The sequence below is a fragment of the Papio anubis genome, chromosome 1 (assembly GCF_008728515.1).
Source record: "Papio anubis isolate 15944 chromosome 1, Panubis1.0, whole genome shotgun sequence".
NCBI lineage: Eukaryota > Metazoa > Chordata > Mammalia > Primates > Cercopithecidae > Papio > Papio anubis.
In genome coordinates, this window is record NC_044976.1 from 18688732 (window position 1) to 18759398 (window position 70667).

General features: G+C 49.1%; 2 protein-coding genes and 1 long non-coding RNA gene across 5 annotated transcripts; 1 reads left to right on the forward strand and 2 right to left on the reverse strand.

Moving 5' to 3' along the window:
- The first annotated feature begins 21689 nt into the window (after nt 1-21689).
- Nucleotides 21690-24223, forward strand: LOC108585431. Its single transcript, XR_001901734.3, has 2 exons — nt 21690-21797; nt 23420-24223. It is a non-coding gene; the product is annotated as an uncharacterized LOC108585431 (long non-coding RNA).
- Nucleotides 24224-28154: 3931 nt separating this feature from the next.
- Nucleotides 28155-31943, reverse strand: CAMK2N1 (calcium/calmodulin dependent protein kinase II inhibitor 1). Its single transcript, XM_031665007.1, has 2 exons — nt 30952-31943; nt 28155-29490 (listed from the first exon to the last, which is right to left on the reverse strand). Exons 1-2 carry the CDS (start codon nt 31115-31117, stop codon nt 29420-29422), a joined length of 237 nt encoding a protein of 78 aa, XP_031520867.1. The 5' UTR covers nt 31118-31943; the 3' UTR covers nt 28155-29419.
- Nucleotides 31944-44807: 12864 nt separating this feature from the next.
- On the reverse strand, nt 44808-54078 carry MUL1 (mitochondrial E3 ubiquitin protein ligase 1). 3 transcript variants are annotated; one of them, XM_003891256.5, is made up of 4 exons: nt 53499-54078; nt 48511-48598; nt 47367-47487; nt 44808-46763 (listed from the first exon to the last, which is right to left on the reverse strand). In XM_003891256.5, the coding sequence occupies exons 1-4, from the start codon at nt 53616-53618 to the stop codon at nt 46034-46036; spliced, it is 1059 nt and encodes a 352-aa protein (XP_003891305.1). In that variant the 5' UTR covers nt 53619-54078; the 3' UTR covers nt 44808-46033. The 3 variants fall into 3 exon arrangements, with proteins under 3 accessions (XP_003891305.1, XP_003891306.1, XP_017813334.1); XM_003891257.5 differs by having other exon boundaries at nt 53211-54078; XM_017957845.3 differs by having other exon boundaries at nt 53118-53615.
- Between the last annotated feature and the right edge of the window lie 16589 nt (nt 54079-70667).

Consider the following 70667-nt stretch of genomic DNA (forward strand, 5'->3'; position numbering starts at 1 on the left):
GCCAACACGGTGAAACTCCGTCTCTACTAAAAATACAAAAATTAGGCAGGTGTGGTGGCGCATGCCTGTAATCCCAGTGCTACTCAGGAGGCTGAGACAACAGAATCACTTGAACCCAGGAGGTGGAGGTTGAAGTGAGCCGAGATCGTGCCACTGCGCTCCAGCCTGGCCGACAGAGCAAGACTCTGTCTCAAAATAAATAAAATAAATAAATGGGAAAGGCGGTGGAAGTTTCCAGGTGCCCAGGTGAGCCACAGCACCCATCTTGCCAGAACTTAGTATGAGGTCCTCACTTTAGCAGGTGCCTCCTGTCTCCATGCCCACCCTGGCCCGGGGAGCTCCACTTTCTCTGCAACTCTGTGCTCTTCTTTCCTTGAGACACTCTCTTCTTGGATTGTTCCCAGTTCTTGAAACTTTCTAATTGGTCAGCCTCGGGCTACATTACACCCCAGAGCGCACCAGTGGCCTCTACCACGAGGATGCAATCACTCCTCTTCCCCAGCTCCACATTTCCAAATAGTTGTCCCCCCAACCCGTTACCCTCAGGGGTAACCAACAACACATCCCTCTCAACAGGAACTCTTCGAGAACCAAGGTCACGCATTTCACTTTTTTGGGTTTGCCAGTTGTCCCAGCCTGGAATACTCCCTCCTCCTCCTCCCTTCACCTACAAAATGGGGAAATGATAGTCCCTATCTTGTTGAATTTTTGTGAGCATTCAATTAGAATGTGTAAAGTCCTTAGAAGACTGCTTGATGCATAGTTCATGCTCAACAAATGTTCGTTAATGATTCCATCCTGCAAGACCATCTCCCCGGCCAGCTGATTTCTCCCTCTGAGCTATTGCAGCGCTTGAGTGGGTCTTGACTTTTGCCTGACTTCATCCATTTTGTAAGCATTCATTGGATTCCCATAGAGATCGATAAAGCAGGGTGCTGGCTCCAAGGAGCTCCAGCCCAGTGGGGAAGACAAAGAAGCGGATCACAGAATCCAAGGTAAATAGGGCAGGGATGGAACGAACACAGAGGACCGGAGAAGCCCAGGGCCTGGCAGGACTTACTCTGGAAGGCTTCCTAGAAGGACCATTGCCCTAACAGAGTTTTTGTTGTTGTTGTTGTTTTGTTTTGGGTTTTTGTTGTTGGTTTTTGAGACGGAGTCTCAGCCTTGTCGCCCAGGCTGTGAGTGCAGGGCTGCTGATCTCAGCTCACTGTAAGCTCCGCTTCCCAGGCTTATGCCGCTCTCCTGCCTCAGCCCCTGAGTAGCTGGGACTACAGGCCTCAGCTGGAATACCACCTCGCCCAGCTAGTTTTTTGTGTTTTTTAGTAGAGACGGGGTTTCACCGCGTTAGCCAGGATGGTCTCGATCTCCTGACCTCAAGTGATTCGACCGCCTCAGCCTCCCAAAGTGCTGAGATTACAGGCGTGAGCCACCGTGCCCGGCCTGTTGTTATTTTTTGAGACAGAGTTTCGCTCTTGTCGCGCAGGCTGGAGTACAATGGTGTGATCTCGGCTCACTGCAACATCTGCCTCCTGGGTTCAAGCCAGTCTCCTGCCTCAGCTTCTCAAGTAGCTGGGATTACAGGCGCACACCACCACGCCCAGTTAATTTTGTATTTTTAGTAGAGACGGGGTTTCACCATGTTGGTCAGGCTGTTCTCGAACTCCTGACCTCAGGTGATCCACCCGCCTCAGCCTCCCAAACTGCTGGGATTACAGACGTGAGCCACCATGCCCAGCCCTGAACAGAGTTTTAAAGGATGAATAAGTGTTAGTCAGGCCAAGAAAGGGAGTAAGGACTCCTTAGACAGAAAGAACAGCATGTTCAAAGGCCCATGGGTGAGAGGAGGCCTGAGCCCTTTGAGGAATTTCAGGTCATTTAGGGTGGCCAGAGCAGAAAAAGGTGAAGCTAGAGGCAGGCTGGGAAGTCATCAGAGAGCAGATTCTGAAAGCCTTTCAGTGCCCTGTTCAAAAGATAAGACTTCTTTTTTTCTTTTTTTTTTTTTTTTTTTTTTTTTTTGTTTTTTTTTTTTAGACAGAGTCTTGCTCTGTCGCCCAGGCTGGAGTGCAGTGGCATGACCTCGGCTCACTGCAACCTCCGCCTCCCAGGTTCAAGCGATTCTCCTGCCTCAGCCTCCTGAGTAGCTGGGACTACAGGTGCGTGCCACCATGCCTGGCTAATTTTTTGTATATTTAGTAGAGACAGGGTTTCACCGTGTTAGCCAGGAAGGTCTCGATCTCCTGACCTCGTGGTCTGTTCACCTTGGCCTTCCAGAGTGCTGGGATTACAGGCGTGAGCCACCACGCCCGGCCAAAAGGTAAGAATTCTAAATGTAACCTGGTATCCTGGATCAGAGCCTACAACAGAAAAAAGGACAATACTAGGAAACCTGGTAAAATCTGAATAACATCTGTAATTTAGTTAATAATGTTGTACCAGTGTTCATTTCTCAGTTTTCCCAGCCATACCATGGTTATGTAAGAAGTTCACATCAGGGGCCAGGCGCGATGGCTCACGCCTGTAATCCCAGCACTTTGGGAGGCCGAGGCGGGCAGATCACGAGGTCAGGAGATCGAGACCCTCCTGGCTAACACGGTGAAACCCCATCTCTACTAAAATGCAAAAAAATTAGCCGGCTGCCGGGTGGCTTCGTAGTCCCAGACTACTTGGCAGGCTGGGAGGCAGAATGTCATGAACCCGAGTATGGAGCTTGTAGTGAGCCAAGATCATGCTACTCTACCCAGCCTGGGCGACTGAGTGAGACTCTGTCTCAAAAAAAAAAAAAAAACAAAAAGAAAGAAGTTAACATCGGGGAAGTGGGTAAAGGGAATACAGAAATTCTGTAATATCTTCATAACTCTTCTATAAATCTAAAATGATTTCAAAGTTCAAGGCTTATTTTAAAAGCTAGGTTTATCTTGAGGTAATGGGGAGCCATTGAAGGTTTTATAGCCATGGTATAACCAGATCAGATTTGTGTGCTCTAAAGATTACTCTGGCTAAAGTGAGAGATTGGAGGGGGCAAGCCACGACCCAGAAAGGGAGCTGCCCTGATCCAGAAGGCTGCAGGGATGGGGACAAGTGAGCAGAGCTGAGAGCTCACCACAAGGTAGAGTTTAAGAAAGTTGGCTTTGATTGGATAAGGAGGTGAAGGAGAGGGCTAAGCCAAAGAAGACACTTGAGTTACTGGTTTGAGCAACATAATCAACAGCATTCTTTGATTGCAAGTGACAGAAACCCAATCAAACCATAAAGGAAAGGGAAAATTGATTACCCATCCATCAATCCCTGTCCCGAAACAAACTGAGAGAAGTCAGAGGTGGAGTTGACTCGGGGGTGCTTAGGACCTGGAGCTCAGGCTCCTTCTTCAGGGTGCCCTCTCTCCCTCTCTTCTTTTTTTTTGATGGAGTCTCACTCTGTCACCCAGGCTGGAGTACAGTGGCAAAATCTTGACTCACTGCAACCTCGACCTCCCAGGTTCAAGTGATTCTCCTGCCTCAGCCTCCCAAATACAAAGCTGGGATCACAGGCACACTGCCACATACTTTTATTAATTTTTGTATATTTTTATGAGATGGGTTTGCCATATTTTTGAACTGGTGCCCAACTCCTGCAACAAAACAAATCCTACCTACCTCGGCCTCCTAAAATTGCCCAGGGGTTACAGGCATGAGCCATGGTACCTGGCCCCTCTCTCCTCTTAATCGGTGGCAGATTGTCATTCTTTTTCTATTCTGGCTTTGCAAAAGCTCAGTAAGTCTTCTTGTCTTTAAAGCCTTTTAATCACCCAGGAAAAGCTTTAGCATTTTCCCTCAGCAGCTGCAGCTAGAAAAATCCTAAGGAAGACCTCTCACTGGTCAGGGTTAGTCATGTGTCCATCTCATACCTGGCCCTGTGTCTCAGCCTGGAGAACTATGATTGGCCCAGTTGGGTGTTTCCCACCCCCAGCCATGGCCACAGGGTGGGCTGCCCAGTGAGCAGGTCCCTTTGAACTAAGAATGGGAAGGAGCAATGGAGTGCCAAGAAAGGGTACTGTCCCAAAGAAGAAAGAGGGAAAAAGGGAGTGCATGAACCAAATAAAAGATAACTGATGTCCATTTCAGGGAGAGAAGAGAGAGCAGGAGGGAGAACTGCCAGTGGAGGAGATGGGTGTGTGAAAGAAACTGGGTTTAGCTCACTGGGGAGCTGAGGGGAACTCAGGTGCCTGGAGGGACATCGGGAGGTGGAGAAGCCCCTAGGCTCAGGTGCAGGATCCTGTGTGGAGACAGGCTCGTTTGACTGCCTGTGACCTTTGAACAATGCAAACATCCAACTAACTGAAGTCTCTGGGGCTTCTGGAGCCCAATGCTTTTTGTCATTGGCTTGGGCCTCCCGACCCTCCCAGCACACTAACTTCGTCGTCACGGCCCCTCGCCAGACCTACATGGCATGGCTCTGACCCTCCCAGGGAGAGGAGAAGGAAGACAGGGTATTGGGCTGCCTGTGGAGAGATTTGTCTCCTTCTCACCCCAGACCTGCATGGAAAGCTCATGGGCACTTTCTAAGGCTCTCTTCTTCTCTTGTTGTTCTCCCCAGAGGTTAAGATCGAGACACCCTCTTAGTAGGGGAGGGGAGCTGAGCTCCCAGTGCCGAGGGGCAGGTCAGAGCTGGAGAGATGAAAGGTTGGATTATTGGGAAAGTTTATGTTGTTAGGGAGAGAGCCTTGCGGGTCAGTGTAAATCCCTTTCCCCCAAAAATATTTCCACTAAAATTGAAGCAAAAGATGTCTGGGTCAAGCCTGGCACAAGCTCAAGCTGTCATTTTATCCCCTCTCCCTCTTAATGTTGTGGTGTCATTCTTTCTGTCTAACTGCAAAAAGCTCAGTAGTCTTGTCTTTAAAGCCTTTTAATCACCCAGGAAAACACATTTTCCTATCACCTGCAGCTAGAAAAATCCTAAGGGAAGACCTCTCACTGGTCAGGGTTAGTCATGTGTCCATCTCTATACCTGGCCCTGTGTCATGGCCTGGAGAACTATGATTGGCCCGATTTGGATGTTTCCCACCCCCATGGCCACAGGGTAGAATGCTGATGGGCAGGTCCCTTTAGAACTAGAATGGGAGAGGAGCAATCGTGCCAAGAAAGAGGGTACTGGTCCCAAAGAAAGAGGGAAAGAAAAGTGCAACAGACAGGCAAAAGATATGATGTCATTTCCAGGGAGAGAAGAGCAGGGGAGAGGCAAGTGGAGGAGATGGAGCCAAAGAAACTGGGTTTAGCTCTGGAGCTGAGGAATTTCAGGTGCCTGGAGGACATCGAGTGGAGAAGCCCCACAGGCTCAGGTGCAGTCCTGTGTGTGAACTCCGTTTGACTGCCTGTGACCTTGGAACAGTAAAACATCCTTCTCTTGAAGTCTCTAGGGCTTCTGGAGCCAATGCTTTTGTCATTGGCTGGGCCTCCCCGGCCCTCCCCAGCACACTAACTCGTCACGGCCCACTCACAGCAGACCTACATGCTTTGTGAGGCTCTGACCCTCCCCAGGGGAGGAGAAGGAAGACAGGGTATTGGGCTGCCTGTGGAGAGTTTTGTCTCCTTCCTCACCCAAGACCTGCATGGAAAGCTCACTCAGGCCTTTCTCAAGGCCTCTCTTCTTCTTGTTGTTCTCTCCCCAGAGGTTAAGATCAGGAACCACCCTCCTTATTAGGAGGGAGCTGGAGATGGGAGTATGAGGGCAGGGTCAGAGCTGGAGGAGATGAAGGTTGGGTGTGGGAAAGTTTATGTTGTTAGGGGGAAGATGTGCAGGTCAGTGTAAATCACTGCCCCAAAAATATTTCCCACTACGGTGAAGCAAAAGATGTGCTCTGGAGTCAGAAGCCTGGCTTTAAAGCTCAGCCTGTCATTTGCCGACCATGTGACCTTGGGCAAGGCATTGAAACTCTCTTCATCTCACTTTTGTCATCTGCAATATGAGGATAATATCCCACTTCATGGAGTGTTTGGAAGATTTTAACTTCACTTACTTGATTAGTTCATGTATGTACTACGTTTAGCATAGTGCTTGGAACAAAGTGAGCACTGGATTAAGGATAACTAACCATCCTTTGTGGCTTCAGTTGTGCAACTTTCTGGGGTTTTGAAAGAATGGATGGATGGTTGCACAGAGACATGGATGGATGAATGAATGGATGATGGAGAGATGGGTGGTTGCGTAAATGGATAGTTGTTCACATGGATAGTTGAATGGATGTCTGGTGGGACACAAATGAATGAACCGCAGACTTGGCCCTGGCTCCAGCTCTGCCACTGGTCATTGTGCAGTCTTGGGAAAAGAGGACTCTTAAGGTCTCAGCTCCCTATCAATCAATCAAATGGATAGGTTGGGATGATTTCTGAGCTGTCTCTGAATTCTGATACTCAGCATCATATATATTTTTATTTGTAAGTTAAAAATGAAAGGATTACAAGGGTGTCCCAAAGATTGCATGACTTGAAGCAAGCTCCTTCCACTCTCTGAGTCTCTAATTACCATCTGACACAGGATAGTGGTCATGCAAACCTCACAGCCTTGTGGTGGAGTTCAAATGAGGCTATGCCTGTGAAGATGCTTAACAATCTGTAACACTCCAAACCAGTGAATAAGGGGATGGCTTTCTGGACATTCTGAGGGTATAAGGAAGGAAGAAGCAAAAGTCCTATGAGGCATCCACGTGCATGTGAGCTCCACACTGGCTCTGGAAGGCCACTGCCCAGTTTTGGGTGGGGAACTAAAGCCCAGAGAAGTACAGGGACCCCTCCCAAATCAATGGGAGCATGAGGACTGGAACCTAGATCCCATCACAACCAGTGCAGCGCTTGTCACAGTCCAGATCCCACTGACCAGAACCTTGGTCCTGCTGGGATCTCAGTTCTTCAAGGTCTTAGATGTCAGAATAAAGTGAGATCAGATTCCAAATCTCTTCTCCCAGCAGTTTTTTTGCCAGCTACCTGTCCTGAGGAGAGGCAGCCCCTGAAGGCGGGAGACACCCACCCTGGCAGCAGTGACAATGGTGTTATGTCGGCAGCTGGGAAGTGGGTGGCCAAGGGAGGTGTTGTTTTCCACTGTGAGATGCTGGCACACTGGGAGGCTCATCAAGACTGCTGCTGCTGCTGCTGCTGCTGCTGCTGCTGCTGCTGCTGCAGCTGCTACTGCTACTATCATGGCTGCTGCACAATGGGGAGAGAGAGAGAGAGGGATGGGCCTCTCCAGGCAAATGGCAATGGGACTAGGAGAATACTCCAGACAGAGAAGGGTTTACTGCCCTTTGATACCTGCCTGCCACAGGCCAGGCTCCAGATCGTGGCTCAAATTCCTGGAGTCAGGTGCCCTCCATTCAAATCCAAGTTCTTCCACTTACTACCTGTGTGGCTGCAAGCAGGGATTTAATCTCTTTACTCTAGTTTCTGTGTATGTAAAAATGGTTTAATCATAGAGCCCCTTTCAAGGGATGTTGGGAGGATGACGTGAGATCGTGTGGGCAAAGGGCTCTCAGATTCTTAGGTCAGATTCCTAAGAAACAGCTTCTAAGATGAATATTTGCATGCAAGAGGTTTGTCTGGGAGGGCTCTTGAGAAAGCACCTGATGAGGTGAAGGAAGCAGGACTGCACAGAAGGAGACACTGAATGATCTGTAGCAACCACAAACTGGAGCTCTAAGGCAGGATTTCCCTTCAAATTCTCCTGCACTGAGGCCATGGGGCTACACCCAGAGAAAGAGGGTGGCCTTGATTTAGGCCGAAGGCAATTCCAGGGAGGCACTCAGCAGTGTGCTTTCGCAGGCAACACCCTTGGAAACTGGGGTATGAATGCCTCAGTCCTGAATGGGGACTTCAGCAGTGTATGGCATCATCCACCAATAGGGCTTAGAATTCAATAAATATTCACTGCTAATCATCATCGTCATTGTCACCATCACCACTACCACCACCATCATCATCATCACCACCACCAACATCATCACCACCATCATCATCATTACCACCACCACCACCATCACCATCACACCATCACCATCACCATCATCACCACCACCATCACCACCACCACCACCACCACCATCACCATCACCACCACCACTACCATCACCATCACCACCACCACCATCACCATCACCATCATCACCAACGGTGTATCACCACCATCCGCCGTCGTCATCCATTGCCACCGTCATAAATCATAATCGCCACCGCCATCCGCCATCCGCCACCACCGCCGCCATCATCGCCTGCCATCCGCCAGTACATCCGCCGTCATCGCCGACGTTATTGTCACCGCCATCACCGTCATCGGCCGTGCTGCTGCTATCGCCTTGTATTCATGTACCGCCAGCGCCGTCGTCGTCATCCGCAAACCACTCACCATCATCGTCATTTATATGATTCATCGCCATCATGCGTAAATCACTATACCGGCCTCATGTGCGTTGCCGCCAGTATCGTCGTCACCACCACCGCCGCCGTCGACGTCGCCACCGTCGCTATACCGTCCGCCGTCACCACTGCCGCCAGCATCGTCCGCCGTCAGCATCGTCTGCCATCTGCCACCAATCGCCGCCGCGCCTGCCGCCAACCCGGCGTCGTCACCGGCATCGTCGTCATCAACCATCCAGCAGAATCCACCATTATCCACCATCCACCACCACCATCCATCCATTCCATCCACTACCATCATCATCCATTTACCGTGATTCATCCGCCATCACTACCATCACCACCACGACCACCATCATCATCATCACCACCATCACCATCACCGTCATCATCACCATCATCAGCATCACTGCTACTATCACCATCATAGCCACCACCATCACCACCACTATCATCATCATCATTACCATAATTATCACCATCATCACCATCACCCATCCGCCGCCATCATCGCCGCTGCCGTATTCCAGTAAATCATCACCACCATCACCATCATCATCACCAGCACCATCACCATCACCACCACCATCAACAGCATCATCACCAACATCATCATCACAACCATCACCATTATCAGCATCACCATTACTATCACCATGATAACCACCACCACCATCATCACCACCACCACCACTACCATAATCATTATTATCATCATAATCACCATCACCACCACCACTACCATTATCACCACCACCATCACCACCACCACCACCACCATCATCATCATCATCATCTTGTTTAGCCCCAAAACCACCTTGGAAAGTGAATGCTATTAATGCCATTTTACAAATACAGAAACTAGGACAGAGAGAGGTTAATTGACTTGCCCAAGGATGCACACTTGTGCATGGCAGAGCCAACACCAGGACACCAGATCTGTCTTCATTCCAGTGCTCATGCTTCTTCATTACAATGTGAAATTCTGTCCATCCCAATCACTTTTGCTTCCAGAACTGGAGAGATGGGCACCCACCCACTCCATGGACAGGAGCTCACTCCCACTCCGGCATCCAGCTCCAACACTGAAAGTCTTTGTTATGGAGTCACGAAAAGTCTGTTTCTCCAAAGCTTTTTACCCACTGAAGCCCTAGATCTATGCTAAAGAAATCTAGCTCCCCCTCACACCTTTCATCCATGACTATGTCCACCTCCAGGGCAAGAGAATAATGGGGCTCCAAGGCCTTAAAATATCTGAGTGTCACATAAACACCCAAAGCCCTGAAATTCTCTTGGCCAGACACCTTCCTGGAGAGCTGCTGCTCTAAGCCCTTGATGAACCCACGGCGACAAGATGAAATCTGAACCCACCCACTTAGCTAAACCCACCACTGCCCTATCTCACCTTCCATCCTGGGCCTCCTTTCCATCACACTGCCAAGTTTCAATCCCTTCACACACCCTGACCGCTCTCACTCTGCACCTTTGAAGAGATCCTTCTCTCTTCTGGGTGCTCCCTTCTATCTCCTCTCCTGATTTCCCCCTACTCACTCCTTGTGTCTCAGCTTAGACATCAGCTTCCCCAGGAAGCCTTCTCTACCCTCCAAAGCCCAGTCCAGGGGCCTCTTCTCAGTGTCCTCTGTACCCAGAGCTTGTTCCTCCCCCACCACACTGAGAGCTTCGTAAAGGCGGAGACTGTGTCCTCACTGCACTTGGCACAGTATCGGGCATGCAACCTGTGATTAATAAAGTGAACAAATGAATGAATCACTAAATGAGTGGATGATGGAGCGATGAAAGAAGGAGAGGCATTTGGTTTTATTTACCTAAGTCCCCTAGAGATTATCCAAAAGGAGAGAGTCCTTGACCCCAAGTCTGGATACTCCAGCTTGTCGTGGTCCCCTTCTGCCTTACCTCACTCCCCAGTCTGACATCTAGGGGCCCTCGCCCAACCCAACCCAGTGAGAACTGAATCTGCTCTTAGGGATGTTGCAGTTGTTCTAAAAGCATAGCCTTGAAGGGTCCTTAAAAGCTTGTTGAGGCCAGAGGAGAAAACTGGCCTCAGAAGACCCAGAGAGGGTGCAGGAGCTACACAAGATCACACAGCAAGCTATTAGCCAAGCTTGACTGGCTGCTCAGTCAACCATCCCTCCCTGACCCCAGTGAATCCAGCTGGCTCTTTTTCACAGTCGTACTGCAATGGCAGCCCCATTGGCCTCTGTGGGAGCAGCAAGTGGACAATACATCTCTTCTCCCTGTCCTGCCCATCAAGAGGACACTTCAAAGTTCTTGGGGAGCTCCAGATCCCTCTGTCTCCCCACTTCCCTCCTCCCTCCTCTTGTCACCTCCTTTTCCCTCTTGCCTTGCCTCTCTGGCCGCCAAGCTCTGCAGGGGTGGCAAGCGTAGGAGGCTGGCACCAGGGAGGCTGCAGGTTGGAAATAAATTCTAATCAAACAGAATCATTCCATCTTCTCCCTGTGCTCTGAGGACAGCATTTTTGCCAGGTATTACTCATATGTGTGGAGAGAAATCTTCTGAGACTTCTCAGAGCCAGAGGGGAACTTGCAGGGTTGGGAGGATAAAAATCTCTTTTCCCCCCAGGCTGGTTCTTGCTTTTATTATCTTCTCTCTCTGCCTCTCATTACGGCAGGACTTTGAGGAAATAGATTTCATTTGGACCTTCTCTGTTCATCTTAAAGGCACAGGAGCTTGGGGTGCTGACTGCTGGCAGGAGCCCAAAAGCAGGGGACAGCCAAGGGTCTAGAGAGTGGAGGAGGAGATGTCATGGGGGCCAGCCTTGAATGTCAGAGGGGAAGGGATGGATTCTCATAACCATTGAGCACAGGGGCCACTAGCAAGAAAGCCACTAGGGAAGGGACGGGCTTTCCCATAAGCAAGGATCAAAGGAGCTCAGGGTAACTCTGTCATTCTTAAGGACCTTAATACCTCTCTATCCTTCATCACACAAACCCGCCTCAATCCAATCTCTATCCCCAAAATGAATCCAAAATCCAATCACCTCTCTCTCTTCATAGCTAACACACACATTCTAGCGGCTACCATCTCTTTAGACCACTGTAATAGTGCCCCCCAAAATGTGGGCCCCCTCGATTCCAGCCTCTTCCACTCCCACAGTCCCTCATCCATCCCGCACCACAAGTGAGCTTTCAAAAGCTTAGATCATGCCACGTCCCTGCCCTGCTTAGAACTCTTCCCACTGCAAGCAGAATCAGATCCAATGCCGCCCCCCATGGCCAGTGAGGTGCAACCCCCCGTAGCTCCTGCTGCCTGGCCGGCTTCATCTCCTCTTCTCCCCCGCGTCTCCCACCTCTGTGCCCCAGCCACCTGCCCTTCTTCCTGTCCCTGGAACTTGCCCAACTATAGCTTCCAGGCTCTTGTTGCAAATGCCACATCCTCCAAGGGGCTTTCCCCACCCACCTGAGCTAAAGCAACACTCCAGCCCTGTCACTCAGGACCACGTTGCCTACTGCGTCAGCACAGCTAACACAGTGCAACTAACTAAACTGGTATGACGGCTCCCGAAATACCCTTCCCTGGATGGTGCTGGGGTGGTGTGGGGAGCAAGAGACATCTTGCATGCAGCTCGGAAGGTGGGAGTGAAGCAGCAGCAGCTATGTGTTTGGAATATGCTCTGAAGGTCGGGGCAGAGTGCACCATTGTCACTGTCGTGGCCCATCTTTTGACGAGGGGCAGCTCCTGGGACTGCAGGAGCTCCACTCCACAAGACCCCCCACTTCCACCTCTCCAAGTCCTGGGCCAAGTGTGTGTGCAGCTCCATGGTAAAGGGTGCCAGCCCCTGTGGCAGCTCACCCCAGCAGCATCGACGTTGGAGGTCACTAGAGACAGACACGGGTTCCAGTTTGCCCTCACACCGACTCCATCCAGCTCTTCCTCCTGAAGGCCAGTTGGCTGACCTACAGTGACTCAGGCCTAACCCCAGATGCAGAGACAGCGGCCTGCACAGACTGCCCATATGTTCCCACTGCTGAATAAGGTCTAACCCCTATAATGAAGCCTTAGTTCTTCACCATCAGTAGCAGTGCAGCTTCTCCTGCTGAAGCCCGATGGATTAGTCTCAGGCTTAGCCCTCGCTGGTACCCAGCCTTCTTAGTACAGGCTCATGCCATTTCTCACCACATGACATGGGAAGAGCCTCGATGGCAAGGACCCTGTCTGTCTTTTCTCAGCAGCATCCCTAGAATGCAAAGCAGAATCTGGTATTCCAGCAGGTGCCCAGGGCTGACTAGAATGATTAACTGGCAAGATTTGGTGACCAAGAAGTCACTGGAGATATGAAAAAGTGACCAATCAACGTATACTGTGTGCATACCTAGTATATGGGCAGGACCAAAGAGGCCCTTTCCTTCTGCCTCCAACTGCATCCTCCCCATAGCTGTCTCCAGCCCCAAGAGCACCCTCTCCTTCTCACATCCCACCTCCTCCAAAGAATGGCCAAGGCCCTCATCTCCTTCTAATCCCTACATTCTGGTTTCTGCTTCATGGTCACAGAGGAGGCCATGTTAAGGTCACCAATGCTCAGCCGGCCCCCAGCCCTGGGTCTCCTTGGACTCTGCTGACCCCTGCCTTTTCTGAAGCTCTCTCCTCCCACCCAGTGTTCCTCCCATCTCTCAGAACGCACCTCCTCTGGCATCCCCATCTTTAACTGGTTGTTCCCAGAGTTCCTCCCTCATCCCATCCTCTCTGCTTCTCTTCCTCTCACTTCTCCCTATATATTCCCCATTCCCCACCCTCAGCCCAGGCAATAACACACACCCCCATCATTTGACCCACTGCCTACAAATTTAGAATCTCAGATCTATCTCCAGTCCCAACAATTCTCCTGATTCCCCCATTTCCAACAGTCTGAGAGAGTTGTGACATTTTGACACTTTTTAGACACAGAAGCATCAAGGTGGGCGTGCCCATTGTAAGTTTATGCTTTTTATTATCAAGGACCACTTTCAACCCCATTGCTCAGCCTGAGCCCATTGCATCATGTCAGCAGACCCTTGGGAAGGGCAGGGGAGTGTCTGAGACCACTTGTCAGAGACTCTTCCAAAGCTCGGCACCAGTCACCCACAATACCCTGTTTCACATGCAGGGCTCAGCACATGGTAAGACTTAACACATGTTTGCTGAGTGCATGTGTGAATGAATTTGTGTATGAGGGATGAGGCCTCTCCAGAGGGATCTCGCAGAAGGAGAACCATCCTTTTTGCCAATTCAAAATCCAAGGAAGGATGTGGGAGGCCAAAGCACTCTTGCTCTGCAGGCAAGGAACGCAGAGGTCCAGGCAGTGGAAGACAAGGATCCCCAGGGGAGCAGGTAAGGGAGAGCACCCAGCAATGGTGCCAGAGATCCCAGAGGACACTGGCATGGGAGCAATCTTATAAGACTTCCTGCAAGGACCTGCAAAATCAGGCCCAGGAGAGGAAAATCAGATGCCAATCACTTAGGCCACTCTGTGGTGATACCACATCCCTGGAAACTGGTCACAGCCAGCCCAGTCTACATCCCTAGAGGACCCAACCTGCTCCAAAAGCCCCCTGCATCCCCAGTCACCTGGGTCTCTGCCTCTGTAGGAGGAGCATCTGTCCAGCATGTAAAGCTCCTGGGATGACTCTCACACTAACATGGTGCTTGACAGTTCGCAAAGACCCTTTACACATTGTCCAGTAACCCTCCCCACCGCCCTGCCAGGTAGGTACAGTATTACTATCTCAGAGGCTCAGAGATGGTAAGTGACTTGTCCGTGGACATAAAGCTAGCAAGAGGTTTGGTGAGATTTCAACCCAGGCCTGTCTGACTGGGATCTCACCTCTCCACTCCAGCATGCTGTCTTTTGAAGAAAGTTAAAGCCTAGACCCGATTGAAAATTCATAGTTAGAGGTACACATTATGTGTTCAATGATGCAGTCAATGCACATAGTCAATGCTCAAAATACTTAAAAATTGCACACAAACTGTGCTGGGTAATGCACAATGCTCAGAGTAGGTGGTTTCATTATGCACAGTAAATGCACTTACTAGGTACATGGCAATGATAGTGCTGGGAGGAGGACGCACGCCAGGGACAAGGCTGAGGCTCTCAGGCCAGTTTTGTGAATGACTGCACTTGATCTTGGCCCCACCATGGGTCAAAGAAATCCCCCTGATGATAATAATGGTGACAATGGGTCCCCCTCCAGCAGCCTCCTCTGAGGTTCCAACTGGATGTCAGGCCCCTCTTCTCTGCACCCACTCACCCTGAACTTGCCCTGTGGCCTCAGTGTCTGTTTATCTGTCTGCTCTCACACAAGAAAAGATTTTAAACCAGACAGTCTAGCTTTAGAGTCTAATTATCTATCCACCATTATACTGTTTCACCATGGATGCACAGATAGAATGGATGGTTGGGTGGTGGCTCAGTTTGTTTTTGCTGCTATAACAGAACACCTGAGACTGGGTAATTTATAAAGAACAGAGATTTATTTCTTACAGTTCTGGAGTCTGGGAAGTCCAAGGTTTGAGAGACTGGCATCTGGCAGGGGCCTTCTTGCTGCACCATCATCCCATGGCACAAGGTGGAAGGGCAAGAGGGCACAAGAGGAGGCCAAACTCACTTTTATAACAAACTCACTCCCTTCATAATGGCATTAATCCATTCATGGGGGCAGAACCTTTGTGTCTGAATCACCTCTTAAAGGTCCCGCCTCTCAATACTGTTGCATTTGGGCTTAAGTCTCCAACACATGAGCTTTAGGGGACATATTCAAACCATAACAGATGGAGCAAATGGATGGATAGATGGATAGATGGATAGATGGACAGATGGATGGATCAATGGATGGATGGATGGATGAATGGATGGATGGATGGATGGACAGACAGACGGACAGATGGATGGATAAGTGGGTGGATAAACGGATGTATGGATGGATGGATGGATGGATGGATGGATGGATGGATGGATGAAAAATAGGGGAATGGAAAAGTGAGAGACAGTAAGCTCTTAACAATGATAGTTGGTATGGTCATTTAAACCCATATCCCAAGAAGGTTCAGGAAAAAAATTAAGTCAAGATCTAACGTAAACCCCTAGCCCAGAAACCACCATCCCAAAAGCCTAGAACTCATGAAACTCTCAGTAAAATGGTCTGAAAAGATCTATTGGTCTTTGCTCCTTAAAGGTGAAGACCATCCTCCAGCATCTTCCTGTCCTTGCCATGACATGCACACACTGCCCAGGATACAGTTGCACACATTGGCCAGAACTAACAAAATTCTCATCAGATGGGATAAGAGGTTATTGAACACCTACTATGTGCTTGGCACAGTCCTTTGCTGAGCAGCTGGCTGGCCGGCTGGCTTTCTCTGGCAGGCTGCCAGCCTGGCCAGCTGACTGACAGGGCCCATATCAGCTCACACAGCAGCTGGCATTTCCTTCACTGTAAATGCCCTTGTCTCACTGGATAGAGGGAGAGTGTGATGATGACAGGGCTGGTCAGAATGATTTAGTTTCATTTCTGATGTGCCCTGCCTAGGGAATTCTCATTGTCATCAGGTGGTGACAGTTTGTGGCTATGGGTATTTAAACAGCTTGGTTATTCGTTTCAATAGGCATCATATAAAAATATTAAACAGGCAGAGGAGATGGTAGGCATAGCCTGATCTGTTTGGAGAAAGATTACGTGGGAGCTGACCTTCCAGGTAAAGAAATATTGACACGGGTGTGTTCGCAGGGTGTCCCAGGTGTTAATTATGGAGGCGACTCCCTGCAGACACCCCTTTATGTCCAAAAGGAAAGTGCTGCTGCATTTATCTCCAGTTGTTTGGGGGAAAATAAAGTTTATTCTTTCATGATCATAAAAGTAAAACATCCCCATTGTAAAATATTTAGAGAATTCAGGGAAGTAGAAAAAAAGAAAGCAAAAACCATCCGTTAACCCACATCCCAAAGAAAACGCTGAACATTCTCCTCCATCTTTTTAATTTTTCTTATACAGGTTTGACATAGCTGAGATGACAATAATGATTAATAATAGTAACTAAACCTTAACAATATATGCGAGGCAATGTTTTAAGTGTTTTCTAAGTATTAACTCATTTAATTCTACCAATGGCTCTCTGAGGCAGGACTATTATTTTGTCTATTTTACAGATGAGGAAACTGAGGCACAGAGAGGTTAGTTAGCTTGCCTGAGTTCACAGCCAGTAAGTGGCAGACAGAGCTGGGATGCAAACCACTCCATGATACCGTCTCTCCTACCATCACACAATTTATATTTTCCTCTCTGCCTTAAGCTTCATGCAGACACATGTGCACTTTCCTTTGTCCTTGCATGAGCTGCAGAAACATTATTATTATTATTGTTATTAAGATGGAGTTTCACTCTTGTTGGCCAAGCTGGAGTGCAATAGCATGACCTCGGCTCACTGCAACCTCCGCCTCCTGGGTTCAAGTGATTCTCCTGCCTCAGCCTCCTGAGTAACTGGGATTACAGGCGCATGCCGCCACGCCTGGACAATTTTTCGTATTTTTAGTAGAGATGGGGTTTCACCATGTTGGCCAGGCTGGTCTCGAACTCCTGACCTCAGGTGTCCCACTTTCTCAGCCGCCCAAAGTGCTGGGATTACAGGCATGAGCCACCGTGCCTGGCAGAAACATTATTATTAATGGCCATCAAATATTGTAAGTTTCTGGACTACAATTTACTTAGTCATTCCTCTGTTTGGGATATTTTTTTTCTTGAATTTTCAGTATTCTGTACCATCAATAGCATAGTGGTGAACAAATCTTCACAGAAGAAAACCACTGCCTCCTATAGTTTCCTCTCCCAAGAATATAACCACCCTATCACCACCACACAAAGCTGGCCCCAGTTCTTCACTAGGCCTTGAAAGCAACAAGCTCTGGCCCCCTACTCTTCACTGGCCCCCAGGCAGGATCAGAACTCTGAAACGACTCCCACTGTGGACCAGATATCTCTCAAATGCATCCAGGCCTGCTCAGGCAAGACCATGTGGGCATCACGCCTGTCCCACCAGCCACCTGGCACTGCACCTCATTTCTTCCAGCCTCAGGTTCTTCCCTTTAAAATGAAAACACCAATTCAAACCCTACCTACCTTAAATGACGAGTTTTCTGTGAGACTCAGATGACACAGTTGTGTAAAAAAGGCTTTTGAAACTGGAAAAGAGCTCTGTTTATGCTAGACATTGTTATTATCATAACATTAATTCACTAACATTCCCTGAGGAGCTGCTGTGTGCCAGGCATTTGTGCAAAGCCCTGGGGACATGGATACCAAGGAGGGAGCTCCAGCGCCTGCCCAAGAGGGAGCATGGTCTGATGGAGGAGGCCCGATCAGCAATGACACATGGGGCTTGGACAGAAGGAAGCATCGGCACTGCAGGAGCCTAAGTGAGGGAGCTCATTCCGTTCAGGTGGACGGGTGTCAGGGAAGGCTTCCTGGAGAAGGTGACATCTCAGCTGAAACCTGGAGGATTTAGCTAAATGGAAAGGGTAAGAGGCTAAAAGAAGAGCATGTGCAAAAGTGCAGAGGCATAACAAGTATGGCGCTCTGGAAACCACAGAGTGGCCAGGGCATTGAAGCGGGCTTATGGAGAAGTGGAGGAAGATGAGGCTTGCAGTGTAGACCACACCCCATCTGCTCTTTTAACTGCCAGTGATCCCCAGAACTGTTTAGAGAATGGGAAAGGTGCTGTGCAATCCATCCCCAGAAAAACAGCCTCCCCGGGCTCACCTGTGGGTGACGGGGCAGCATGACCCACTGTATAGCCTAAGGGTAGCACAGCATCATGGGAAGGGACCCACCGAGATAGTCAGGACCCTGCTTTATAGAGCGGGGCAGAGCAGTCATTAGAGACCTTCCCCTTCCTTCTGCCACCCCTGGGCCCCACCTTTCTCTAATATCAACTCCACAGCAGCGCCTCCCCAAGGACTGCTCCAAAGCTCAGACCTGAGGATGGAGCCCCAGGAGGCTCAAGGAAAGAATCTGCTATTTATTGAGCACCTACTAGGTGCTGGGTAATAGATCATTTTATCACCTTTCCAGCAATCCTCTGAGGCCTTGCTACATGGCCCCATTTCACAGATGAGGGTCAGAGAAGTAAAGGAATGGTGCGCTGAGCATTCAGGTTAACATAGCCATCAGAGAGATCAGGCTGACTCACTGGTCTGCAGCTTCCCCGTTGGTGCCCTTGGACAAAATTACCGCTTCTCTAGACCCCGATAGGATAACAACAGTGCTGTTGCTTCTGCGGGCGGCTGTGGGGCTTCGCCGAGATGGGTACTCAGAGCATGATGCATGCGTATGCAGACCATACAGCAGCTGCAATGGCTGGCTTAGACTACGCCCACCTATCCCATGTGCCCTGCAGAGTCCCACCTTCCTGAGGTCAAGACCAGGATTGAGTTCAATCTGAAATCTCTCCTCATTCATCCAGGGAGTGGACCAGTCCAGTCCCAGGCACTAGTGACGTTGTTGTGCTGTCTTAACTCCCCAGTTTGGTCACTTCAAGATGCTAATGCTTTCCACCTCGGCTAGGACTGCGGGGAAATCCAGGGCCCACCCCCAACCCCCACCCCCACCCCCACCCTCTGGCCATCTCAGAAATGCCCACACACACATCAGCTTCTCTCTGCCAGTGATAGGAACACAGCCAGGCTCCAGTGGACCAAAGAAACCTGCCAGGAGCTTTCCCGAGACCGCCTCCCGAAAGCAAGGGGAGAAGACCCTGCTGTGCGACTCCAGTCAAGACCCTCAAGCTTTCTGTGCCCCAGTTTCTTCTCAACTCCCCGAGATTGGTGGGCCCACTGAAGTCCATGGAGGGTTTATTTCCTTCTTGACAAATATTTATTTACACACTGTTCTAGAGAGAGTAGCAAGCAAGGCATTGCCCTTAGGAAGCTTCTGGCCTTTTGTGCCTATTTCCCCATCTGTTAAATGGAGATTATAATAGTGCCTACCTCATAGAGTTGTTGTGAAGATTAAATAAATTAATATGTATAAGAGCTTAGAGCAGCGCTGCATGTGGTGGCTCACGCCTGTGACCCCAGCACTTGTGGGAGGTCATGGCAAGAGGACTGATTGAGTCCAGGAGTTGGAGACCAGGCTGGGCAACATAGTGGGACCCCCATCTCTACATAAATATTTTAAAAATTAACTAGGTGTGGTGGTGTGCACCTGTAGTCCCAGCTACTTGGGAGGCTGAAGTGGAAGGATTGCTTGAGCCTAGGAAGCTGAGGCTACAGTGAACTGTGATCATGCCAATACACTCCAGCCTGGGCAACACAGCGAGACCCTGACTCTCAAAAAAAAAAAAAAGAGCTTAGTGCAGGGCCTGGCACTTCATAAGTGCCCACAGAGACTTGGTAGTGGTGGCAGTAGCAGCATTCCTCGGTGGACTGTAAGGACTGGATGAGATAATACACATAAAGCATTTAGGGTTGTAACTGGCACACAGTACACGTGAAATATATGACAGTGATTTCCTTACATGTTAACTGTTACATCAGCCCATTTTAGAGAGGAGAGAACTGAGGTATGATAAGTTAAGTGACTCGCCCTAAATCTCACTTTAAAGGCTCTTAAACAGGCTCTAAACTAGTATTTGCTAACCTCAGCACATTGCTGTTTGAGGCTGGATCATTCTTTCTGGCGGGGCTGTCCTGTGCGCTGCAGGATGTTTAGTAGCATCCCTGGCCTCCACCCGCCAGGTGCCAGTAGCCCTAGCCCTCTCCCCAGCATTGTGACAACCAAAAATGTCTCCAGACGTTGCCAAAGCCCCCTGGGGGGCCGAATCAGCCCCAGCTGAGAAGCACTGCTGTAAACTGACCCTTGAGCTCCTACGTCAAAAACCTCCTGATCTAGCCCTAACCTCCTTTTCCCCAGTCCCAACACCACTACAAATGCCTTGTTCCAACCAGACCCTAAAGGACTGCCCTTTCTCAAGCAAACCCCAAACTTACCAACATCTGTCCCTCCACTCAAGAGTGCCCTTGCCACCCCTATCCGCTTCTCCAAGGCCCCACTGAAATCCCGCCCACTCATTAAATGGTCTCCTCACCCCCTAGAACACATTGTCAGTGCCCAGCCCTCATCATGATGGGCATTTCAATCTGTATCATATCTGATCGTGAACATGTCCATGCTTCCCTGTTCCCTGTCCCTGACACCCACCCCCAACTCCAGGGGAGGGCTGTGCCTGACTCACCCCTGGTGTCCCCGGCACCCTGCATGGAGCCAGGCACACAGACTGAGTCATCACTCTGTGCAGATGGTTGTCATAGATAAGACTGGTGCCCAAGCAGCCTCTTGGGTGCTGGTGAAGGGTCCCCAGGTTAGAAGGCAACATGGCATGGAATTTAGCAGTGGTTAAGAGTTCAGAGTGGGCCAGGCGCGGTGGCTCACGCCTATAATCCCAGCACTTTGGGAGGTCGAGGTGGGCGGATCACCTGAGGTCAGGAGTTCAAGACCAGCCCGGCCAACATGGTGAAACCCCATCTCTACTAAAAATACAAAAATTAGCTGGGTGTGGTGGCGCATGCCTGTAGTCCCAGCTACTCGGGAGGCTGAGGCAGGAGAATGGCTTGAACTCATGAGGCGGAAGTTCGTTTCATTGCACTCCAGCCTGGGGCACAAGAGCAAGACTTCATCTCAAAAGAAAAAAAACAAAAAACAAAAAAAGAGTTCAGAATGGAAGCCAGATTCAGACTCAGTTTCCACTCCTGGCTCCTTCCTGACTGAGGACAAGTTACCCAGACCCTCTGGGCCTCAGTTTCTTTGTATGTGAAATGGGCATGATATATAGTTGTAACTGGCACACACAATAAACATGATTCCTAGGGCTGCTGTGAGAATTAAATAAGAAAATGTACATGGAACACTTAGCACTGTGGCACGTGATAAGAAGGCTATTAAGAAAATTAAAATAATGGAAAAAATTAAAATCCTGATAGTGATAGCTGTGCACTCATCCAATGCCTTGGCTGCAGAGGTCATTCCCCCACATTACCTTGTGGGGTTTGATCAGCAGTTCTGGAAGCACCTAGGGCAGGAATCACCACCCCAGGGTCACAGATGAGACTGCTGAGGTTCACAGGGGAACCGAGCAGAGCAGCAGGTACCCTGGCTCCCAACTCAGGGCTCTCTGGTTCCGGAAAAGAATTCTAGGTGAAGGCGGGAGGGGGTGGGAAGGTCCTTCCCCCTAGGTGCCCCTGAGGTCTAACTCTGGAACTCCTTGGATAATGAGAAAAGGGGGGCTTCGGAACCCTGGATGTGGGTTCCACATCCTGCGGGGGCAGGGAGGCCGCCTGGGAGTCCGCCAGACGCAGTAAATAATTCACACAGATGAACTGGAGATAAGGGCGGCTTCGTGGAGGATCGAGTTCAGGTCGGAGGAGGCTCAGACGGCTGGGGGGACTTGTGGTCTCCCCTGTCTGAGAGGGGAAAATTCGTGGGACTCTGGCTGCCAGGAAAACACAGTCCCCAGGTGCCGGCTCGGTGCCACTCCCTGCCATTGGCGGGAGGGAGCTCCCCGGAACTGCCCCGCGGGGCAACATGCCTGGCCAGCCGCCTCCGCCCAGCCGTCCCCATGGCAACCGGCTGGCCTGGTCCAGGGTTCACGGCCAACCGGATCCTCGGTCTCCCCTCCCCCACGGGAGGCTGAGCGTCTTAGACTCCCAACTCTGTTCTCTGGGAGCTTCCAGCTGCAGGAACCTACAGAATCATCCTGTCTGACCCCCTCGTTTTATGGGAGGTCCGTCGAGACCACGGACTCTGGGGGCCTGCCCGTCCTGGTTGCAAGCCTCGCTCCACCATTTTCCAGCCGTGGGATCCTAGGAAGGGGACTTGGCCACCCTGCGCCTCGGTGTTCATTATCTGTAAAATGGGGATAATAACAATAGTGGCTATCTTATAGGGTTGTGAAAATTGAATGGACTAAATGCAAAGAGGGCAGAGGGGTTACTGGTCTGTAGCCAGCACTGAGGAAGCATTATTTTCCATGTTGGGAAACGGAGTCTCAAAGGAGCGAAATACTTGCCCAAGGTGACGGTCACACAGCATGCTATTGGCAGATTTGGAATTGGAATGCAGTTGTCATTCTTCCTAAAACACCCAGGGTGGACACACTGGGATTCCCCAAGGGTTACCTGTGCTTCCTGCAGACCCACCCAAGCCTCCTCTCTGACCTCTTGACAGTCACAGTCATTGAATTGTCCTTGACCAGGCAGTAAGGTCCCTAAACCAGAAAAGGTCTTGCTTTAGCCAGCCCAGTCTCCCCACTGCCAAGCACAAACCCGCTTCCTGCACCTCTGCTTTCCCCCCCATGCCTGGCAGAGGAGCTATCGAATGAATATAGATTTAATAAATTAATTAGTTCATCTCTTCTACCCAAACACCCTCTCAGAGCAAGCTCCCAAAGCCCCTGGCCACCCAGCTCTCTGCCTTACAGGACACCCCTTACCCTGACCACTTCCTGTCATCAGCCCCCACTCCACCCCACTGCCATCATCATGCTGTTTAGATTTCCCATGGCACATTGCCTGGGTCCTCCTCCTCCCTTCAGCTTGCCCTGCCTGACTTCCCTCCCCGCTTAGTGACCCTTTGTCCTCAAAATGGCTGTTTTGGGGTCAAGGACCTTCCTCCAAGTCCAGAGGTGTTCCTTTCCCCTGTGTTAAGGACAAACCCTCCAACGTGAGAGGCAACAAAGTAAACCGTCCTCATCCCCGATCCTGGGGGAAACAGATGGGGACCTGGTACTGCCACGATGTGGGTAGGGGCGATCCAGCGGCTTTCTGGGACTCTCAATCCCACTACGGAGGTGGCAGGGGCTTTGGGACGCAGAATCTCTGTCCTTAGGGGCCACCCCACAAGCTCCAGCCCAGCTGCCAGGTTTCCTCGGATACGGCCCAGTCGCCTCTGATTTATTTTTGCATATGGTTTGGGAGAATCTCTGTTGCTGGAATAACGACAACCTTTTTTTTTTTTTTCTCTTTTCCTTCCCTCCAATAGGCAGACTTTATAAACCAGAGCAGCTGCCTGAAGGTTTCCAAGAAAAAATTCTGCACAGTTTCTAACCAGGGTGACAGTTCCCCTCCACAGGAAGTTCTTTCATTAATTTTTTTATCTCTTCTTTTGTAAGACTATCTATCGGTCATCAGGGAGCACCTGTGGGCATTGTTTTGTTTCCCCCCACTGCTCCCATTTGCCTGGAATTCATTATTAAATCTAAACCACAGTGGCCTTGCCCAACACAGGGGCGAAGTTCGAACTACTGAAAAATGGGTCACTCAAATCGCCTGTGCAGACGAATCGCAAATAATTTATGGAGATACTCCTTCCTCAAGGAGGTGAAACATAAATCCCTGTCCCTGAAGTGTGGGCTGTGCATAATGATTTCCTTCTATGGAGTATAGTATGGAAAGCAGGGAGAAAGAGTAATTTTGCAGGAGAGAAACCTGACAAACACTAGCTCAGCCAGATGGCCAAGGTCAACATCAGCAGCGGTCAGTCGTGTCTATAGCATGGACACTTGATATGATGTGATAAGAACAGCACATCACCCCCAAACCCATAACCACAGTGGAGCCACAAGAAAAACAGCAGACAGACCCCACTTGAGGGACAGTCTACAAAGTACCTGACCAACAGTCTATCAAAAACAAGGAAAGTCTGAGAAACTACCACAGCCAAGAGCAGCCTAGGGAAATATGATGACTACATGCAATGTGGGAGACCCTGTGGAACAGAAAAAGGATGGTGGGGAAAAACTAATAAAATCCAAATAAACTACAGAGTTTAGTTAACAGTAACATACCAGTGTTGTGGAAAATGTACCGCAGTAATGTCGGGTGTTAACAATAGGAGAAACTGGGTCGGGGTATGTGGCAATTCTGTAATATCTGCATAACTTTCCGTAAATCTAAAACTATTCTAAAAGTTTACTTTTTAAACAGCGAGCCATCTGTCTGGGCTTCAGGGAATCCTCAAAACCTAGCTATCTTTGATTCCCCATTTTTGCCATTTATGAAGGATTTGAGCTTCTGATGTGGGGAGTATCCAAGCCCCTAGATCCCAACCTCATTTCCATAGGAACAATCATCATTTTCAAGCCCAGGAAAAACATCCATTTTGTTCACCATTTTATACCCAGATAGCCTAGCACAGTGCCAAGCACATAGTAGGTGCTAAATTGATATTTGTCAAATGAAAGAGACTTGAGGAGGTCTTCATGAAGGAAGTGATCCAAGCAGAAAGTCAAGATCTTCCCTTTCCAGGGCAGGAAGTCAGTACCTCTTAGTCTCCATCCAGAGAAGGAAGACTTCTGGCAGTCTGGTTAGAAGTGGGTAGAGACTCCTTTTGACTCTGCCTTTGGAAGGCAAGCATGTGGATTTACTTAGGACTGTATTTATTGGGGCATTTTGGGAGCTGGATGAAGATCATGAGAGGCAGGCTGATCCCCCGAAACCACTCACCACCTCCTCACCCAAGGCCCCTTCAAACCCCCAAGATGCTTCCACTGACCCTCAGGGCAACTGCCAAAACTATAGGCAAAGAAGCTTCGTGCAACAAAAACGGTTGGCTAGATCTTAAAAGTTCATTTCCTGGCATGTGGTAGTCACTTCATATATGTTCTTATTGATGGCTGCCATTTGTTCTGCACCAGGCCCTGTGCTAGGGAGAAGGGAGGGGTTCCCATCTAATGATATGTGAGAATTGTCATTATCCCTATTTAATAGAAGGCAAAACAGAGGCCCAAAGAACCTGAGAAATGTCCAAGTCACAGCTAGAAAGTATAGAAGAGAGGTTTCAAATCCAAGACATCTGTGTCCCAAGCCCATGCACCAGCCACCCTAATGTCTGACCCCTCCCTCTAGGCCAGAGCTTCCCACCAGGCCCCCAGACCCTGGGAATTCCCTCTCGGCTCTCTGCAGAGGCACCCCTTACTCATTCCTTCATCTGTGGCCTCTAGACAGTAGTAATTTTCAAGTCTCTTTCTTTCAAAACTTAATTTGCCAATTTCCCCCTTAGAGGTGCTTTTTGATATTCCTTCAGGCTGTCAGCCTGGACAGGCCACGGAAGCAGAATCCAGGGAGATGGATGCTTATTACAACCATTCAATTAATTAAGTTTGAATAATGCAGCGCTGGCATGCTCCCATCGATGCGTGGAGGCCTATAGACCTCCCCCACCTTAGACTTTTAATAGCCTTTTCCATATTTATTGCTACCTAACCGGACACTTCAAACATATCCTGCACTCAGTATAATTTGATATCTGCCCAGTCCCCAAAATGCCCTCTCGACAAATGTTTACCTGATGCTATACTATATTTAAAAGATTTATATTCCTTTTTGCTGAATGGAGTCCTTGGGAAAGGAGGACTCTGTCTTCCCACGCAGAGGATCCGGCATTCGCTGGCGGGGTGGCCTCCAGCAGCAATGTTTTAATACATCACTTATTAAAATGGACCTGGAGCCTTGGCCAAGGGCTCCCATACTCCCTGCTTCCCAACAGAGGACAGCCCCAAGGCCTTAGCTGACCACATCCAAGCCCTGCCCCCTTCTAAACCCTTACACAGTGACTGTCAGAGCCAACAGGGCCTCAAACCAACAAAGGATCTTTGGTGACTGGAAGGACAGTGACTTGGCAGCTGGACTGGGATTTAGGCCTGGGGTCAGGATGAGAACCCCATCCCCTCCTCCTGGAAGGGCCCTGGGTTCCGGGTCCTGTCTGGGTGACCTACCAGCCGAGCCTCACCATGGCTGCTACTTCACCCTCTGAGCCCCAGTTTTCCTGTACAATCAGGATGATAATAGTGCCTATTTATATGTATTTTGTGAGCCTGTATACAGTAAGAGCTTGACTCAATGCAGAAGCTGTGCAATCCTTTTGGCCTCTCTGGGCCCTTACACAATGACTGTCAGAGCCAACAGGGCCTCAAACCAACAAAGGACCTTTAAGGCTGAAGGACAGTGACTACAGCTGGGACTGAGCCTAGGCCTGGGGTCAGATGACCCTGCATCCTCCTCCTGAAGCGTGGGCCCTGGGTTCCGGTCCTGTCTCTGTGACTTACTAGCTGAGTCACCTTATACAAGTTACTTCACCCTTCTGAGCCCCGGTTTCTCCTGTACAATCAGGATAATAATAGTGCCTATTTCATATGGCTTTGTGAGTCTGGTATACAGTAAGAGCTCAATTAATGCAGAAGCTGTGCAATCCTTTTGGCCTCTCTGGGGCCTCGATTTTCTTACCTACTGAAGAGAGCAACTCGTGGGTTTCTAGGGGTGCTGGGACGATTGCACGGGAAAACAGGAGAGAAAACACGTTGTAATTACACAGTGCTTTGATCACGTCAGTGGCAATTACTCCTGGGTGCGGACACAAACCGTGCCTTCCGAAAGAATCTTTTCACATGGCTTCTGCCCCTCGGCAGATTGATGCCTTGTCCCCCTCAGTCTATCAGAGGGAAAGCACAGGGGATGGCTGAGCTCCATGGTGCCCATCAGCTCCGAGGTGCTGGGAGTCCCCGGGTGAGCAGGGAGGAGAACAGGTTCTGGAGGAGGGTCAGGCACCTGGGAAAATCAATCTGGCATTTGCACTCCTGCTGGCCCCACCAGCCCCAGCTTGCTCACCACTCCCAATAATAACTGCTTGCATGGAGAGCTCTCTGCTGGGACCTCCTGAGCCCTTGGGCCTCCACTGCCTGGGAAGGAGGTTGAGACATCACCCCCTCTGGGCCCTCTGGAGCCCCTCTTCCTCCTGCCCACCCCCCTTCCCTCGCCTCTTACCTGATGTCTGAGTCACACTTAGGCTCCCGTCACGTCACCGTGAGCTGTGTTGTGACGCCTGGCTGACAGCTTTCCCACAAACACATTAAAACCTCCCAGCACTTCTGGGTGTGTGATAGCCCAGGAGAAAAAAACCTCTCCCAGTTTTCTTCAGCCAAAATCCTTCTCCCAAACCCTCCTCCCCTGGGACCCTGCTCCCCCACCTTTGACTGCCCCAAGCCTAACAAGGGGCTGAGATTTGTCTACCTATCAAGCCTTCCTAATTAATGATTCGAGGAAGGCTGGTAAGTGCAGGTGTCTGAGATCTCTCAGGCCGTGCACCCCCAGGAGCAGCGCATCCCTCGACCTGCGAGCCCCGGAAGGTGAAGATGCAGAGAACGCAACTCCTCTTCAGCCCTGCCTCTGAAGACAGGGGGCCCTTGGCGAAGTATGAAATGTGCATAGAGTGGCCTGATACTGAGTGTTCCCACGTGCTGGCATTGTGTTCATCCTCCTAATAACCCTGTGAGGCCGGGGCCGAGTTATCCTCACTTTACAGATTAGGAAATGGAGGCTTAAAGAAGGTCAGGCTCAAGTCCAAAGACCTAGGAAGTCAGGGAGCTGGGACTTGCATCCAACTCTGCCAGCCTGCAAAGTCGCTCTTAACAAGATTGGCTGCTTCCCTGCACAGTATCCCTTTCTCCCCTCACCCCACCAGAGATGGCAGAAACCTCAGGGATGCAGTGAGAGCTCAAACTGCAAATCCAAAATGGAATAAATTCACCTTAGGGGGATAGCCTTGCCAGTCCAGCCCATCTTTCCTCTCATCTGAGCCCACCCATAGGGGCCCCCAACATTGCCATTTTGCCTCGCAGACCAAAGCCACCATCCCTCCTTCCTGTCTGCAGCCAGCCCACAAACAGCAAGTCATGTCCCCCCCACCTCACCCCCTAGCCAAAACAGAGGAAAGAGAGGAGTGAGACACAGGAACAATTCTTTTATTGTACATTGGAGAAATAGCCCTGTGTGCTGGTTCAAGGTGCAACATACAGAATATTGAATTAAGAAAAGAGGGAACGGGGAAGGGAAGGGAAACCTCTTGAGGTCCAAAGTTGCAAACAAAAAATGGTAAAAGATTTCCTCACGCAAGAGGCATTTTTGCAAATACCATGCAAAACAGGCAGCTGGTGTGCCTTAAGAGAATCCCTATAAATAACAGAAAAGACACTCCAAGCATTCCTGTACGTGGACTCAGAGCACAGAGAAAAGAAACTAAAATGCCTTTTGGCATTTCAAGATATTTGGCACTCTTGTGATTACATTTTTTTACAGTCCATTAAAGAGAATAAACTGACATAATATTAGAGAAATAAACAGGCTGCTCACACAACAGACTGCAAGGGGAGGTTAGAAAAAGCTCAAGCATTTTTTTCTTTGTTTTTCTTGTGTGCGTGTGTGTGTGTGTGTGTGTGTGTGTGTGTGTTTCTGACATAAAAAATGTGTCCATTTGCATTAACTTGGGCAAATAGCTTGCAGCAACAAAAAAACACAAGCTTTACAACTCATTTTAAAATAAAACAAGGATCTTTTCTATGTATCATTCCTTAGAAAAGTTCTCTTCTTGTTTTAAACACATTCCTGATAACTTCTAAAGATGACCAAAATAAAACAGAATATCTACAGAGATCATATTCTGAATTTTTTGTACATCCAAGGATAACAACATAAAAAAAATAAAACTGGACAGCATTTCACATCCAAGTGCACAGAACCATTTTTGCAAGATTAAATAATGTAAACATTGGGAACAGCCAAATCAGCGAAGAATGCCAACACCTCAAAATACCTGGTGTTGCCGCTTCATTAAGTGGTTCAAAATCCAGATCTATAATTGCGCAATATTCACCGTATATAAAAAGAAATGGATATTAATTTTGACAAATAGCTGCAACTGAGACTTCTTTTTATTTCTTTATATGTGTGTATATAGTGATTTTTTATTATTTTTAAAATTTTATTTATTTATTTATTTTTATTTTTGCAGAGAAACCCAGAGCCTTCTCCTCCTCCTCCTTCTCACGCCTCATCTGTCTCCCGGCCTGATACCAGATACAGGTTGTTGATTTCATCGTGGGTAGCAAGCTAGTAATAAATTTCAAAGTGCTTTCTGTTTTCATGCTTTTTGCCAATAACTGTTATCGCCGTTCTTATTCTCTCCCTTAACTCATTGTCTTTGGGGGAGTTAGACACCAGGAGGTGCCTTGTCGGTCATATTTTTCAGCACGTCATCAATCCTATCATCTTCAATAACAACTGCAAAAAAAGGGGGGAAAAGAGAGGTGAGCGCACTTGGGCCTAGCCAGAGGTCTCTGACATTTCCCGTTTTGCCCAGAGTGGGAGGTCGGGAGAGGAGAGGGGGAGGGAGCAGGGCTCACTGCGCGGTGAAACAGCTCCATCCTCCTCCGCCCCTGCCAGGGGTCTCTTCCCTGCTTTCCTCTGAACCACCCCAACATCCCCTATCCTCCAGCCTGCGTCCCAGCTCCATTCTGAGAAAAGGAAACAGAGGGCGCCAATCCAGCCGCTCCTGCTGCAGCCGGGGCGCGCACTGGCCGAGTTCTCCCCGCACCAGGTGCACTAATTTAGACAGAAATGTCTGGAGCTGTGATAGGAGAGGGAGCCAAAGTCTTTGGGTCTCGGGACCCCCGGGGAGTCCCGAGCGCAGCTCCGCTGGGCAAGGCTAGGTGTGGAGATGCGCGGAGCCAGGAGGGGACGCCAAAGCCAGTTCCCACGACGCGCAGCGGGTGGGAGTTAGGGCCTGGCCTGGGCGGGCGCCCCCTCCTGCGCGCCCTCTCCAAATCGCCGGCCGACAGACTCTGCCGCCCGCGCTCCCCGCTGCGGCAGGGACACTCGCGGTAACTTCCGCCTCTCTCACCGTCTCGACCTAGCCTCGTCTTTCTCAGTCCCTCCATCAGTCCCTCGGCGCGACGGCCGCCGATCGAGGTCTCTGGGTCTCCCTGTCTAAGGCGTCGGTCGCCTTTATTGTTTCGGCGGCTTCTGCGTTCTCCCCATACGCGCGTCCTCGGCTCTGTCTCTCCCGCTTCAGCTCCCCTCTCGGGAGCTTTGTCTCGGTTTCTGCCACCCTCGGTCTCCCGCGTACCCCCTCCCCTCCATCCCTGCGTCTCAGTCTCTCTTGGCAGACGTCGGTCCCCCTCATTGTCCCCGCGCCTCTGGAGCTCCTCTCGGAGCCTCTCTGCCTCTCCGCCTCTCTGGGGCTTTTCCAGCTCTCGCGCGGATCGCCCAGGCCTGGCAAACCCCCACCCAGGCCAAGTAACAATGAAAACCCCGTGAGACCCGAAAGCCCTAGCCTTCCCTGCAGGAATGGGATCCTCCCCACGCAGGTCCCCACGCCGTCCCCTGGGGGACCCTGGGACCCCCTCCCCCCAGGATTGCGGAGCGAGCGCAGCTGCGACTACACTGCGCAAAAGGCGGGGGTGGGGGGCGCAAATCAAAAAGCAAACTTTGCCGCGGGTGGGGACCCCCAGCTGCAGCTAGAAGCCGCCACGCCCCCGGGGTGACCCAGCCGGGGATCGGGCTTAGGAGGACGCGTTCCTGGGACCCGCTTCAGCCGGACCCGCAGTGCGGGATCCCCCAATTCTGCAGGAGGGGATTCCGTCGGGTCTGAACCGGTTCCAGCGGGTGGGAGACCTCCGCAACCCTTGTTCAGGCCGCCGCGCGGGAAAAAGGGGATGTCAGGGAAGGGGGCCGAGAACTCACCCCGCTTGCTCCGGCCGATCTGGCCCAGCTTAGGCGGCCGCTTGTTCTGCCCGGCGCCGAAGAAGTTGTTGGTGTCCTGCAGGCGGCAGGAGAAGATCTGGCCCACGTCGCCGCCGTCGCCGTAGGGGCTCAGCTTCTCGTCGCCGTAGGGCAGCACCTCCGACATGGTCGCGTCCGGGGGCTCCGCCGCGGCGCCTCCTCCGCCCGCGTCCCCGCCCGCGGCGGACAGGGTCAGCGGCGCTGGGGCCGGGGGCGGCCGGCCGGGGACGGCCCGCGGGCTGCTGCGGCGGTGGCGCCGGCGAGAGGCCGGGGGACGCCGCTAGGGCAAGAGCGCGGCACCCGCGCGAGCGGCCCGGAGAGCGCCCGCGGCTGCGCTGCGCTGCGCTCCGGCTCCGCGCGCGAGTGGCTGCTGCTCCGCCAGAGGCGAGCAGGACTCACATCCTCGGCGCGCTGGGGCTCTGGGCGGGGGCCGGGCCGGGCGGGGCCGCGAGCCGGGAGGGAGGAGGCGTCCCTGCGAGCCCAGAGGGTGCGGGACCCAGAAGGGCGCACCCCGGGAGCCGGGCGGGCCGGTCCTGCGGCGAGTGCGGGCGGCGCCGGTTCGGGGAGGCAGACTGGGAGCTGCGAGCCGCGGGGCTGCGAGGGGCGGAGGGGGAGGGGAGGGAGAGAGGAGGGAGGGCACCGGGGGAGGAAACCCAGAGGGAGGGTGGGGGAGAGAAACCGAGAGGGAGACGGGGAGAAAAACAGGGACTGAAAGACAGGGAGGCAGGGGAAACGGTGGAAGGAGACAGAGGAGAGGGGGAGAGGAAGGAGAGGAGGAGAAAGAAGAAAAGGTGGTGGGGGACGAGCTAGAACGGAGAGACAGGGGAAAGATGAGAGGAGGAGGGAAAGGATCGGGAGGGAGAGGAAGAGGGTCGGAGAGGGAAGGAAGGGAGAAAGACAGAGGGGGGAGAGGGAGGCAGGGATAGAGGAGGCAGCGAGCTGCGAGGAGAAATGCCGGCCGCGGCGCCGAGGCGAGGCGCGGGGAGGAGGGCGGGAGGAGGCGGGGAGGAGGGGACCCGCGGGCCTCGGGGAGAGATCCCTGCGAGCGGAGCGACGTCACGGGGCCGCGCCGGCCGGCCCGGGCCGCCGCTAGCTTCCTGCCCCCGCCCCCAGCCCCCGCCGTCCCGCTCGCGGGTGTTTACGGGGCCCGGAGCTGGTGCGCGCCCGCCCCGCAGCCGGCTCTGCATCCTGAGGGGACCTCGGGGGGAGTGGGGGTTGCGGGAGCCGGAAGGGGAGCGGGCCGACGACGCATACGCGGGGAAGGGCGGAAGCATGCTGACCTCCCTGGGGGCAGATGCTGCGGGGCAAAGATCGGAGGGCTCCAGGGCGACCCACGAACACAGCCTCCCCCGCCAGCTGCAAACCAGGGAGCCCCTCCTCCCCACCGCACTTGCTCCCCAATTCAGACCCCGAGGGCCCAGCCACTGGGGCCTCACACTCTCCTCCCGCCCTGGCTCAGTCCGACCTGGAAGGCCTCACTCCCCACCGCCCCCGCCCAACGGCGCTGGACTCCGGCTCCTGCGGGGCCTCCAGGAGGAGGAGGGGGAGAGAGAAGGGGCAGCCCCGCCTCCCGCAGGAGAAGGGAGCGCCTCATTACGCCGGGCTCGCCCGGGATGCCTGGCTCCCGGCGTCCTCTGCCTCCGCTGGGGACGTCCCGGGCCTGCCGCCCTCTGCCCTCGGGGGCCTCCCTTCCAGCAACAGCCGTGCGCCCTGTGGAGAGACTACGGCCTCTGAGATGAGAAGCGGGCTTCTCGATGCCGGGAGGGAGACTGGGGCAGCCCCAGAGGCCTGGGAGGCGCATCTGCGAAGCAGATGGTAACTCCGAGGGGACAAGGTGCATGAGGAGCGCTCATTATCTTCGCCGGAGCCAACAGCACCTGCCCTCCGCTGGAGACCGTCTTTACTTAGCAGAGCCGCCTGACCACGGGGAGGGGCAATGACCCCAAGGTCATGCCAGCTGCTGGAGGCAGGGCTGGGAAACACATCCAGGTGGCCCAGGTGTGTCTCACCTGGCTCATCCTGCTGCCCTGCAAGGGGTCCCATCAACAGTGAAAGGAGCTCTCCCCTCCCATCTAGAACTCCGGCGGGTGGGAGCTGGAGGCAGAAGGGGGAGGTTTTTTCCTGGTATAACATCTGGTGGAGGGGGGAGTCAGTCCAGCCCCCTCTCCAAACTGTGTAAAAGGATTGGCTGGCCTCGGGAAGCCAGATCCCATGCGGGGAGGAGGAAGGGAGCAGAGAAAACGGAGACTGAAGCTATGTGGCAGGTGGAATAAAGATGTCCCTTGGATTTAGGTCTGGGTTTGAATCCCAGCCCCGTGGTTTGCTGACCGTGCGACCCTGAGCGGGTCATCTCTCTTCTCTGAGCTTCCATGGTCTCAGCTGTCCAATGGGTAAATGGTTAGCTACTACCTGTGTACCCTGACGGACAGTTATGAAAACAAAAATAAAATCAGGCTCTGATGCCTGGCTGAGAGTGGATGTGCAATAGACTTTTGAGAGATGACTTAATGAGTGAGAAAGAACGGTAGCACTTCATTCACGCCATTTCAGGACCACAGGAGCTGGGAGAATCCTTAGAGATGAGCGGGGCCTAGCCCTCATTTCCATATGGAGAAACGGAAGCCCAGAGGGCCAGGGGCTAACCCCAAATCCCACAGCTTGTCTACGACAGAAGCCTCAGGTCCCCAGACTGACCTTGTTCCTCTCCACAAGCCACCTGGCTCATTCATTAGGGCTTTCCCGAGTGCCTGCTTTGAGGTTAGCGCCAAGGCGAAGTGTTAAGAGAGAAAACAAGAGCATAACAAGCAGGATGATAAAGTTCCAAGAAGCGCTGACATTTGTCTCCTGCTTTCTTATTTTCCCCCAAAGCATTTTCACATCTATTATTGACCTTGCTTCTCAAAATAAATACCTTTTGAGGTAGAAAGAGGAGACGTTGCATCCCTGTTTAACTGACGTAGCAGAAAGAGGATAAGTGACTTGCCCAAGGTCACAGCCTAGCGATAGAGCCAGGAGAAGCCACTGTGGCCAGCCCTGATTCCGTAGGGGACTCCCTGCAGTGCAGGGCTGGGACCACCCCATTCATCTCACATCCACCTGGCTCCTTCCTTGCTGCTGAGAAGCACAAAGCAATTTACACGCGGAGCACCTAGGACAGTCCCACTGCACAGAAGCAGAACGACTTAGTGAGGGCTGACGAATCCCTGTGCGCACAGCAAGTGAGAGCAAGAAGAGAAGTCCCTTTTCCACCCCATCTGTTTTTATGTTTACCTTGCCTTGTTCCAAATAAGGTTAAAGGTGACAGCATCCCACTTTCCCAACTCAGTACCCACCCCCTTCAGGAAGCACACGCGCCTCCCAGCACATGGCACTTGACAGCTTGAAAAGCATCTCCATGACTATTCGCTCATTAATTGCCCAGCTTCGGAAGCCAAGAGGCTGGCTCTGAACCAGAGGCCCAGAGCTGTGTTGAAGAGGCCAGACCCAGGTGACGGAACCTAATGAGGCAGGAATGAAGGCTTCTCTCCCCACATCCCCACAAGGAAGCTTGACAGTACATGGTCTGGGGCAGTAGTCTAGGATGAAGAGCCCACTGAGGCAGTCAAGTTCAAAGCCCTGGTTGGGCGCGGTGGCTCACGCCTATAATCCCTCCTACTTTGGGAGGCTGAGGCAGTCGGATTGCTTGAGTCTAGGAGTTCAAGACCAGCCTGGGCAACATAGCAAGACCCTCATCTCTACAAAAAATTTAAAAATGAATGGACATGGTGGGGCACGCTTGTGGTCCCACCTACTTGGAAGGCTGATCGGGGAGGATTGTTTGAGCCAGGGATGTTGAGGCTGCAGTGAGCCATGATTGCACCACTGCATCCCAGCATGGGCAACACAGTGAGACGCCATCTCAAAAAAAAAAAAAAGTTCAAAGCCCTGCTCTGTCATTTCCTAGGTCTGTAATCCTTTCACTCTCGTGCCTAAGTTTTTTCATCTGTCAAATGGGCATAAAAATCATTATTACTTGGTGGTTACTGGGGGAAAGAGAGCATACACACACCACGCCTAGCACAGAGTCCGTCCTCAATAAAGGTGGTTGTTATTATTTGCTATGGGCTCTCTTTGTGGCTTTGAAAAAGCTGCCTCTGACTCTACATCACCCAATGGGAAACCTGGAGAAGATCACATCTTTTCAGTGGCAAAACCAGTTTTCCCAAATCCAAAGTAGATAAAACCTGATTGAAGCAAAGGGGGGGTGGGGTGTCCCAGGGCCTTACTCCAACCTCCCCCTGAAATTTCATCTGAAACTCCTTCACCAAATCCCGGGACTCTAGAAATAAGAACCACAGGACCAGGCCATTTCCATGGGGCCTTTCAGCACAGACATTCCAGGATTGAAAATACGTATTTGATAGTCCAGACTGGGCACCAAGCCCCACACTCAAGCAGATAGGATAAGAAAGGGGAAGGTCAGCCCCAGCAGCACCCAGCACAGAAGAGAGGCTCAGCACACATCAGTTTCCCCTTGATCTAATCTTCTCCCTCCAATCCAGACAGGGAAACTGAAGCACAGGCAGCGACATCAGACAGTGATGACAAGACGTAGGGAAGAACATGGCTGTGGTACAGCCCAGTCCAGGCCTCTGTGCCTGCCTTCTGGGGTCCGTTCCTTCACCTGGGCATTGGATGGCAGGCCAAGCCCAGGCTCCTGTGGAGAAGGGGTGCTGGGAATGCTGAGGTTTGCCAGGGTCAGCTCAGACCCTAGACAGTCAGGAAGAGAGGCCAGGGGACGATGCCCTGTCAATAGCCAGCTGGTCACCTCGGGAGAGGTTAAGTGACCACCCAGCAGGGAATCACCACTCTGAGCCAGAGTTGGATAAAAACCCAAGTCCCCACTAACCCTCTCAGCTCAGTGACTGGAACCTGGGTTGCAGCAACTTCCCTTCCCTACCCTCCTTGAAAGGCAGGGCCTCTGCCCCCATCCCCGCCTCGTGACCACACACACACGCACACATGCACGGTGAGAGACAAGCACACGGACTGACTGGAGGTGGCTTAGATCCAGAATCAAGGAATGTTAAGAGAAGAATTCATTCACTCAGCAAACACTTGTTGAGGACTTCTGTGGCAGACACAACCCTGTCCCCAGTACAACTCAAAGGGTGTTAACTTATTTGTCTGTCTAATCACTAAGACCCCTTCTCCAAATAATATCTTACAAGGAAATTCAGTAGATGAAACTTAGACAAAGGGTAAGCTGATGGGGTCACAGGGGTCGGAACTCCACCTTCTGGGCCCTCCATCCCCCAGCTGGTCTCCAACAGTCTCCAAAGAGCACCCAAAGCCCTGCCAGGCTCGGTGTGAAACCACCCCTAGAGCTCATCTAGTCTAACTCCTCACATGACAGCTGGGGAAACTGAGGCCCAGCCAGGGAACGGTAAAACACAGGTTTCCCCACTACATTTCACATTCCTGCCACCCTGACACGACATGTGTCACACTTGGAGTCAAAAAGGGAGGGAAATTCCAGCAATGAGCGATCAGTCACAAAATAAAAGCTCATTTTTTCTGACAATGAAGTTTGGGGTGTTTCTTTAAAATAAAATACAAAGATCACAGGGTCATTGTTTAAAGTTTTTATTGCACCAACAACCCACAGAATGAGAGTCTCATGGGCTCTTCAGGAAATTGTAAAAAACCACGAGGAGAGCTTGGAGGGGTTTAGGAGCCAAGTCTCACCAGGGCATGGGAGGAGGTAGGCCACCCAGGTGCCTGATCCTGCCCCCTGCCTGTCCGCCCCCCCACCCCCATCCCCATCATTCCATGTCAGCAGTGCGTGAGGACTGGGTGAGGACCAAGGGCGTGGGGCCGGGCAGGGGACTCTGGGCTTGGAGCTCTGAGGGAGAAATTCTGTCTGAAACTCCCAGCCCAGACCAAGCTGGTGGGAGGTGCTGGGGCTCCAGGCGCCCTGGAAAACTCTCGCTGCCTCTCAAGCCAGGACAGGGAGGACAGAACAGCAGACAGACCTGGCACAATCAGACTTTTACAACCACAGGAGTATATCCTCAAGACCCTGGGGTGCAGGCAAGGGCAGGTACGACTTTAGCCCCAATGGACAGATGGTGAAACTGAGGCTCAGGAGGTTTGGAAACATGGCCTGGCTCCAAAGTCCAGGCTCTGAAAACGTCAGATGGCCTACCAGGTTTCTCCTGCCCAGGGATCCCAAGAGGCTAGAAGTCCCCCTAACTAAGCAGCCCCTGACTTCAGCAGAGCAATGAACTGAGCCAAACTGTGGCTACTAAAGGGGGCTAAGGAGGAGCTGACCCCACCCCAGTTCAGAAGGGGCAGCCACTGCCCTCTGATCCCAAATTCAATACCCACTCCCAGTCATTACTGAGAGCTTGCCATAGAAGGTGGCTTGTGACTGTCACATCTATACCACGAAGGAGGGCTTCGAGGCCAGAAAAGTTCACAGATTAGTCCAAAACCACACAACCAATGGAAGGCAGCAGGTTGGACGCCAGAGGCCAGGCTCGCCACTGTCGGGTGGCACTGCCTCCCTGAGCAGGCCTGGAGCCAGGAAAGCCGGGCAAACCTCTTCCAGTCCCTACACCTCAGCCTAGCCACAGAAACAGAGTGGGCGTAGATTAGAGTCCAAAGCTCTCACAGGCTGAGGACCCCTTTGGGAATCTGATGAAAGACACAATTCTCTTTCCCAGAGGCAGAACATTGTGTAAACAATTTCCAGGGGATTTGCTGAACCTCAAAGACCCCTCCATGAAAAAGTCAGGGCTGGATCCTCAAGTGGCATTACAGGATCCCCCACCCGTGTTCTGTGATGACAGAAGAGCTTTTAACTCCTTCAGCTAAGAGGAGCCAGGACTGACTGAGGAGGTCCCCAGATCTGGGTCAGACTTGTGACGGCTCCATTCTGATCAGAGGGATGCGGCCCCTCACTGCTGAGCCCAGGATCCCACCGAGAAGCCTGGCTGTGCAGGTCTCTGGACCCTCAGTTCCCAAGCATTGCATTCAGGCACTTTCGAACTTGATGGACATGAGGTATTGAATGTCCATGATAGCCCTGTAAAGTGGGCAGGACGCAGCAGGGATACTTTCCCACTGTGTGGTGGGAAAAGTGAGTCCCACATAATGAAGATGAGCTGCTCAACTGCAGACAGAGTCACCAGCACTGAGACCAGGTCTCCCAAGAACCAATGCAGCACCTTGCTCACTGAATCCCAGGAAAAGCCTGTTAAATGAGGGTAGACGCAGAAGCCTGGGTTCCATCCCAGCTCCACCCCCTCCAACCTGTGTGGTCCTGAGGCAGTTACTCCACTCTGAGCCAGAATGCCTCTGTGCCATAAAACGAGGGGGACAAGATCCGCCTTAAAGGGAGATTGTGTGGCTCAAATGAGGCATTAAGGTGAGAGCAAGGGACAGCTCCAGCAGTGAGTCCCACGGCCCAGAGCCTCCTACAGCCTTCAGGGGAGGAGAAAAAGGTCTCTTCTTCCTAGGAAGCGACTTCCCATGTAATAGGGAAAATAGGATACTACAGAGCCACCGATGCGTGGTCACAGAGGCCCTCCCCATCCAGCCCTGTCAGAGCCTGGGCTGGACATGGTAGAGGACAATCTGATCGGGGAGGCAGGTGCTAGGGACAGGTGAAAACGAGACTCGCAGAAAGTGGCAGAAAAAGAATCCAAGAAACTAAAAACAACCTCAGAGAAGCAGACAGGTCCCCACACAGAGGAAGAAACTCTTCCACAGGCTCAGAGGCAGGAGATAAACTGGGCAGACAAGAAGCAGAACTTCCAAGTAAAGTAGAGGACAGAGGAAGAGAGGAAGCAGAAGATGGGGAAGTGAGGAGGCAGAGAGAAGCCGGAAGCACAGGAGAAAGGACGAGGCCGTGAGGAGAGCTGGCCAGGCTGGAGAAGCAGAATTTCTCCACGGAGGAAAATCTTCTGGGGAGAAAAATCAAAATCTGTGCCATACAATTTTTTTTCAAGCATCCTCTCCCAGTGTGAAGTCATTTGCATATTTTAAGAACATGCAATGCATTATGCATATCTCGTTTTTGTTTAAAGAAATTATGGTTAGTATATTTAAAGATGTGAATGCCTGGGAAATTACAGAGGGAGAAATGTGGGATTTTTGGTCCCCCCTGAATTTTCTGGGTTTCTCAAAACTTTCACATCTGCAGCCAGCTCCCTGAAACTGAAGAGACTGCTTCGCCCTATCCAGGCTGTTCCCAGTTGGCCCTGGGATCAGGAGGCCAGCGTCCTCCTCAGATTCTGCTGACTTCCAAGGCCTGTTCCCCACCCCTTGGGGAAGGGAAAATTGCACAGGCCTTTGGAAGCACAACCTCAGTTTGTCCTCCAAGTCCTCCAAGTCCTCCTCGACCATAGAGACATAGCGCCACCTGGAGGGCATTATGGAGACTGCAGCATTAGGAGGGGCTGGGGAAGGAAGGAAATGAGGAAATGAAGATAAGCGATTTGTTGCAAGCACGTGTGGAGCACAGCCCAATAACTAGGAATGCAGGAATCACCTTTAATAGCTAGGGAAGACCGTGAGGGGATGGAAGCCTGCAATTACGGTCATCTGGACATTAGCATTAGTATCACCTCGTTTGTACCCCCCCAGGCCTAGGGAGCATTCAGGTTACAGACGCAAGGTGCCTGGCCCACTAAGTGCTTAATAAATGTTTGTTGAGTTCAGCTGTGTCCCCCCAGAGTCACGGCCCAATGGCAGCAGCAGCAGCATGTGGTCACAAAATGTGGATGTGAGGTCCCTAATGAGGAGCAATGGCTCCAGCAGGGACTAAGGGTTAAGAGCGGGAGATGAGGGTACTCACCCAGACCGGCTCAGCGCCCTCTGCCCCACACCAGTGGCACTGGCTCAGCCTCACGTGCTCCAGTCTCAGGGAAGGGAAATGCCAAGTCCCTTGCTGGCATCTGGAAAACAATAAGGCAGCTGCAGGGGAAGTGACTAATGAGCACTTCAGGGAGCAATTCAGGACAGCACACATGGAAACTGATCTCATTCAAAATTGATCAGTTAACACTATCTAATTAGACAGAAAATGTGCTGAGCACCCGGCTTTCTGGGAGCACGGTCTGGAGGCTGTGGCACCCAGCTAGCCTGTAGAGGAACCACATCTCATCTCTCAGACCAGCCCCAGGACTGCCCTCCCTAGTCCCTCACCCATGCTGCATCTCATAGACAAGCAAAATAGAGCTGAACAGAGGAGACCTTCTAATCCAGCTTGCTCCTTTCATAGACAGGACTAAGGCCCAGAGAGGTTAAATCACTTGATCAAGATCACACAGCAATGGAGCAGAACCAGAGAGAAAGCCAGACTTTGGACTCCCAGTCAAGACCATTTATCTCCATCCAGTGACACTGCCCTGACTTTCCTGGGTGGAGTCCTCAAAGCTCTGGACAGGTCACTGGACATAGCATTCTTCCTGTACAATTCATCCATCCTGGCTCCCAGGTCCTAAAAGGGGGGCTGTCCTCACTCCTTACAATCACCACTTTCATCTATGGTCCAAAACCCAGCTCCTCTAGGCAGTCTTCCAGGATTGTTTCGCCCACACCTACTATTTCATTCATGGGTTGACTCATTCATTCCATGTACACTCTGTAGTTAAGAACTTGGGCTCTGGAGTCAGACTGCCTGGGTTTAAGTCCCATCCCTCTTGTGCACTTGGGCAAGACACTTGACCTCTCTGGGCCTGTTTCCTTTTGTTTAAGAATAATACAAACACATTCGTCCATACCTCTCAAGTGAGGACTGGAAGGGTTCATTTTGTACTGCACTTCTCAGGGTACCTAGCAAATAGTGAGCCCTGATGTGAGTTCTAATTAGTCTGCACTGACAACCCAGAATTTGTGGAAAAGGAAAAGAAATGAGACAGTCCCAGCCGTATTGTCCATGTCTAGGGCGAACAGCAGGAATCAAGATTTGAGACTCTTATTATGGAATCTCAGAGGAGGGATACCTAACCCAGCCTAGGTGGGGAGGGACAGGGAAGATTTTCCCTGGAGGACACACCTAAAGCTGAGTGTTAAAGGGTGAATCCGTGTTAGCAAGGTGAAGAAAGGACCAGCATTCCAGAGACAGGAACTCATGTGAGCAAAGACAGACAACGGCATGGTATGGGGTTCTGTTTTTGTTTTTCGTTGTTTTTTGGAGTTGGGGTCTCACTCTGTTGCCCAGGCTGGAGTGCTGTGGCGTGATCACAGCTCACTGCAGCCTCAATCTCCTGGGCTCAAGCCATCCTCCCACCTCAGTCTCCTGAGTGGCTGGGACTACAGGTGTGCACCACCATGGTCAGCTTTTTTAGTTTTTATTTTTTGTAGAGAAAGTGTCCTGCTATGTTGTCCAGGCTCATCTCAAATTCTAATTCCTGGCCTCAAGTGATCCTCCTGCCTTGGCCTCCCAAAGTGCTGGGATTACAGGTGTGAGCCACTGCCTGGCCAGCATGGCATGTTTAAGGAAACTCAACAGTTCAGTGTTGTTGGAGTCACAAGGAGGAGACTGAAAGGGACGCGGACAACCGTGGGGAGGTGGCCAGGGACGGGGTCATGCAGGGCTTCTCAGGCCGTGGAAGAGCCAGGACACGATGTTGCAGGTGGCAGAGAACCTGGAGGTGAACTTGAAGCAGAGGCAGGACGTGGCGAGGTTGGTGGTTTAAACAGATCATCCTCAACTCTGTGCGGTATGTTTTCTCTGCTTCCCTTCAGCAGTGATACCAGCCTTGATTGGTTGATCTCTAATGGTCACAGAATGTGCTCTAACCAGGCCTGTCACAAAGGCTCCTTTCAAGTCCTATATTCTGTGAACCACAAATGTTCCCAACAACTGAGTCACCATACCTGTTGATATGGTTTGGATCTGAGTCGCCATACATGCTGATGTGGTTTCGATCTCATGTCGAACTGTAATCCCCAGTGTCAGAGGTGGGGCCTGGTATGAGGTGATGGGATAATCGGGGCAAAGTTCTCATGAATGGGTTAGCACCACCCCCTCAGTGCTGTTCTCACGATAGTGAGTGATGTGAGAGCTGGTTGTTTAAGAGTATAGCATCTCCCTCCACTTCCTCCTGCTCTGGCCATACGAAGTGCTTCTACCCCTTGCCTTCTGCCACGACTGAAAGCTCCCTGAGGCCTCCCCAGAAGCGGAGGAGCAGCTGCTATGCTTCCTGTACAGCCTGCGGAACCGTGAACCAATTAAAGCTCTTTTCTCTATGAATTACCCAGTCTCAGGTATTTCTTTCTAGCAGTGTGAGAAGGGAGTAATACACCTGTCAAACAGGGTTTACTCCTGTTCAGTTACGATCCTTTGAAACAACTCTGAGCCCTTTGCGGGCAGGAACTGTCTTAATCATCTTGTATTTCCAGGCACAAAATACACATTCAGCAAATGTTTGTTGGGTGAATAAATGCCCATCCATGAGCGGGCCACGGTGAGGCATGCTTGTAATCCCAGCACTTTGAGAGGCTGAGGCGGGCAGATCACAAGGTCAGGAGTTCGAGACCAGCTGACTAACATGGTGAAACCCCGTCTCTACTAAATACAAAAAATTAGCCAGGCACGGTGGTGCATGCCTGTAATCCCAGCTACTTGGGAAGCTGAGGCAGGAGAATTGCTTGAACCCGGGAGGTGGAGGTTGCAGTGAGCTGAGATCATGCCATTGCACTCCACCCTGGGCAACAAGAGTGAAACTCCATGTCAAAAAATAAATGCCCATCCATAATACCAACTTTGAGCATTCCAGAGGCCCTGTGGGACCATCAGCATCCATCCCCCAACTGGAGTTGTCACGGCCTACGATCAGGGCTGCAGAGGGTGTCAGAGAGTGGCTAGTTTGTCACGTTATTGTTTGCTTTTTAATTTTCCCACAGGTTGTTCCTTTTTAGATTTTCCATTAGAATTCTGAATGAATTTGGATTCCAAAGACTGCCTTCCAGCCCCCATCCACTAGATCCGCTGGGGATGTGACTGGTTCTTCCCGAGGTGCTGCTCGGCTTGTAAAATGCTGTGTATTTATGATAACACTCAGTTGTCTCATGGACAACTTCTCTTTTTAGCCTCCTAGGCCTCATGTGATAAAAAGCAAAGATTGCAGGTTTTAGAGTCAGATTGTGGTAGCCTTGAACAAATCACACAACCTGTAAATGCGTGATGTAGCCTCCCCTGCTGGTTTGCTATATTAGAAACAATACCTGTGAAGAGCCTGACATCGCTGGGCTTGTGATTACGTGTGGATGCAGCAAACTGTAACCCCACTGAGCCCCACTAATTGGAGGTAACAATATCCATTGCATAGGGCCACATTAATGCAAATGAAGTGCCTGGCACAGACAGTCAGAACACCAGCAGCAATTATTCAAGATTCCTGCCCAATACTGGCTGCCTGGGAGTAAAGAGACTGAGCACAGGGCTGATGTAGGGGACACTCAAAATTCACCATCATCCCATGGTCAGTGTAGAACTGACTTCCTGCTTCCCCTTCTCCCTGTCATCCTTCCTGCCAGCCTTGGTTCCATACATCCATTTAGGACCCATGCAACTCTCCTGGAGATCAGGCTCCTCAAATAGGTGGGAACGGCCAATGATAGCTGAAGTAGAGTATGGGAGTTTCAGTCCCCAGCAGGCCAGGACCAAGCAGGGCCCTCGCACCCAGGGGGTCCAGGCACAAGCCAGCTTCCCGAGGCAGGGGCTGTGTGCCGGTCCTGGGTCTCCCACAACAGGGAGCTCAGTTGGGAAGCTCAGTGGGGAAGAACACTCGGGATGAAGAACTGGAGTCTGTCCAACATTGAGGTAGGCTGGGGAAAGTAGCCTGCCTGCTCCTTTTTAATGTCTTTGATCACATTTACCCATGAAAGCTATGCCAAGGGCTGAACTCAGACAGCTTACCATGCAAATCTCCCTGGGCCAGTTCATTCACCTTCCATTACAGGCTAAGTGCCAGAAGGACGATGAAAAGGGGACGGAGACTTTCAAGGTGCACAAAGAGGCCATTCCCGTCAGGGGCCTTTCACCCTGCCCCGCCCTCCAGCACCTTGTGTAAAACCAGGGTCTTCGTACTTCACTGGACGGACTCAATATTGGCAAGTGGATTCTTACCCCAACTTTCACCTGCTGCTCTAGTGTGGCCACCAGTTCTCCTCTATGGACTTGGGGAACACGTCTCTTGTGAGTGTTCCTGTTAGCACTGAGGAATTTACTGGCCGCACATTTAGTGAGCAGGAAGATGAGGACTTTAGAAACAGCTTGGGGTTTAAATTCAGACCCGTGACTTGCTATATCTGTGCCCTCAGCCCAGTGAACGTACCCTCTCCAGGCCTACTTCCTCACCCGTACAGCAGAGACACCGGGACTCGGCCTGCAGGGGTTTTGTGAGGATGAACTCACTCTGAAATGAGTGTGAAACAGCACGCAGCACAGGACCTCGTGCACAGCGGTATTGCTAAATGCTCATGTCCTCTCTGCTGTCCCCCAGTGCCCCATCTCCATCCCATTCTCCCAGCAGGTGAAATCTCACTGCCCTGGTTTGTAGCCTGTTGGGACAGACTTCAAAGACGGTCAGCAAGTCCAGCTATAACCTGCGGGCGGGCTGTCCAGATTCCTCCCTGGGGGCAGGCATCCCTGCCTCCGCATCACACCATCTGGGGGAGGCCCAAACCACTACAGCCAAGGAACAGGACACAGAGGCCTCAAACTCCCCACCTTTCTCTCCACTGCGGCGGGGATTCAATCTCATCCTGAGAACGCTTAGGCTTAGCCATTTAACTCTTTTTAACAAGCAACAGGCTAGCACTTGGTTGCAACATGTTTAATTTGTGCTGTTCACACTGGACACTGCACCGTACTAGTGTCGGCCCCTGACGGCACCCCTTCCTCACCTGCACAAAGGAGGACGAGATATGAATATTCAAAGGCAGAAAAGGGCTACAAAAAAGAGCTGTGTATGTGACCTCCGACTACTCAGAGGCGGGGGAAGACAGCCCCATTGGTCTTGCACTCAAAGGCTCACCAAGGACAGGTGAGGGACAAATGGTAATACAGGGAGGGGGTAACAAAAGGAGAAGCAACATGAGTACACCAAGATGTCAACACTGCGACAGGCTGGATGAGGGAGCCCTGAAAGGCCGTATGCTCAGGGTGCCAGCCGGCTGCTTTTCCTTGTGACAGCCTTGCAAGGAAGCTTTGAGGCCAGGACACTAGGCCAGCGGCGTCCACACTGTGTCCTTCGGGAGGCGAAGCCTCTGCGCCTCATTCTCCAGGAGGGAAAACCAGGGACCACCCCTGAGCTTTCCCAAGTGGTAGCAGTTCAAATCAGGGCCAGCGGCGAAACCAGGAGGGCTGCCTGACCAACTGCCCTTCACGCGATCTCTCTCCAATCTGTTGCCCGGGGCCCCAACCATTTGGGCAGAAGCAGATGTGCTGACTTCACTTTCTTTTGTCCTCTACACACATGTGCAGGCGTTTAAGAGGCAAGCCGGTGAGGGAAAAGGAACACAAGTTGACCCGCCCAGCCTGACAATTCTGAAGAAAGACTATTTCCCGGGGCATGAGGAAAAAGAAGAAAAGCTGCGGCAGAATCTCTTTGGAGGCAGCACCCAAGGCATCCGTTGTACTCAGGGCCCAGCCTTTCCTCCCCTCTGACTGAGTCCTCCACCAAGTCCACAGCAAGCAACAATTCACCAGAAAAAAAACAAAAGACACAGGAATAGAAGGGCTGCTGATCACTGACTTTGGTGCCTAAGCGATGAGGCGTTTTCAGTCACACTCGCACTGATCTGGCTCCTGGGAGGAGACGCCACGGCACCCTCCCAGGGCGAGGCTCTGATTCTCAGGCCCCACATGGACAGGGTCCCCATTCAGGCGGGAAAGGCAGCATCTTGCCACTGGAGGCGTGGGTCCCTCAATCATACCTGGAGGTGACAGCTACCCCCGCCACTGCTCCTTCAAAGGCCTTCAGATAAAAATCCCTGAAAAGGGGGCAGGGGAGCTACCATGCCAAGCTGTGCAGCTTCCAAACCATTAGCTGTTGTACAGGGGGATCACCCGGGTGATCGCCTGTCTGCAGATAGGGCACTTCTTGGGCTCTGGCAAGGCGCGGTAGCACTCGGTGCAGGAACAAACGTGCCCACACTCCAGAAAGACGCAGGACTTGAAGCTGCTCAGACACACGACACAGGCGCTCTTCAGACTCTCCCTGTCCTCGGGCTTGGCCCGGCTCAGCAGCTGGGCCTCATGCTCCTGGAACTCCTCCTGCATCTGCTTGAGGCGCAGACGCTCCTGCCGCTGCAGATACTGCTTCCGGAGGATGAAGAAGAGGGTGGCACATGTGGCAAAGCCAAAAACCAGCGCCAACACCTTCCAGAGCCTGACGCTCGACTCTTGCCTCTGCAGCAGGCTGTCGAAGTCCTGGCTGCTTAGATAGTACTGCATGCCTTGTTTGGGCGGCTGCAGGCGGACAGAGTTGTTGTCCAGGACCAGTTCGCCAACCCCCGTGAGGGTGGCCCCCACCTTCAGCATCTCCTCGGTCTCCTGGATGCCTTTGGGCCGCTCACCGCTGATGTAGTGGCCGATGACATCGGTGAAGGACTGAATCGAGGGGTGGAACTTCTCATACACAGTCTCTAGGCCCAGATCCACTGAGTCCAGGGGCTTCAGCACTCGCACGGCCACATCCACACCATCCTGGTGGGGCACCAGGTCAAAGGGCACTGTGTTGGTCCTCTGATGAATGATCTTTGAGCAATCATTCCTAGAAGAATAAGAGAACTAAAGATACAGGGTAGCAAACAGCAAACACCCAGGCAGAGCTGGAGATCAACTAAATGCAGAAGACAGCGTAGAGTCTGAAGTAACCAGAAGAAGACAGTAAGATCACTATCTACAGGTGGGTCCTGGGGCGATCTCAGTGGGCAACAAACACCGCCACAGACTACGGAAACCATTCATTTCCCTTTCCACTGTAAAACAAACATCTAAAACAGAACCCACTAGGACCAGTTGGAAAACTGGTATTTCATGTGATGGCACAAAAGCATTTTAGGAAATACTGAAATCACTGATTCAGTGGTTCTCAAACTTCAGTGTAACTAACAACAGATTCCAGGTGCCTGATCCTGGAAATTCTGGTTGGATAAGTCTGGAAGGGAGCCCAGAAATCTGCATTTCAACAAGATGCCTAGGTGATTCTGATGTAGGAGGCCCACAGGCTACACACAAGAATATGACCTGCATTTAAGAGACTGGTCTTCAACCTCTCTCAAGAGAAGCTAAAGACAATGCAACAGCACCCACAACCCCGGCATTTGAATAGACCAACTATAAGGGTTTTGGCCAGTGGAGAAGTGATACATACCAAAGGTGGGTGGTTCGATTCCACACCATCTTGTGCTCCTGAAGTGTCAGGCGCTGAATTACCCCCTTGCAGTTTTCCACAAACTGGCTGTTAAGCGTTTCTTTAACAGACCGTACAGCTCCTAAGTGGACACAAATTCTATTATTTCTAAAGAATTTTTCTGTCCTCTCCTTTCAGATAGTTTAAAATGTGTTTTCTGGTCTGGCACAGTAGTTCACAACTATAATTCCAACACTTTGGGAAGCCAAGGCAGAAGGATCACTTGGGGCCACGAGTTTGAGACCAGCCTGGTCAACACAATGAGATTCCATCTTTACAAAAAATTAAAGTTAGCAGGGCATGTGCCTGTAGTCCCAGGTACTTGGGAGGCTGAGGCAGGAGAATAACTTGAGCTCAGGAGTTTGAGGCTGCAGTGAGCTATGATCACACCACCATACTACAGCTACCTGGGTGACAGAGTCAAGACTCTATTTGAAACGGAGTCTCACTCTGTCACCCAGGCTGGAGTGCAGTGGCACAATCTTGGCTCACTGCAACCGCCCCCCGGGTTCAAGTGATTCTCCTGCCTCACCTCCCAAGTAGCTGGGATTACAGGTATGTGCCATGACACCACATCCAGTTGATTTTTGTATTTTTAGTAGAGACGGGGTTTCACCATGTTGGCCAGGATGGTCTCAAACTCCTGAGCTCAAGTGATCAGCCCACCTCAGCTTCCCAAAGTGCTGGGATTACAGGCGTGAGCTACCACGACTGGCCTCAAAAAAAAAATTTTTTTTAATTTAAAAAATGTTAAAAATTAAATGTTTTCAGTTGACTTTTGCTAATTAATCAAAACAATGACATTCTGATCACCGTAAGTCACATTTTAGAAGCACTCTCCCAAGCACTTTGCATGGATCACATAATCTGTCTTATAACAACCCTATAAAGGTTAAGTATTATTTTCGAGATCAGGCAACAGTGGTTCAGGGAGGTCTGGTAATCTTAGCGATCACAAAGCAATAACCCACGTCTTTCTGACCCCAAAGTATGTTCTGGACCATGGACCCAACACCACAAAAGGCACTTAACATGAGCCAAGATGATCTTTATGAATCTTTTGGAAAAAGGAAGTTGTTTTCCATTGCCCTGTAAGCAAACATACCTTCTATAACAGCATAAGGCACACATTTTCCTGGAGCTTCTGAAAGAATACTCTTTAAATCTTCACCCAAGTGAACTTTTTTAGCTCCCTAAATACAAAAAAAAAAAAATTAAATAAATTGGCCATTGAACACTGACACGCTCAGTCAAACTTACAGGCAAAAAAAGAAAAAGATTCTATTTTTTTCATGTCAGGAGAATACGGAAATTGGACAGGAAGGTAACTACAGAGAATCAGATTTCAAAGCTGTGTACATCAACAGGAATGGAGCCATGCCTGTGCCCTCTTCCATCACTGCAGAGTGGGGGTGCCACATACATTCTTTTTCCAGTTAACCAAAACCTACACTCCTTTTCATGTTAAGACTTTTTAGTGAAAATATAAAAGGTACTAGTCAATTTACATACCAGAGACTGATCATCATTCAATCTCTTCTTGACAACACAGAGTTATGGTCCAAAGGATTCAGGTATAAAGTACCTAACCTACTGTCTAGTGCATGGCAGTGGTCTGAGAACTGGTAGGTGTTGTTATTAACATTACCACATCTTTACGAACCAATGCCCTGCATTGTGTGTTATTAAAAAAACAAAGCCTTTGCTTCAACAGGGCAAGACTGTTAACTGGTGCCAAATGCCATTTTACATTTATTTATTTATTTATTTACTTATTTATTTTTGAGCTGGGGTCTCACTGTTATACCCAGGCGGGAGTATAGTAGTGCAATCATGGCTCACTGCAGCCTCAACCTCCCAGGTTCAAGCGATCCTCCCACCTCAGGTCCCCAAGTTGCTGAGACCACAGGCATGCACCACCACACCTGGCTAATTTTTTTATTTTGCAGAGACAGAGTCTCCCAATGTTGCCTAGGCTGGTCTTGAGTTCCTGGGCTCAAGTGATCCTCCTGCCTTGGCCTCCCAAAGTGCTAGGATTACAGGTGTGAGCCACTGCACCCAGTCTGTTCTACTTTTTGCCTTTTTCACGGTCATAATTAAATGAGCACGGTTCCTTCTGCTGCCGTCTTCCTCTAACAATCCCTAATTCTCCTCTGCCTTCCAACTCAGAGCGTCCAACCCACTGCATTTGGGAAACCAATCCTGTTACTGCTGTTTCAAAAATAAGAGAAAAGGAATAAAACCAACAATTATTTCCTGAGCATCTATGTGCTGGGCACCGTGCTGGGTGTCAGAGATTCAGGGACGAGTAAACGACCACCTCTGCTTTCAGGGTATACCCAAAAACAGCTCTTAAGGATGCCAGATTCAGTAACCTCTAAAGATGAGACACCAGATGTATATGAAGGTCACTCGGAGTTTTAGCTACTGCTACACAGTAAATGACAGGAGCAAGGTCAGTCAAAATTTCTTAGCCACTTACACTGTGAAGATCCGAAATGACAGCAATAACAACTAACAATGTACTCATTTATTATCTGTCTCCTTCCACTAGAATGTTAAACCCTAGGAGCGCTTGGACATGGTTTGTCTCGTTCACTGCTATCCCCCTAGTGCTGAGAACTGTGCCTGACACACAGCAAGCATTTAATACATTATTTGATGAATAAATTAATGAATAAATAAGCATTTTAAATATACTGTGTACCAGGCAATATGCTAGGCACTTTAAATGCATAAACCACTAATGCCCACACCATCCCTTTACAGCAGACATTATTATCACCAATTACAGATAAGGAAACAGGCTCAGAGAGGTGAAGTGATTTGCCCAAAGTGAGACAGCTAGCAAAGTATCCATCACAGAATGGCCAATTCGAATTTTAAAGGGGGAAGAGGGAGAATATGATCAGAAAGACCTGGAGTTTAATCAAGCTCCAATGGATCCACTGTGGCTTGGGACAACTTCATTTATCTGAGTCTCAGGTTCCAAAACTGTAAAGGACAGGGAAAATGCAATTTCACAGGATTTTTATGTGGGTTAAATGAACTTTAAGGTGTGAAAGAATCCAGTCCAGGGGCTGGCACATAGGAGGCACGCAATAAATATGCATTCTCCTATGAGAGATATACAGGATAGGACACAAGCCCCACTCTGGAAGTTTTGTCATCTGATCAAGAAAATAGAATCTAGGACGGGCATGGTAGCTCACACCTGTAATCCCAGCACTTTGGGAGTCTAAAGTGGGATGGCTGCTTGAGGCCAGCAGTGCAAAACTAGCATGGGCAACTTGCAAGACCCCATCTCTATGAAAAATAAAAAATTAGCTGGATGTGGTGGTGTGCACCTGTGGTCCTAGCTACTTAGGAGGCTGAGGCAGGAGACTAGCTTGGGCCTGGGAGCTCGAGGCTGCAGTGAGCTATGTTTGTGCCACTGTGCTCCAGCCTGGGCAACACAGTAAGACCATGTCTCAAAAAAAAACAGAGCAAAAAAGAAGAAAGAAATAAACGACAGGAAGGCAGGCCAAGGAGAAAGAAAAGGAAGGAAAGGAGGGAGAAAGAGAGGAAGGAAATAGAAAATAGAATATAAGATATTAAGAGTCCCAACTCTTTTTCCAGGAAGGGGCTATTTCATCCTCATTTAGGAACTAGTTGGCAAAGGTTGTTGTGTTTTTGGTTTTTGGTTTTTTTTTTGAGAAGGAGTCTCGCTCTGTCGCCCAGGTTGGAGTGCAGTGGCACAATCTCGGCGCACTGCAACCTCCGCCTCCCAGGTTCACACTCCTCCCGAGTAGCTGGGACTACAGGCGTCTGCCATCACACCCAGCTAATTTTTTTTTTTTTTTTTTTTTTTTTTTGTATTTTTAGTAGAGACAGGGTTTCACGTGTTAGGCAGGATGGTCTCGAACTCCTGGCCTTGTGATCCGCCCACCTCAGCCTCCCAAAGCACTGCGATTACAGGCATGAGCCACCGCGCCCGGCCCGGCAAAGGTTTTACGGTCACCCAAAGATGGGACCTAAAGAGTTTACCGCTTCAAAGAATCCCACTACCAGCCAACTTGAGGCCAAAGTGATCTGGAGTCAGAAAGTGAAGTATCAGTTACACAGAGCTAATCACTTCAGGGTTAACTTGATTATTTAATCAGGTGACACACAGGGCAGCTGGAATCTCATTATAATGCCACTGCACAGCAAATCCAATTGTCTCCTAACTTAGCTCTTTCCAGATTCCAAAACTCCCTTCATAGCAGGGATTTCACACATTGGTTTCTTTTTTTTCTGAGATGGAGTCTTGCTCTTGTCACCCAGGCAGGGGGAGTAGCCCGGCCCACCCATTAGTTTCTAAACCCTTACTGAAAACAATCTGATAATGAAGTTAGTCAGGTTTAGGAATCCATCTTTCATATAAACATCAAATTAGGTTAGGCCCTTAGCTCTCGTATTGTGAAACTTCAGCCAAAAAGAACCCACAAACATTTACTGAGCATCTACCACTTGCCAAGTACTGTGTCAGAAGCTAGAGAAAAGAGAATGGATGAATAAGAGCCTGTCTCTGACCTAAAGAGGGCCATCTCTCTGGACCAGTCAGAGAGTCACAATAAAGCAATGCCAATCAGATTAAAATCCTACCCTTGGAATCAAAATACCTAAATTTAAGTTTCAAGCTAACTAGTTGTATGGCCTTTCCTCCGAATCTCAATTTTCTGATTTGCAATGCGGTGGTAACTGCCATTTTATCTACTTCAAAAAATTATTGTGGGCCGGGGGCAGTGGCTCACGCCTGTAATCCCAGCACTTTGGGAGGCTGAGGCAGAGGGATCACCTGAGGTCAGGAGTTGGAGACCAGCTTGGCCAACATGGCAAAATCCCCTCTCTACTAAAAATACAAAAAATAACCGGGCGTGGTGGCAGGCGCCCTTAATCCCAGCTACTCAGGAGGGTGAGGCAGGAGAATCGCTTGAACCCGGGAGGCTGAGGTTGCAGTGAGCCAAGATGGTGCCATTGCACTCCAGCCTGGGCAACAGAGCGAGACTCCGTCTGAAAAAAAAAGAAAGAAAGGAAAAAATATGTATATATTGTGAAGAAAAAAATAAAATCAAGATGAAAATGTGGCTGGGCGCAGTGGCTCACGCCTTTAATCCGAACACTCCGGAGGGCCAAGGCGGGGAGATAACCCGAGGTCAGGAGCTGGAGACCAGTCTGGCCAACACGGTGAAACCCTGTGTCTACTAAAAATACAAAAAAAATTAGCTGCTGCAGTAAATCCCATTACCAGGAGGCTGAAGCAGGAGAATCACTTGAACCCGGGAGGCGGGGCTGCAGTGAGCCTAAATCAAAGGCCACTGCACCTGCAGCCTGGGCGGACAGGAGCAAGACTCTATCTCAAAAAAAATAAAAATAAAAATAAATGCAAATGTGTTGTGTAAACCGTAAAGCACAGTTCAAAAAAGAGCACCATTTATTTAAAAAAAAAAAAAAAAAAAAAAAAAAAAAAGCTGTAATATAAAAAGGAAGCGTCTGTAAATCAAGGAGTGGAGTGGTTCAGTAAATGGATGTCTGCACTTGCTGTTCCCTCCATCACCCGCTAGATATCCGCATGACTTCCCTCGTCTCTTCCTGGGCTCTGCTCAAATGTCACCTTATTTAAGATAGGAGATCCCCCTTTTTCCAGCATTCCATGTCCTCTCCCCTACCTTACTCTAAAGCATTGCTTACCATCTGTTACACTGCCTGATTCACATGTTTGCTGTCTAGCCGTATTGAAAAGGAATTTCCACAAGGGGAGGGACTTTCATCTGTTCTACTCACTGCCTGGCGCATCGCAGGTGTTCAATAAATACTTTTCGAGTAAAGTAATGAAGTCAAAATTCATTCTGAGTCATAAGAGGGACTTGGGAAAAAAGGAGCGGAGCAACCGTCATCCCGAGCCCAAATCCTGCCCCGCGCTCCTCCATTTACTGGCTGGATGACATCCTTCAGAGGCTGTTTCCTTTTCTGGACAGTTTCCGACGGTGGGGCGGCCAAGGTGAATCGCGGGCTCCCCAGGACCTGGGACAGAGATGACCCGGCTGAAGCCGGGCCGGCTCCAGCACTGACCTTGAGCTCTTGGGAGACCCGGGCCTTCTGCCGGTACACGGAGTACAGGGCGGCGGTGACCACAGAGGTGGTGCCCAGGAGGATGAACTGGCACAGCGAGGGCCGCCCCCCGTTCTCCATGACGGCGCCAAGCCCCGGTGGCCGACTGTGACGCAGAGGATACGCCCGGTGACCCCCTACTCTCCACCTCCTTCCGACCAGCACCGCACCCCCTGGACAAACCGGACCGAAAACTCGAAATCAGTCGCCCAACGATGACGCACGACGCCGGAACCGGAAGCGGGGGCCAGGGGGTTGTAGAGTGAACCGGAAGGTGGGGTTGCCCGGGTGACAGTCAAGCTGCTGCGGCCTACGATGAGATCCTGTCTCCCTAGCCGGGTGTCGGAGAGCGATTGGGGAGCTGAGCGACCACCCACCGCTCCATGGCCATCCTCTTCGAAACGCGGCACACTAGCCATAACTGACTCGCCCATTGCCCTCGTCTCCGTCCCTCTGGTTTCCTGTGGTTACTGGACTGTTTGATGGGTTATTCCATATCTTCGCCATTAGATTGGCAGGAAATAAAATAATTGTGTATTAAACTCTTATGAGTAGTATACGTTTAAGTTTCAGAGCAAACCCTTAAGACTTGGAACTTATTCTAGCCACTTTACAGATGAGAAAACTGAGGCCATAGAGGTTAGGGAATGATGTGCTCGAAGTCTAGTGAGTGCTAGAGAGGTTTACGCAACTCCAAAGCCCTCAACTCTACCCTAAGAGGGCAGATTATATCACCAAAGGAGCCCCTTAATCTGCCATCACCACATAGAACAACATATTTATTAAATAATTACAACTATGTTGAGTGCCTGTTATGTGTCAGGTTCGGGGAGGGGTGGGAAGTTTTGCAGGCACCGTCCCATTGAACCTTTACAACACAACTATAATGCAGATTACAGATGAGGAAACTGAGGCTCAGGTAAGTAACTTGCTCAAGGTTATACAGCTAAAAGCAATAGGGATGGGCGTCAAACCCAGGGGATCCTTCTTCAGAGACTGTTCCCTGATCTCTGTAATGCATCTCCTTTCTAAAATTATCGGAGATAACCCAAATCCTTCTTCTAAACATCAGCATTCATTGAGCTATCTCCTACAGGTTATGCTTTAATGTTTTTATTTGTTTGAGACAGGGTGTCGCTCTGTCGCCCAGGCTGGAGTATGGTGGTGCAATCACAGTTCTCTGCAGCCTCCCACCCCGGGATCCTCCCACCTCAGCCTCCCCAGTAGTTAGGACTAGACATGCATGCCACACCCACCTAATTTTTTAAAAATTTTTTTGTAAAGTCAAGGTCTCACTATGTTGTTCATGCTGGTCTGGAACTCCTGGGTTCAAGCGATCCTCCTGACTTGCCCTCCCAAAGTGCTGGGATTACAGGCGTGAGTCACCACGCCAAGCCTAAATTCTTGTATTTTCATGTTTACATGTATGAGTATTTATGTAGGGAGAATTTCTAGAGGTAGAATTGCTAGGTCAATGGGTGTGGGCACTGTTAATCTTGATCAACATTGTCTAATTTTTCTCCATAATGTCCAATTTTACATTTATGAGCAATATGTGGGAATTTCTTTTCTTTTCTTTTTTTCTGGAGACAGAGTCTTGCTCTGTAGCCCAGGCTGGAGTGCAGTGGCATGATCTCAGCTCACTGCAACCTCCGCCTCCTGAGTTAAGTGATTCTCGTGCTTCAGCCTCCCAAATAGCTGGGACTACAGGCATGCACGACCATGCCCAGCTAATTTTTATATTTTTAGTAGAGAGAAGATTTCACTATATTGGCCAGACTGGTCTTGAACTCCTGATCTCAAGTGATCTGCCTGCCTTGGCCTCCCAAAGTATTGGGATTACAGGCGTAAGCCACTGTGCCTAGCTGGGAATCTCTTTTCACCCACACTTTTGCTAACAAACTTTTTGACAAGTTCTATTAAAAATTTAAGGTTAGACCTCATTTTAAGTTTGTGTGTGTGTTTACCAAATTCATGATCATCCCTTGGGTTGAAAATCATCAAAGATATCTCAGGGTGTTAACAATCTAACAATTCTAACTCTATGCTTATAAAAAGTAATTCTTATATGACCCCAATTGTATTTAAGGAATGGAGTTTTAAAAACTGTTATATATAACAGGCTGATTTAATAAAGATATTTTACTTTTGTGGAGCAATCTGCAGTTTTTAGACACATCATCTGCAGTTTTTAAACACATCTTACCTAGTGACTTGATTCAATGTATGTAAAATGTGTCCCGCCAGGCCCAACATTGTTTTTAATAACAAAATAATGAAAGTAACCTAAATGTTATCAATAGTAAATTGGCTGAATAATTTTTTTAAATATGTGTATGTGTGCATAGTCAGGCGAAAAAGCAAACTGCAAAACTAAGGAGGAACCCCATTTATTTTCAAAAGGAGAGAGAAGAGTATACTATATATATTGCATGTCTCCAGAAGGATTCACAAAAAGCTGATAATAATTGGTTCTTTCCATAGAAGGGAATGGGGTGGCTAGAGAACACAGAAGGTGACTTTTCACTCTGTTGTATCTTTTGAGTGTGAATGTACAGCATATTTTGAATTAATAAAACTAGAATTAAAAAAAAAAAAAAGCAACCAGGTGAGGTGCTCACACCTGTAATCCCAGCACTTTGGGAGGCCAAGGCGGGTGGATCACCTGAGGTCAGGAGTTCGAGACCAGCCTGTCCAACATGGTGGAACCCCATCTCTACTAAAAATACAAAAAATTAGCTGGGCATGGCCAAGCGCTGTGGCTCACGCCTATAATCCCAGCACTTTGGGAGGCCAAGGTGGGCAGATTGCCTGAAGTTGGTAAGTCGGGAGTTCGAGACCAGTCTGACCAACATAGAGAAACCCTGTCTCTACTAAAAGTACAAAATTAGCTGGGCGTGGTGGCACATGCCTATAATCCCAGTTACTCAGGAGGCTGAGGCAGGAGAGTCACTTGAACCCGGGAGGCGCAGTTTGTGGTGAGCCAAGATCGCTCCATTGCACTCCAACCTGGGCGACAGAGTGAGACTCCGTCTCAGAAAAAAATATATATATATATATATGCTATTTACTTCACAACCAACAATTACAGAGAGCCTCCTGCATCCAAGATTCTAGGTTGGGCATTAGGAGATATACCTTATATGGCAAGCCTCTTCCCTCTGGTTGGTTAGGGCCTTGTGAGGAGGTTACAGATTGTCTGAGGTCCAATGAAATTAGGACAACCAAAGTGCCACCAGCTGCCTGCAGTAGGGAGGCGCTGTTTATTTCCACCAGGGAAGGAATTGGAGTTCTGTTAACAGAATGGAGGGTGGAGTGGCTGGGATGGAAGTAGGAAAGCCTTTCATGAAGAGGGGGAAAAAGACAGCAAAGGTACAAAGCTAGCAAGAGTTGGCCCAGTATAGCTGGAGCCCAGGATATGCGACAGAGAGCAAGGAGCAAGTAATTGAAAAGGAGGGTTGAGGCCAGATCCTGTAGGTCCCTAAATGCCAAACCGAAACTTTAAACTTCATCATTTTGGGGACGGTATCCAGTAAAGCTTTTTGAGGATCAGCAAGGGCACAATCTAACCTGTTTTTTAAAATACATATATAATCAAAATTCTTGCATCCTTAGGTTACAGCAAGGAAGGGAACAAAAAGGGGTCCTTAAAAGAAAATGAGCCGAGTGCTCCATTGAGATAAGTTAGGGGTCTTTGCTTACAGGTTCTGACTATTTGGGGCCTCCTTGTTTTATTCTCTGGGCCCTTTTATGAGTTCCTTGGGAGCTCATTAAAGCCATCACTCTTAAATGACACAGTGTGGTTTTAAATAACCCTTCCATTTTTTTGCCAAAGGCTGAAATCCTTCATTAGCTATGCTGAGCACAGTCCTATTGGGACAATCTGAAATTTACATCATGTGGACCTTGTTAGGAGCGATGAGAGATGGGCAATTTCAGCTGCAGCCAGATGTCCCTAGAGAACCATTCCCAGCCTGGAAGGCTGTCCTCACTGAATCACAAGTTAAAGATGAGCCTCTGACTTCAAGAAAGGGAGGTAAATTCTTAAGACAGGAGGCAGAGCTTCCTGGGAGAAACAAAGTTACTAAGGACAATGCCACTGGAGGCATTTCACTTTAGATTTAATTCAGATTTCCCTTCGGAGGAGCAAAAATTCCCTGTGAGTCACTGGGTAAATGCCTCTTAGGCATTCGCCAAGGTCCAGGGACCAAATAGGTATGAGAGTGGCGTCTTAGCACCTGCACTGACATTGCCCAGATGCCACAGGAAACAGGAAATGAAAAAGATGTTAATAATAGCATCAGGTGGTCACTCAGTTTCCTTCCAGAACATTCTCTTGGGAGACTCCCTGACATAAGAATTATCCAATACAGTGAGCACGTTTTTAGTGAGCATTTATCCTATGCAAGGTACTCCCCCGGATGCACGGCGGGACCCAGGGGTAATGTGCAGGACATGCTCCCTGGCCTCATGGAAGGTACAGGAGAGACTATTTTATGATATAATCCCCACCTATTTGTGAAAAAAATCTGAGATAACTTCATTAAGTGGAACACATCATAAGATAGATGTATTAAAAATAAATAGGGCCAGGCGCAGTGGCTCACGCCTATAATCCCAGCACTTTGGGAGGCCAAGGCAGGCGGATCACTTGAGGCCAGGAGTTCAAGACCAGCCTGGCCAACATGGCGAAACCCCGTCTCTACTAAAAATACAAAAAAAAAAAATTAGCCAGGCATGGTAGCACATGCCTGTAATCCCAGCTACTCAGGAGGTTGAGGTGGAAGAATTGCTTAAACCTGGGAGGCAGAGGTTGCAGTGAGCTGAGATCGCACCACTGCACTCTAGCCTGGGCGACAGAGCGAGACTCTGTCTCAAAAAATACATATACATACATATAGGGCCGGGTGCAGTGGTTCCCGCCTGTAATCCCAGCATTTTGGGAGGCCTAGGCTGGTGGATCACTTGGGGTCAGGAGTTTAAGACCAGCCTGACTAACATGGTGAAAACCCATCTCTACTAAAAAAATACCAAATTAGCCAGGCATGGTGGCACAAGCCTGTAATCCCAGCTACTTGGAAGGCAGGAGAATCGTTTGAACCCAGGAGGCAGAGGTTGCAGGGAGGCGGAGGTTGCAGTGAGCTAAGATTGCGCCATTGGGCAACAAGAGCAAAACTCTGAAGAAAGACAGAGAGAGAGAGACCAGGCAGTGGCAGAGAGAGAGAGAGAGAGACCAGGCATAATGGCTCACACCTGTAATCCCAGCACTTTGGGAAGCCGAAGCGGGAGGGTCACATGAGCCCTTTTAAGGTTATAGTAAGCTATGGTGGCACTGCTGCACTCCAGCCTGGGCAACAGAGGGAGACTCTGTCTTAAAAAAAAAAAAAAAAAGAAGAAGGAAGGAAGGAAAGAGAAGAGGAAGGAGGGAGGGAGGAGGAGAGGGAAGGAGGAAGGAAGGGAAGGAAGGAAGGAAGGAAGGAAGGAAGGAAGGAAGGAAGGAAGGAAGGGAAGGGAAGGAAGGAAGGAGAAGGAAGGAAAGAAGGAAGGAAGGAAGGAAGGAAGGAAGGAAGGAAGGAAGGAAGGAAGGAAGGAAGGAAGGAAGGAAGGAAGGAAGGAAGGAGGGAAAGAAGGAACTCGGCTAAAATAAAAGGAGCAGGAAACTGGTGATAGGCACCCAAGATGAGTTAATCACACAGTTGGACACCAGCCTTGACTATGAGCTTCCCAATAACCATGGCAAAAAGGAAATACATTGGGGTACAAGCTAATGAAGATGGTGCAAGCACTCAAAAGATTCAATTCGGCCGGGCACAGTGGCTCACACCTGTAATCCCAGCACTTTGGGAGGCTGAGGTGGGCAGATCATGAGGTTAAGAAATGGAGACCATTCTGGCCAACATGGTGAAACCCCATCTCTACTAAAAATACAAAAATTAGCTGGGCATGGTGGCACGCGCCTGTAGTCCCAGCTATTTGGGAGACTGAGGCAGGAGAATCACTTGAACCCAGGTGGCAGAGGTTGCAGTGAGCTGAGCTCACGCCACTATACTCTAGCCTGGCGACAGAGTGAGACTCCGTCTCAAAAAAAAAAAAAAAAAGATTCAATTCTAAGAAGTCTGTGAGAAGTCTTATGAAGACGTGAAGAGGAATGCATCAATTTATCTGCAGGTCATAGAGTTGATCCACTGTCTATCCACGAGGATGCTGCTGTCAGAAGCTCATAGGAGGTAGGCTTTGAGAATTTCCCAAAAAGAGGTCACATCCAGTGGGGGTCACACTCAGGGGGTTCATTTCCTGTCTCCTTTGGACCAGTAGGACTTACCACCACAGTTGTACAAGGTTCCAGCCGCAGACAATGACAGGAGACCTTGTGGAAAGAAAAATGGTCCATGAGGATGGAATGATGGGCCCTGTGATCACTTCTTCCTTCCTTTGAAGTTCACTCCAAATCAAATTTTATGAGTCAGGCACACAGCTGCTGCTTTTTCCTTTTTGAGACAGAGTCTTGCTCTGTCACCCAGGCTGAGTGCAATGGCATAATTCAGCTCACTGCAACCTCCGCATCAGTTCAAGCCCGGGTCTCTCTCAGCTACCCTAATTTTCAGCTATGATTACAGGTGCCTGTCCCCATGCCTGGGTAATTTTTTGCATTTTTAGTAGAGATGGGGTTTCACCATGTTGGCCAGGCTAGTCTTGAACTCCTGGCCTCAAGTGATTTGCCCGCCTTGGCCTCCCAAAGTGCTGGGATTACAGGCGTGAGCCACCATGCCTGGCCAACTTTTCTTTTTTGAAACAGCCTTACTGACCTATAATAAACTGCACATATTAAAGGTACAATTTGATAAGCTTTGACATATGTATACACCTGTGAAACTATTGTTATCAAAACCCTAGGGGTTCAGTCTGGGTCCTGCTGCTCACCACACAGAAGGCCAATTACTAAGAAAATGAGTATTGCCAAGGAAGAAAGCTTTAGGCCAGTGCTGCAGCTGAGGAGATGGGAACTGGGTCTCAAATCCATCTCCCTGATGGATTAAAACTAGGGCTTTGTATAGCAGGGAAGAAATGTAACAATGTATAAGAAAACAGGAACTCAGAAGGGACAAGGAAGCAATTAGGATGAATGAGGGGTCCAGCATTTCATTGTCAGGATGGGGTGATCTGGTGAGTTTCAGTTATTTGATACTATTTATTTATTTATTTATTTATTTATTTATTTATTTATTTTTGAGAGACCTGAGTTTCCTGAAGAAGGAATTCAGATAAAACAAATATAAAGCTTAAGAACAGAAATGTCCATTTCTTTTTTTTTTTTTTTTTTTGAGATGGAGTCTCACTGTGTTGCCCAGGCTGGAGTGCAGTGGCACGATCTTGGTTCACTGAAACCTCTGCCTCCCAGGTTTAAGTGATTCTCCTGCCTCAGCCTCCTGAGTAGCTGGGATTACAGGCGCCCGCCATGATGCCCAGCTAATTTTTGTATTTTTAGTAGAGACGAGGTTTCACTATGTTGGCCAGTCTGGTCTTGAACTCCTGACCTTGTGATCTGCCCGCCTCGGCCTCCCAAAGTGCTGGGACTACAGTAGGCGTGAGCCACTGCACCGGGCCCCATGGCCAGAAGGGTCCATTTATATGTTTATCCAAAAAAACTATCTCTGGGACTATTGGATCCATTTCACCATCACCTCAATCAAGACAGTGAACAGATCCATCACCCCAAAAGTTTACCAGTAACACTTTGTAATCCCTCTTCTATCCCATCCCCAGGCTACCACTGATCTGCTTTCTAAAAGCTGATATTGGCCAGGCGCGATGACTCACACCTGTTATCCCAGCACTCTGGAAGGCTGAGGCAGGTGGATTGCCTAAGGTCAGGATTTCAAGACCAGCCTGGCCAACATGGCAAAACCCTGTCTCTACCAAAAATACAAAAATTAGCTGGGTGTAGTGGTGCACAACTGTAATCCCAGCTACTCTGGAGGCTGAGGCAGGAGAATCACTTGAGCCTGGGAGGTGAAGCTTGCAGTGAGCTGAGATCGCGCCACTGCCCTCCAGCCTGGGTGATGGAGCGAGACTCTGTCTCAAGAAAAAAAAGAAATTAAAAGTTGATATAAATGGAATGGTACAGTTTGGACTCTCTCTTCTCTAGCTTATCATAGAATAATTTCTTTCAGAATAATTATCATGAGATTCATTCATGTTGTTGCATGTGTCAATAATAGTCCATTCCAGGCTAGGCATGGTGGCTTACAGCTGTAATCCCCGCACTTTGGGAGGCTGAGGTAGAAGGATCACTTGAGGCCAGACTGCGCAACATTGCAAGACCCCCATCTCTACAAAAAAAAAAAAAAATTAGCTGGGCCTAGTGGCACACCCCTGTAGTTCTAGTTACTTGGGCAGCTGAGGCAGGAGGATCACTTGAGCCCAGGAGCCCAGGAATTCAAGACTGCAGTGAGCTATGATCATGCTACTATACTTCAGCCTGAGTGACAGAATGAGACCCTGTCTCTAAAAATAATAATAATAGTGAAACAGTCTAGGGTTAATGAAGCAGTCTTCTTGCCTGAGGTGTTATCGGAGCTCTTTGTCCCACAGCCAAGAAAATTAAGGAGTATGGACACCAAGGGTGAGATTGGAGTGAAAGTTTAATAAGCGACACTAGAAGGTTATTTGCAGCACAGAGGGGACCCAAATGGGTTGCCATTTTACAGTTGAATACAAAAGCTTTTATGAGAAATTCCCCTCATCTCTGCAGCTGTTTGTGTAACTTCCCCTATCTGTGTAACTCCCTTTATACGTGCAGCTGTAGGTATGTCTTTAGGCAAGCACAGAATGTAGCTTCTCTTGTCTGGGTAACTGCAGGTGTGTTTTATGTAAGCCCCCAAGTCCCATGCAAGTTCCCATGGAGCCCACTGTGTACACGCCTGAAAAGGGGAGGAAACTTTTTCCTGGGAGCCCTCTTATTACACAAAGAACAAGGGCTTCTGTGCTGGGCCTTGCTCCCTTATCTGTGAAGCTGCAGCTTGATTTTTCCCCAGGCTGCTCTCTCTGTGCCTGTAGCCTCAAAAGAATTTTCACCAGGGACTAGTCTTAGCTGTCTTCTCAACTGATTTTTTCCTTTTATTCTCCCTCAATAGTTAATTACTTTTTTCCTTTTATTTTATTTTTTATTTTTTATTTTTTTTTTTTTTGAGATAGGGTCTCAAGGCTGGAGTGCCCAGGCTGGAGTGCAACGGCACAATCTCGGTTCACTGCAACCTCCACCTCCTGGGTTCAAGTGATTCTCCTGCCTCAGCCTCTTCAGTAGGTGGGATTACAGGTGCATGCCACCACCTCACCTGGCTAATTTTGTATTTTTAGTAGAGACGGGGTTTTGCCATGTTGACCAAGCTGGTCTCAAACCCCTGGTAACTTGGGACTCATTTGGAAAAACAGAGGAGGTGCCACAGACCCTGTTTTGGGAAAAACCTCTGTTTGCCTCATGAAACCCCAAGAATTAAAAGTGGATAAATGGCTGGGCGTGGTGGCTCATGTAATCCCAGCTACTCAGGAGACTGAGGCAGGAAAATTGCTTGAAGCCGGGTGGTGGAGGTTGCAGTGAGCCAAGATCATGCCACTGCACTCCAGCCTGGGCAACAGAGCGAGACTCCCTCTCAAAAACAACAAAAAGAAAAAAGAAAAAAAAGAAAGGCAGGGTAGAGACACTGCACTGTCTTCTCCCGTAGTATTTCCCTCCTTTGGGGGATCCAGGATCCAGTATAGAATGGCACCCTTAATTTTGGGGTTCTGTCTTTGTCTTCAGTTGCTTATTTGGCCCTAGAAACGCAAGCTTTCCCGGCCCTCTTCCTCCAAGGGCTCTACCCTGAAGCCATTAACCAATTAAGAAACTGGCAAATGGGCCGGGCACGGTGGCTCAAGCGTGTAATCCCAGCACTTTGAGAGGCCGAGACAGGCGGATCACGAGGTCAGGAGATCGAGACCATCCTGGCTAACACGGTGAAACCCCGTCTCTACTAAAAAAAAAATACAAAAAAACTAGCCGGGTGAGGTGGTGGGCGCCTGTAGTCCCAGCTACTCGGGAGGCTGAGGCAGGAGAATGGCGTGAACCCGGGAGGCGGAGCTTGCAGTGAGCTGAGATCCGGCCACTGCACTCCAGTCTGGGTGACAGAGCGAGACTCCGTCTCAAAAAAAAAAAAAAAAAGAAATTGGCAAATGAAGAATCTTACAAGTGTTATATCTTCTGTCTGTCTATTTATATGTGTTGTATGTTTATAGATAAAAGAGCTCTGATTAATTGGCTTAAAAAAATAAGCACTTAAATAAAATTTTTGTCAGAGAAATAGAAACTTTAATGCCTTTTTGTTGATGTGACTTTAGTAATCTTTTGGAAATAAAGACAGTTTTAAAGACGATTGGTAAAATAAAATGTCTTGAAAATGTAGACATTTGGTCTAAATTAAGGTCAGATATCAGATTTGCTAAATGCTTTAAGACCAAACTGTTTCTTTGACTTTTGAAAATTGTTCGATTTACCCACTTTGGAGCATTAGATTAGCCATGCCAGCTAGTTATCCTAAAAGGAGTCAGACCTTATCCTCATTTCTGTCTGGTGTCCTAGGTTCCACCCGAGTACATAATTAAAATCGCTTACTTATCTGTTTTTTCACTAGAAATAAAAGTTGCTAAGAGTTAACATTGTAACATGTAGTTGAGACCACTGGAGAAACAGTTTTACACACAAGGTGTGTAAGGAATGTGTTTTTGGTAAAAGATTATAAGAAAGCAGGATGGGTGCGGTGGCTCATGCCTGTAATCCCAGCACTTTGGGAGGCTAAGGCCAGTGGATCATTTGAGGCCAAGAATTTGAGACCAGCCTGCATGGTGAAACCCCGTCTCTACTAGAAATACAAAAATTAGCCAGGTGTAGTGGCACGTGCCTGAAGTCCCAGCTACTGGGGAGGCTGAGGCAGGAGAATCGCTTGAACCTGGGAAGCAGTGAGCCAAGAGTGTGCCACTGCACTCCAGCCTGGGTGACACAGCAAGACTCCGTCTCAAAAGAAGAAGAAGAAGAAGGTGACATGGGAATATGACTTTTGTTAAAGGGAATGTAATTTTGTCTAGTTCAGAGAGTTTAAAAAAAAAAAAAAAAAGATTGTCTTAACCTAAAAGACTAACATAACAAAACTGAAGGTTTAAGCAAAGTGAAAAGGGTTCGTAAAGGGTTGATCTTGTAAAAATTCTGTGGGTACACAGGCCGGACACGGTGGTTCACACTTGTAATCCCAGCACTTTGGGAGGCCAAGGCAGGCGGAACACCTGAGGTCAGGAGTTTGAGACCAGCCTGGCCAATATGGTGAAACCCGGTCTCTACTAAAAATACAAAAAATAGCCGGGCATATTGACATGCGCCTATAATCCCAGCTACTCGGGAGGCTTAGGCAGGCGAATTGCTTGAACCAAGGAGGCAGATGTTGCAATGAGCTGACATTGTGTCATTGCACTCCTGCCTGGGAGACAAGTGCGAGACGCCACCTCAAAAAAAAAAAAAAAAAAATTCTTGGGCCAGGTGTGGTGGCTCACGCCTGTAATCCCAGCACTTTGGGAGGCCAAGGAAGGTGGATCACTTGAGGTCAGGAGTTCAAGACCAGCCTGGCCAACATGGTGAAACCCCATCTCTACTAAAAATATATAAATCAGCTGGGCGTGGTGGCGCACATCTGCAATCCCAGCTACTTGGGAGGCTGAGGCAGGAGAATTGCTTGAACCCAGAAGGTAGAGGTTGCAGTGAGCCAAGATTGTGCCACTGGACTCCAGCCTGGGCGATAGAGACTCCATCTCAAAAAAAAAGAAAAAAAATTCTTTGGGTACAAACACATTGGCAAAAATTTAAAAGAAATGATTTAGCAGGCCGGGCGCGGTGGCTCAAGCCTGTAATCCCAGCACTTTGGGAGGCCGAGACGGGCGGATCACGAGGTCAGGAGATCGAGACCATCCTGGCTAACATGGTGAAACCCCAGCTCTACTAAAAATAGAAAAAAAAATAAGCCGGGCGAGGTGGCGGGCGCCTGTAGTCCCAGCTGCTCTGGAGGCTGAGGCAGGAGAATTGCGCAAACCTGGGAGGCGGAGCTTGCAGTGAGCGGAGATCTGGCCACTGCACTCCAGCCTGGGCGACAGAGCCAGACTCCGTCTCAAAAAAAAAAAAAAGAAATGATTTAGCTTTTTTCCTTAGGTAAAAACATTAAAATCATAGTAACGTGGGGCCAGATTCTGGGCCCATCTGTCCGAATAACAGGGTTTTCTTAGGAACTGATCTACTGTTTGATGGAAAATTGTGAAGGGTTCTAAATTGTTCATGAAAATCTTACCTTATGGTCAAACTAATGAAAACCGGATAGAGATATAAAGTTTTATTTTAAAAGCTAGCTTTAACATTAAAGGTACACTAATGCAGACGTGAAATTTGGTTTTCTCTTTTTAAGACGATTTTTATGTAATGTTAAAAGATAATGAAAGAGTTTTGTTTTCTCCTTTGGGTAAATGGCAGGACAAAGAAGGGAGGAGAGAGAAAAGAGACAGATTCAGTTGGCTTCATGCTGTCTTCATTTGGGTCTTGTTTGGAAAGCTAAGTCTGCTCTATCAGAGTAAAGGTTGTGTTTTTTTTTTTTTTTTAATTTTTTTTGGAGTTATAATTTTGGCCAAATGATTGACTTATGGTGACCTGGGATTCTATTTTGTGATACCCAGTGTTTTAAACCTTTGATATTTGACTATCCAAAATCAAGTTATAAATTATGTCTCTTTCTTACCTAATATTTTAGATATAGGCCCAAAAATGACATTTGCTTATTTGGTACAAAGCTCATACAGGAAGCAGTGTCAAATATGAAATGGTGTTTGGCTTTCTTTGATCTATATTTGTGTAAATGTTTTATTGCTATATGTTCCAAAATTAAGTAAAACTCCTACAATTCTAATATGACTTAGTATATGTTATCAGTAATAATTATAATTATTATTTTAACAGACTATGTGCCACAGAGGTAACAAATTTCCTTGTCAATTATGTCTTTAACTGTGGCTGCCCTAAAATGGTACATCCACAGACAGTTGTTGTCTTGTTTTGGTCCTCCTTAAAAGACGGTTTGATAATCAGCTATAAAATGTAACAGGTGCTCTTAAATGCAGGATTCTGATTAATAACGCTGGAGATTGTGACATTAGAATAGAGGAAAATCTTTCAAATAGAAGAGTGAATGGTGTTTGGTTTACTTTGGACTGTATTTCTGTAAACATGTTATTAATATGTGCTCCAAAATTATGGGAAACTTCTGTAATGTTGATATAATTTAGTGTACATTATTAATAATTATAATTGTTATGTAAAATTGCTGCATGCCACAGAAGTAACCAAAATTCCTACCCAATTGTAGCTTTAATAATGACTATAGACTTTTGTCATCTACATTTTGTCTCACTTTGGTCATTTTCAAAAGGCAGTTTTTAATCAGATATAGGACTCTAAGTGCAGGTCTCAGATAACTTTAAAAATTGTGCTACTGGAATAGAGGAAAAAACCAAACTTCTAAGACGCTCATGGAGAACTAATGTGTTAAACATTGTCAAACCTTTTGTTTTCAGAGTCAAGAGAATTTATTTCTTTAGAGCTATTTGCAACTTTTAAGAAGTGAGTAAAATATACTCCTGTGAACAAAATTTGTAGCATATTTGTTCCTCTCTACCTGATTTCTCCAGAATTTGGAAATTATTTGAATATTCTCAATTTATGGCAGTATAGTTAATTGCATAAGTGCAATAAGAATCTATTTTCTGGCTGGGTGTGGTGGCTCACACCTGTAATCCCAGCACTTTGGGAGGCCAAGGCAGGCAGATCACGAGGTCAGGAGATTGAGACCATCCTGGCTAACATGGTGAAATCCCATCTCTACTAAAAATACAAAAAAATTACCCAGGCATGGTGGCGGGCGCTTGTAGTCCCAGCTGCTTGAGAGGCTGAGGCAGGAGAATGGCATGAACCCGGGAGGCAGAGCTTGCAGTGAGACGAGATTGCACCACTGCACTCCAGCCTGGGTGACAGAGCAAGACTCTATCTGAAAAAAAAAAAAGAAAAAAAAAAAGAATTTGTTTTCTTTTGTAACAGGACACAATTGGAGAAATTGGTTATTTCACCAAGGCTTTGAGTGGAATGACATGCTTCGTTTAAAGAATCAAAGTTGACTTATAGAGCCAATTAAAGCCTATTGGGGAATCTGGCCTCATATCTTGTCCACACAGAGTCCCTGTACAAGGTTCCTGACCTGTGGAAAGTAAAGATTTTCACTTTCTAACAGGCCCGGAGACCCCAAGTTATCTTGGGACCTCAAGAGGCGAGGAATTTGCCCAACTCATAAGTATTTGAGTGTAAAAACCCACGGCTGGGCTTGGCTTTTAAAAAGACTTATCTGAGATTTTTCATGGAACAGAGGTTTGGTTTTTGTTTGGTTGGTTGGTTTTGCTTTGTTTTGTTTTGTTTTGTTTTCTGAGACAGAGTTTCACTCCTATTGCCCAGGCTGGAGTGCAATGGCGTAATCTTGGCTTACCACAACCTCTGCCTCCTGGATTCAAGCCATTCTCCTGCCTCAGCTTCCCAAGTAGCTGGGATTACAGGCGTGCGCCACCACGCCTGGCTAATTTTGTATTTTTAGTAGAGATGGGGTTTCTCCATGTTGGTCAGGCTGGTCTCGAACTCCCGACCTTAGGTGATCCACCCTCCTTGGGGAACAGAGTTCTATCAAAGCCAATTTAAAAAGCCTAAGTGAAAAATAATTATTCTTTCTGCACTTTATGCAAATAATCAGGCGAAGTACAGTAAAACTAATACTTTGTTAGTTTTGTAAACAAATCAGTTCCATCATGATTTGTTTTTGATAAAAATGGGGACTGGAGAGAGATACATTATGCTTCAAAAGAAAAACTATGATACACTGTTGTTAGCTGTTCTTGAGTTTTTTTCTGCAGTTTAGACTAAATTCTACATTCTTTGTGGGTTAGAAGTCCCCAAACTAATGCTTTCAAAGCTTTGCTTTTAAAACTGGGAATTGTACTCCTAATCCTAGGACTCGTTACACTGTAGTAAAACTATAGATGAGATACTAATGTTTTTGCCACGCAAGCCTTGAAAGCCCATTCAGGCCTGCAGGAGTCGCTCAGTTGCAAAGCAGTTCCATTCTTCTCACCTTGGGGTTCACTCCCGTTCCCACAAAGGGAGGGACTGAAACTGCCTTTGCAAAATTATGACTGAGACAGTGAAAGCAATGTAACTTAACTGCCTCCATCTTGCCTCCAACCTCCAGGCTGCCCTTGTTCATTCCTGGGTGTAGGCTGAAGTAACTTTGGGAGAAACTTAGTTTATAGTTGAAACAGACGGTAACAGCCCTTTCCCAAAGCAGACTTCCTTCTTGCCGGGGAACTGGATTGCCTTTGTAGGACTAACATTAGCCACAAGATTAGAAATTACGGTTTAGGAGTCACACAGCTGGATGCTGCAAGATTCTGACCCTCCCTAAACTGCTCCTAAGATCAGTGCTTGAGATATTTGCAGACCCTGCACTTGATGGATCAGCTGGCCCCACCCAGATCGATAAACTGGCTCGTCTGATCTGTCTGATCTTGTGGCCACCGCCCAGGAACTGACTGTGCACAAGAAGACAGCCCTGACTCCTTATGATTTCATCTCTGACCAATCAACACTCCTGGCTCACTGGCTTCCCCCCACCCACCAAGTTATCCTTTAAAACTCTGCTTTCCGAATGCTCAGAGAGACTGATTTGTGTAATGATTAAAACTCTGGTCTCCTGAAAAAAAAAAAAAAGACTAATTTGATAAATGAGTGTCAACTTCTCATTCTCTTAAATTGTCTATTTGAAGAGCAGAAGTTCTTCATTTTCATATAGTCCAATTTATCCATTTTTTTCTTTTATGGATCATTCTTTTGGTGTTGCATCTAAGAAATCTTTGCCTAACCTAAGGTCACAAAGATTTTTTTTTTCCTATGTTTTCTTCCAAAAGTTGTATAGTTTTAGGTTTTACATTTAGGTCTAAGATTCATCTTGGAGTGAATGTTTCCATCCGGTGTGCAGGCACTATTTTCCATGAACCATTTTATGCCATTCTCACATCATTTCATCAAAGATATCAGGTATTATTTTTGCTCCCATTTTACAGATGAGGAAACTGAGGCTTTGTGAGGTGAAGTTGCAGGGTTTAACCAACTCCTTCTTTCTCCAGAGCTATATGCTTAAGGACAAAACTAAATTCGCTTTTATTTCATTCATGTTATTGTCCCTAAAATCAACTTGATTGATGAAGTTGAGTCCACAGATTGATTAATTGATTGATCAGGTCATTTCCTTCCTTAAATTACACGTCACTCCTATTCAAATACTTAGGCAGTGACCACCCATTTGGAGAACTTTTCCGGAAACCAGGGTTCCTGGGTTCTAACCTGGGCTCAGATCAGTATCGCCACTGGGAAAAAATGCAAATTATTTCCAAAATCATCTCTAAGGGTCCTTCAGTCTCAGCATCCTAAGATCTCTGGGATTTTCCTGGGAATTTATAGTCAGTCATTGATGCAGTTGACATTTTTAGCCACAAGGAGGCACCAGGAGCACAGGATGGAGAAGGCGAAGCAAAGCGCCCTGAAGGAGGATCTGGAACCTACGAATGGGAAGTGAAGGCGGAAGGGTGGAGGAGGTCTGGAGATTGAAGGGAAACAGGCTAACTGTGGCCAGGTCGTATCCAGGCGCCCAGTTAAGCCTCAGGCTTGCTATTTGCCAGCAGGCCCTGGGCCCGTCACCTGTAGCTACCTTCACCTCCAGCCTCACCTGAGAACCACAGGAACACCGTCTTTATCAGGGAGCCCGCTGGTCACCTGAAAGCTGCCGGTACCCTGTGGATTGGGAAAGGGTGAACTAGGACAGGCTTGGGAGTCAGGCACCAGAGTCTGGGATCCGCGCTGCCATTTACCTGCCATGTTATTTCTGGCAAGTGCCCTGAGGTCCCTGAGTCTCTTTCTCATCTGCAAAATGGGGAGATGGAAATAGATGATTCCTGGGGTGTCTTTCAGCTGGGATC

Bases quoted from the DNA above. Each gene is read 5' to 3' on its own strand.
- CAMK2N1 (XM_031665007.1), bottom strand. From the start codon at position 31,117: ATGTCGGAGGTGCTGCCCTACGGCGACGAGAAGCTGAGCCCCTACGGC. The intron at 29,491-30,951 runs GTGAGTTCTCGG...CTTTTTTTGCAG, and splicing joins GATCGGCCGGAGCAAGCGGG to TTGTTATTGAAGATGATAGG.
- MUL1 (XM_003891256.5), bottom strand. From the start codon at position 53,618: ATGGAGAACGGGGGGCGGCCCTCGCTGTGCCAGTTCATCCTCCTGGGC. The intron at 47,488-48,510 runs GTATGTTTGCTT...GTGTCCACTTAG, and splicing joins GCCTTATGCTGTTATAGAAG to GAGCTGTACGGTCTGTTAAA. The intron at 46,764-47,366 runs GTATGTATCACT...TTATTCTTCTAG, and splicing joins AATCGAACCACCCACCTTTG to GAATGATTGCTCAAAGATCA.